This window comes from Cydia pomonella, unplaced genomic scaffold (assembly GCF_033807575.1).
Source record: "Cydia pomonella isolate Wapato2018A unplaced genomic scaffold, ilCydPomo1 PGA_scaffold_33, whole genome shotgun sequence".
NCBI classification, from domain to species: domain Eukaryota; kingdom Metazoa; phylum Arthropoda; class Insecta; order Lepidoptera; family Tortricidae; genus Cydia; species Cydia pomonella.
The window spans coordinates 22,893-94,981 of NW_026907868.1; the positions used below are offsets into that span (position 1 = coordinate 22,893).

At 36.7% G+C, this 72,089-nt stretch overlaps 4 protein-coding genes across 5 annotated transcripts; 3 read left to right on the forward strand and 1 right to left on the reverse strand.

Moving 5' to 3' along the window:
* Nucleotides 1-1,423: 1,423 nt before the first annotated feature.
* Nucleotides 1,424-9,364, forward strand: LOC133534011 (putative odorant receptor 92a). The gene is made up of 7 exons (XM_061873102.1): nucleotides 1,424-2,820; nucleotides 4,016-4,202; nucleotides 5,051-5,147; nucleotides 6,224-6,328; nucleotides 6,590-6,678; nucleotides 7,690-7,756; nucleotides 8,411-9,364. The coding sequence occupies exons 1-7, from the start codon at nucleotides 2,148-2,150 to the stop codon at nucleotides 8,474-8,476; spliced, it is 1,284 nt and encodes a 427-aa protein (XP_061729086.1). The 5' UTR covers nucleotides 1,424-2,147; the 3' UTR covers nucleotides 8,477-9,364.
* A 1,739-nt stretch (nucleotides 9,365-11,103) lies between these two features.
* Nucleotides 11,104-22,270, forward strand: LOC133534009 (putative odorant receptor 92a). Of its 2 annotated transcripts, XM_061873099.1 has the most exons (8): nucleotides 11,104-11,541; nucleotides 16,123-16,760; nucleotides 18,351-18,537; nucleotides 19,228-19,324; nucleotides 19,487-19,591; nucleotides 21,101-21,189; nucleotides 21,352-21,418; nucleotides 21,654-22,270. In XM_061873099.1, the coding sequence occupies exons 2-8, from the start codon at nucleotides 16,166-16,168 to the stop codon at nucleotides 21,717-21,719; spliced, it is 1,206 nt and encodes a 401-aa protein (XP_061729083.1). In that variant the 5' UTR covers nucleotides 11,104-11,541; nucleotides 16,123-16,165; the 3' UTR covers nucleotides 21,720-22,270. The 2 variants fall into 2 exon arrangements, with proteins under 2 accessions (XP_061729083.1, XP_061729084.1); XM_061873100.1 differs by lacking the exons at nucleotides 11,104-11,541; nucleotides 19,487-19,591 and having other exon boundaries at nucleotides 15,411-16,760.
* Nucleotides 22,268-35,010, forward strand: LOC133534010 (putative odorant receptor 92a). The gene is made up of 7 exons (XM_061873101.1): nucleotides 22,268-23,874; nucleotides 26,803-26,989; nucleotides 31,224-31,320; nucleotides 32,374-32,478; nucleotides 33,050-33,138; nucleotides 34,255-34,321; nucleotides 34,559-35,010. The coding sequence occupies exons 1-7, from the start codon at nucleotides 23,280-23,282 to the stop codon at nucleotides 34,622-34,624; spliced, it is 1,206 nt and encodes a 401-aa protein (XP_061729085.1). The 5' UTR covers nucleotides 22,268-23,279; the 3' UTR covers nucleotides 34,625-35,010.
* Nucleotides 35,011-53,483: 18,473 nt separating this feature from the next.
* Nucleotides 53,484-57,430, reverse strand: LOC133534012 (uncharacterized). The gene has a single exon (XM_061873103.1). The coding sequence runs from the start codon at nucleotides 57,392-57,394 to the stop codon at nucleotides 53,714-53,716; it is 3,681 nt and encodes a 1,226-aa protein (XP_061729087.1). The 5' UTR covers nucleotides 57,395-57,430; the 3' UTR covers nucleotides 53,484-53,713.
* Between the last annotated feature and the right edge of the window lie 14,659 nt (nucleotides 57,431-72,089).

Here is a 72,089-nt window from a genome sequence, read left to right on the forward strand (position 1 = left end):
AGAAATGGTAGACTGAGCTAATTATTTTGCATTTTAAGTGAAGCCAATTGATTGATTATTCTAATGAATGATTATCCAAGTAATGGTGTAGTTTACTCTATTCTCATGTTATTACGGCATATGCTTAAGGGGCTCGTTTTGTCCCGGGTTACCCTCGATAAAAAACTTAAGTATATTTTAAAATTGTCATACGTATAATTATGCTGTGACCCAATAATAGGTTGTTTGTAGATATTAACATATTTAATTAACGTTACAATACGGATGTAATTATATGTTAATACACATTAATTATATTTCGCATGCTGCCCGCTATACGGCCACATCTCAAAATTTATGATTTTTGAGAATATCTCAGATTCTATCGTTTAAATTATGACCTTAATTCGAAATAATAAAGAAAAATATACTTTAAAGCCTTTTTGGCCCAAGTGACCGTATGCATCTTTTCAGAAATCGTCTACTCCTTACCTGCATTTTAGCCACAAATCAAAATGGTCCGTTTTTTCCTAATTATTTTTGAAGCACATTTATTGCACAAATTTTGAAGCAGCGTTTTGAGTTGTTTCTTCATAGTATATGTAAGTAAAAGTGATCCTAGTTACAATGAATCCGTTACAAATAAACAATATAAATCAAATCAGCGTGAAACTATAATAATACCTAAATTGCTCTTTGTGCTAAGCAAGTTGCCATCAATCCCACTGGAATGCATTTTGGTCGTTTTGCCATTTCTTATCGTTGAGGTCAATACGGATATGGACAAGTGTGGTTGAGGGGCAAGGGTTACTGGCTTTCATACCAGGGCTTGTTTGCACATACGTGCTTAGTGCGAATAGTTAAACACATTTGCCAATAAACGCACGTAGCAAGTAGCAAATGTATGAACACGCAATAAACATTAATTGATGTGGAAACAGGCACATACGCGTCCTGGTAGCCACACTTATACGTATTGACCTAACCGTTATTAAGACACTTCTTTCTAATCACCATTTTCTAATTAATATCTGTGTGTACCTACTGCTGGGCAAAGACTTTTCCCTAGCCTAAGCTATTATATTACATGTATCAGATTCCTCGAAATCCGTTTCACTGTAACGCTCATTGTTATGCCGTCCTCCCTTTCTTGGTCTGCCTCTGCCTGGGGTTGCCACTATGGTCGGCCTATCGTCGTTTATTTGACAGACATGTTTAACCCAGTCCCATTTTATTCTGGCAGTCCCAGCAACATCATTTTGAAACGGAACGGTTCTGTATTTCCCAGTATTTCTATAATTTTGAATGTTCGAACCCCCAGTAACCGTTCCATAGCCTCTAGAGTTTAGACAAGACTGGAATTCAACAAGTTATATAGTTATTATACAATTTTGTTGAGTTAAACTAACACGATATTCACTCATATTTAACAATGTAACGGGATTTAAAGAAGAGAAAGAATATGTCGATACAATTCCTCGTCAGTCTGCCTATGACCACGAACGTAACGTCACGTTCGAAACGTCAGGCCAAATAATTAACGTAAGTAAGTGCAACTTTGGTCGGTCCATTAGCGTTTATTTGACAGACATGATCAATAATTAACATAAGTGTACGCAACTCTGTCCCATTACAGTTATGTGAACAATTTTGTGAGCTGTAATGTTGACAATTTTGAACATTTTTTCTAGGCAAGGGTTAACAATTTTATATAGGGTTTTATAGTTTCACAAATTCCATTGCTTTGTGTCTGTCTCACAGGTTTTCTGCATTGTTATACTGCATTTAGCTACTGTGATTATGTGTACTTAAATAATCCTTTGATTCTACATGGTTTTTATTGGCATCATTCGGATAACCTAACGCAGTGTGATGTTGTTTTTGGTTTTGTTTATTGTCTAAAAGCGTTTGCATTATCGCAGCGACTGAATTTGACAGACGCATCCACTAGGTAAAAAAAAAGTACGTATGAAAAGGGACCTTATTGTCGGTGGCGCTAAACGCGAAAGATCTAAACGTGCACACAGTTGCATTTCTCATTCACTCCATACAAAATCCAATCTGTAATGACGACACAAATACATAGAAAGTGACACATCAAAGACAAATCTTGTGTTCGGACGAGTCAGAACACGCACCGCGATTTCTTCAAAAGTTGGTTTTTTGAGATGTGGTCGTATAGCAGGCAGCTTGCGTTTTGTATACCACAAAAAATCGAAAACTTTAGTCGTGATTTGAAGTTCAAAATGTCTTTACTCTTAGATGAGTCTTTGAAATCAATTGAATTTCTTTTTAAATATGTTGGGATATATTTGGATCGTACAATTCTGAATACCGCCGAGCATATAATAAAATTCCGATCGTTGTATGTAATGAACTTCTTTTGGCAGAACACGGATACTATCGGCGGAATGTTATGGATCATACAGGGCGCTCTACACGGAAAAAGTCTAACCGAATTGACTTATATAGCGCCCTGTTCAAATTTCTGCATACTTTCAAACATAAAATCCCTCTCACTGCTTCTTAATGAAGATAAAGTAAAACAACTATTCAAAAAACTTCGGAACATGGAGAATAATATTAATATTGGTGATGATGTAGTTAAGAAGAATATCATTGCAGAAGAAAAAAAGTTTTTGAGGGCTGTTCTAAAGGCTCTCAATGTAATCAACGCTGTGACACTGATATTGTTTAGTGTGAGCTCGTTACTGTTTATGGGATTAGAATATAAGAAATCGGGACAGATTGAGCTAGCTTTACCGTTCCCGATTATTTATCCGTTCAATCCTTTTGACATCAAGTACTGGCCGTTTGTATACATGCATCAAGTTTGGTCTAGTATGTCTACTTTTTATCTTTGGAAGTATTTTTAATCTAAATAACTTTTAGCAAATAATAATAATGAAAGCCTGGCTGGAAACTCGTATACACACCTTCATTATGGCTTTCTAAAAATTGCCTTATAAATCGCAGAAAATCTCGTGTAATTTTTTTATCTAGATGTAAACATCATTGGAGCCATTACAGAAACTTTAATACTTATTTGCGAAAAACCGATGTTTATGACCTCAAACTGTTCTGAGTGAGGCTGAAGTTAAAAATGGTGAATAGTGAAACTTTTATCAGTCCGTAGCTACTTATACATTTGCCAATTAGTGTAAGCTCAAGTGACTCAATTTGACGAGTCCAATATTTTATTATTATTATTTCTTTATTTAAGACCATCGGGGATCATTGTGTTAGTAAATCTTATCCAAGTGTTAGAACTATAACTATCTATACATAACTATACTTAATAACTACACTGTACAATTATTTATTACTGCGTGCGTGTATCAAGCAGCAGTTATTCAAATACATGCAATCCAATCTTTCTGCTAACATACTCAGAATGCTGTTGGAGCTGGCCCTCACTCTGCGCACAAGGGATGTCGCTCGCTTGCGCATGGTGGTGTAGAAGCAGTCTACCCGCGCCTCCGCGAACATCCCCGATGCACTACAGAATTTGGGCAGACCCATCAGCACTCTGAAAGCGTTATTATATTGAACACGCAGAGCGCTGTACCGTTTACGAGTATAATCAGCCCACAGGTTGCTTGTGTAGAAGGTTGTACAGTAAGCCCTAAAAAGGGTGACCTTTACATCTTTGGAACAGTGAGCAAACCTGCGAGCTATCATATTAGCTCTGACGGACAACGCTCTGCGTTCGCGTTCAATATCTACGTCGTCCTTAAGGTCAGAGGTAACCATGTGTCCCAAATATTTAAATTGATCCACTATTCGTAGCGGATGGCTATTTAGTTTGACACTTGGAAACTTGGGTGTAGCTTTACCTCTGGCCTTAAAGACAACGCATTCGCTTTTGTTTACATTATACAGCAAACCATGGCTAGAAGCGTATTTCTCACATATAGAGATGAGCTTAGCCAGTCCGCACGCCGAGGCGTAAAATCGTAATAGGTACCGTAAAATCGGCAATAAAAGTGTGTATTTTTTAAATTATTTTTCTTACTGATTTGATTTTATTTTCCAGCATATTTAGTGCTGACCCAAGTCGCCGGAACCGACTGCCTCTTCTATACATGCTCCACTAGCATCTGCACGCAGTTCCGCTTGCTGCAAAAAGACATTGAAACCATTATTCCTGAACGTAATTTTGATGAAAATGAGTTTCCGGAAAAGTTTAAGAAATTAGCTGTTCGTCATGAGGGCATCATGCAGTTTGTATTCTCATATTATATTTGAATATTCTTATTATCTAAAAATCTTCACACATATTTCCTTATTTTTCTCTAATTAAGAACAATATGGTTGCTAATGGGATTATTTTACTTCGATATTTTAAAATGTTGTGAACTGTATTCGAACAAATCGATACACGAGACGATATACCGCGGAACTTCGCACAGGCTTGGTCAATTGTAGAAAGCACCTTGCTGAGCTGTAGATGACGGTGCAGCTCTCGGTGGTGGCTGGCACAGGCTCTCCAGACCTTCGGCTCGTCCAGATTTCGAATTTTCGTCGAGATTTCAGATCCGAGTTACCTTGACCAGCGTACAACACCGAAATGGAGGAGGAACAGTGCTTCTTCAACGGATCAGTCTTCCACAACGTTTACACACGAATTCCAGATGAAAATCTTTTAAATAAAATTAGATGATAATATTCCACGAAACAATTAGCACAACAAGATGCACTTCCACACGACACGTTCGCGATACAAAAAAGAGGTGGAAGTTTTTTTATTATGTTTGAACGATAATGTTGCCAGGTGATATTATCTTAAGGCTAGAATCCTAAACAATGGTGAATATCGGCATATAAAATGTATTAGAAGGAAGACGCTTACAAGTATTACAAGAACTCTCATATTTTATACGCAGGAACAAACATACGCCGATCAGACAGAGTCACTACAGAAAGGAAGAGCTTTGCTTCTTCTGCTCTACCGACCTTCTGTAAACGGAGTATGTGTACAATACAAACACAAAAGTTGAACGCGATGAAAGAGCGTGTAGACTGTCTTCCCCACATTGAACTTAGCTTTTGTTTTTATCAATGGTTTCAGGTCGGTGATTCTTATGGAAAGGATCTATACGAAATCGACATTAATTAATTTCGTGACAAGTTCATTTCTGATATGCCTGACGGGATTTAACGTCACGGTATGTCATTTATTTAGTTTTTAAACTTTTTAAACCTTTGAACGCCAAGAACCCCTAAAGGCGTTGTTACTACTCGTGCCCACAGCGCCAAGGACAACTATAGGTGTCATGACGTATGCTGTCAAAGTAACCTTCACACTTTCAAGTAAGGTTTACATTAGCTCGCTTGCGCCTGGGAGATGTTTGTGTTTATGAAATAAAGCGTTCAAAATGTTAATAATATTCGCTCTTGAACTGCTTGATTATAAAAACCAAGTAGTTCATTAAAATTATTTAGGTCAGGTCCAGGATCCAGGTAGTGCCTGTAAGAGGTAGTTCTAGTTGACACCCACGAAACATGTGGATAATCGACTAAAGGCTTCTTGACAGGCCTTGTAACGAATGGCATGTGATTCTAAATAATTGCCGGCCATGTAGGAGCAACCAATTCAATCGATCGATTAAGGTAAGGTGGGGTAAGACTATCACCGGGACAAGACAAACACTTGTATGTCATCCTCAAACTGTTTGTCTTGGCCCGAGCGAAATAAACTAGGTTCGTCTTACCCCACCTCCTAAATGCAATTGCAAATCGCATGCGATTGTCGGTGAGGTTTGTAGAAGCCATAAAATGATATGAGTCACCCGTTTTAAATTATATTAAGGTCGACCGGTATAATAGAACTATGGGATTTATGCGTCTATTTTAGTTCTTATCTTAAACACTGCGGATTACAAGAACTCCCGTCATCTGGTGATAAAAGCCCGAGCTACTTGGAGAATAAAACATAACTAGAGGGCCAATCATATTCGAGAAATAACGAAGGACGCAATAAACCCATAGTTGCATTATCAACTACCCATGTTATGCATTTGTATGAAAACTGTTTTCGCTCCTAATTTTAACTATAATCAAGAAATCGAAAAAAGTCAAACATAGGGGCATAGCTATTGTTTATATACATTAAATAATGTAAAAAAATCCAGAATGTCAATATCAAGAGAGGAAAATGGGGACTACGTTTGTATGGAGAAGTGTACGTCCCCTTTCCTCTAAAATATAACACTGAAGTAGTAAAGCAAATGTTTCTTTGCAGGCGTTGGGCAACATAGGGTCCATGTTGGCCTTCTTCGCATTTTTGCTGATGAGTCTGATGCAGATTTACCTACTCTGTTTTTACGGAGACATGATTATGACGTCGGTAATATACATTATTTAAATATTTTCTGCAATTTTTTAAGTTATTTACTTATTTTTAAGTAACTAAGTACGTACTTGGAAGCGCTGGTGGTCTAGCGGTAAGAGCGTGCGACTTGCAATGCAATCCGTTTTTCGGAACTTATGTACGAAATATCAATACTAAGATTTACTTTCACGATTTTTTCGTAATTTTTGGTACCATTGTTCAAAAATTAGGTGGGGACACATACGATAATTGATTGACTGTTGTTTTATCCTACAGAGTATGGAAGTAAGTACCGCCATGTACAATTCCAAATGGTATCCAATGAACGCAAAAACAGCAAGGCATCTGTACGTGGTTCAAATGAGGTAATCTTTAAAAAACTGTTTCTTTGATAACTATTTGCTTCCTGCAATAAAACAAGACAGTTAATGAGGCAATCATTTAATTTGACTAGTACTTTTTTTTTGAATAATTAAATTTTACTTTAGACCATTGAGGTATAGAACTAGAGTCTTCATCTCTAACAATATTTTTTCCGCACCTCAATGAAGTGCCGGCACTTAGTGGCGTTTAGTACGTCTCCGACTACTGGCGAGATGCCACCCATGTGACAAAAATTAAAAATATACATATTAAAAATTAAAAATGCCGTTGTGCGTTATGAAAATGTCTTCTAATACTCGTAATATCAAGAAATATAATAATAGCAATATATTAACAATCCACTGCAAAAAAACTCTTGTTTTAAGCTCATTTACATTATTTTGAAACATCACTTTAAACACTCGCGGTGGTACGCCATTTTCTTTGGCGCACAGATTACATTTCGCAGATGTAACACGTAGGTAAATGATTACCTACCTTATTGTTTGCAGAATATATACACAATAATGATATATTACTCTTTATCTCGTAATTTTTTTTTGAGTTTTTCTCATATATAAAGAGTAGGTATATTATGCTATACGCGCGATTCGATCAAAATTGCTAGGAGAGTCAAATAGAAAGAGTTTTATGAATATTTTTATAAATTGTAATGTCGTCCGTGTCACATATGTAAAACAATTTCATTACATTTGTAAGGAAATAAATACATTTTTTCTCGATAGCGTTTATGTCAGTGCCGAACTGGTGGTAGCCACACTTGTAACTAAAAATGGGTCACTAACATTCGTTGCGTGAGTGACCCGTTTTAATATTATTTTAGCCAAAGGGGGGTTTTATAGGTAATTAGAATTAAATCTTCTAACTTCCTTTTAATTGCTGCTTTTAAAACTTTGATTCAAGGTTTTTCGCAGGGTTTCTTTTGGGAATTTCATTTTTGTTGTAAGTCAATTATCAATTGTATTAATGATAATGGTTTGTATTATTTCCAGGGCACAGAAACCCTCCAAGTTGACGGCTTACAGTTACGCCGACGTCAATCTGAAGGCCTTCACAAAGGTAAGTTATTTGTAATATTACAACATTCTCATTACTATTGTTCATTATTTTCCTAGTCGTCGACTTAAATGATTGGTTTTCATTATGCGCTTCCGACTCGACTGTACAATACAATACGATACGATAAGATACGATACAATACGATACGATACGATACGACACGACACGACACCTTACCATACAACTCGACACAACACGACACGACACAATATAATGCAATGCAAAGCAATACAATACTCCTATTGCACACCTCACACAGAGACAACAACATATAAAGATATCGTTACGAAATACTTTAGTGAACTATAATTAATTTGATCAATCGCGTCTCGCCGAGATCAAGAGCACGAAAACCAAAAGATAGAACAAAAGACATCAACGAGCCTCTTTTTCAATAGACACTTACCGAATTTTGTTTATTTATTTCGGTTGTATTTATAGTAGAAAAAGTCACGTACAATACTGATATAATAACGCTTACTTGACTGAAAAGCTTTTAGCTATGGCTATTTTATCACGATTGTATAAAATACTATATTATCAATTAGCAATCAAGACAGCTTTTTCAAGGCCATGGTTAATAAATCTCCACCTGATACCAAGTTTAGCTAAGCAACATATACCCTGAAATCAAACAGCTATCTTCTTTTACAGATATTAAGCACGGCTTGGTCATACTTCGCTCTTCTGAAAACTATGGAGAGCCCGACGCGAGCGTAGTTCGTCACTCCAGTTGTAGTTCCAGAGCACAGATTTTCGTTTACGCCATACCATCTGTAAAGAACTAAGCCCCAATAAGCTTATACCATTTCCTCCCCCCAAATAACCGGTTCCTCCATACAATTAAAATTGAAACTTGGCGAAAACGTTAAGATTATATTAATCTTATATTATATTAAAGTACTGAAATGAGACAAATCAAGAAATGAAAAGTGTAAGTTTTTAGGGATAGTTTTAGATATACATTTGGATTGGCAAGGATGAATAGAAAAAATCCGTTGTAAACTAAATAGATTTGTTTATGTGCTACGTAAGTTAAGACGCTCATCATGTTTACATACAGCGTTATTAGCCGCGTATCATGGGTATATTAGTTCAGTGTTAAGATATGGGCTTATTTTGTGGGGTAACTGCGCGAATTATAATAGGCACGTATTTAACCGAATTCATCGGATTTCGGTAGCTTAAAAAAACAGAAAAAGGGTACTAAAATTAATAGTTAGGCAACAAAAGCGGAGCATTGAAATATTTCAATATGAGTAGTATTTTAATGCCGTTACAGCTTTTGTTTATTTTAAAGTACCAATTATTTATTTAGCAACTGAATTATTATGGAGACTATTTGTAAAGCACATTTTAAAAAGAAAACGACTGTTTACTGATGTTCTTTTAAAATATTGAGATAGCAAATTAAGGTAAATACACACTTAAGTATATCGACCATCATTACCTGAGCTGTCATGTTAATATAAAAAGGATTCTTAAACAGTTAGGATCTTACCGCTGCCATGTTTATACATTTTAGAAATCTGCATGTTTGTAAAGAGGCATATGTATTTATTTACAACAGCGGAAAGCGCCTCTACCAGAAATCAACGGGATCCTGGAATGCTGCTGCTGGGTCAATACAATATTCCAATCACTGTTTTGTCATGTGTATGAAACTTTTTAACATGTTACCAAACTTTATAAAATAATTGCCTGTACATAGATTTAGAAACAAATTGATGAAGCTATTGATTGATAAAAGCTATTACACTGTAAAATATTTTCTCTCTGAAGATATAGGTAGGTACAGGCAGATTTGTAGTGGTTTTAAGATTTTTGCGTGCTAATACAACCTGTATAGTACAAATAGTATTAGAATAAGCAACTAATTGTCACTTACCACCTAAGACACTATTGTACCTCCTTATTCTATGGAGTGTGGAATTAAAAAGAAAAAATCTTTTATGGCAGAACTATTGCAAAAGTGACCAGCTTTCAGCTTTAAATAATAGTTCCTAATCTCTCCGATGGCCCTAGGTAGGCTCATGGATTACATGAACCATAGAGGTTTAATAACATAGAGGTAAAATGGTGGAGAGGCAACAAATAACCCGACCAAATTACGTAGGTTGTTTGTGGTATGTTGTTAGGAATGTTAAGCGTGTTTTTAATTTTGTCGCATTGCGTATGCTCTGTCCCTCACGGGCGCACGCGTATAGCACATCTATATAAATACTAGGTCTATGACATTTGATTTCGGTGTATTGTGGTGCCGCCTATTTAATGTTTTTTGATGGACACTTTTCATACATAGAGTTTTTTCCTTCTTTTATTCCACACTATGGATTGTTACCTTATTCTTTGCATTGAAGCAGCAATGGACTACCGCAATACTGGTGCAGTTTGAATAGAAATGGTACCTTAAGCCTGTCTACTTATATAATGTTAACGATTTTCAATTACTTTTCTAAAGGCATTTATTGAATTAAACTGGCATCTACATTTAAAATATAATACGTAGAACTCAAAGATGAAGTTCATAAGGTAAGTATGCCTATACCTATAAGGTGTGTTCAATTTGCTGTGAAACCTTAGTCTACACCAATATTATATTTTCTACGCATGGTAACATATAAAAAATTTGGAGTCTGACGTGTAAGTGAAATGAAATATCTTAAAACTTATTAAGATATTTCATTCCACTTACACGCCATACTCCAAATGTTTTAAAGATTGTCGTTTTGGAGCTTGAATCGCCTCGTGCGTCATGTGCGGAAAACGCACGTCACTTTTGTAAGGTTTCACCATTTTTTTCCCGTTTATCACAAAATACAACAAATATCTAAACGTTTCTAACAATACACATACCAAGTGAATGCTTAAAACATCCCATATATACTAGTTTTTTAATCGGCTGTTTAATTGTTGCGTTGGTTTTATTTTATCCATTTTCGCTGACCAAATATATATTTTTGTAAATCAAAATAGGAATATTTTTCAGATCGATTAAATGAGACACAATAAATACCTCCGTATAGCCTTGTGCCGCTCAATGTACATCACGATGTAAGTACACTCTGTTTCAATGAAATTTCAACTTTCATTGAAACAAACAAAGTAGCATTTCTTTATTCTCGAAAAAAATCGTATAAATGAAATTTAACCCAATTAAAAAATGCAATTAATTCAAACTTCCTCAGCTATAATTTTGTATGGTGGGCGGCACGAGAATAGGGTTGTAAAGAGTAGTGAAGAACGACTATATCGAAAAAGACCTAGTCTCAGAAAATGCAAAAACTAAAGCACTGTGAAAATACAGATTAAACCTAGGTAATCTAGACATATACAATCAGAGAAATGTTTAAATTGTAATAATCCTGTTATCTCTCATTAGGGACATAGGGCTCGCAGAAGAATTTTAAATTAAACATCAATAATAAAAACATTGTGGCATATATCAAACAGAGGCGGGACGAACATCCATCTTCTCGCTGAACCTCAGACATTCATTAATAACGCCTAATCTGAGAGAAAATTTTCTAAGTGGAAACTTGCATAACATTCTCATGAAAGTTTCTAGGAATTTACGACAATTTTGAGAATTTTCTTCAACACGCACACTGCTATACCCAGCCATCCCTACAGTTAGCAGCGCGTTCGTCGCCGCCGGCTATCGGTTTTTAATCGCACCAGTAAGGGAAATGTCCAGTGACTAATTATACAGCACACGCCGTGATGGATGCGGAACATTAGGGAGCCACTGTACACTCGCGTACACTACCTTGGGTCATACACAGGTTTACGTTCTAGCTTGTATATTCTGTATAAAACGTTGGTGAAATAAATGTTCACAATTTTGGAATAAGCCAAAACTATGTTGTGATAGGTTTTAGGCGGTACAAGTTACAATCAGAATTTAGGGTCCATTATTCTAATCTCACAGGAACAGAAGTGACTTTTTTTTAAGGCTATAATTATAATGTCCACAAAATAATACTTTGGTATCCTGAATTTAAAAAAAATGTCTTACCAAAAAAATATACTACACTAAACTAAACAAGTACTAGCTGTTTAAGCATGTTTGCTAAGGCTGCACTTTAAATTACATTCAAACAACAAATATAATGAGTGTTGACCAAATCTTGAGCAAATTAATGCGATATTTTCACCTAAATAATAAACCACTATGATTAACATAAAATGTATACATATTACCAAATAAAGTAAAATTATCCTCACAGAACCGAACTACTATCGGAAAGGTGGATTAGGTTAGGTTAGAACTGCGACCCTTACAGAAAAGAAATGCTACTTGAAAAGTGGGTTAGGTTAACAGGTTTGAACACTTTAAACTGCGATCCTCACAGAACCGAACTGCTATCAGAAAAGTGAGTTAGGTTAGGTTAGAACTGCGACCCTTACAGAAACGAAATGCTACTAGAAAAGTGGGTTACGTTAGGTTAGAACTGCGAACGTTACAGAAACGAAATGCTACTAGCAAAATGTGACGAATTGGATTAATTAATTCAATAGGATAACGAATTATTAAATATTGGCATGAAATTTTGAATTAAAAAGTGCTAAAAATGTTGGTGGTTATTGACTATTTTTTAACAATGATTACTTTGGAGTAATTTTTTTTTTAATAATAGGATAGCATGATATAAAAAAATGGTTATAATTTGATATTCAAATGGAGTTTAATTTTGGTGATCATTTACCACTTTTGGGTTAGCAATTACCTATTATTACAGTGTTATTTGCTTTAAAAGGATAGCAAGATGTAAACAACATGGTTATTATTTCACATTAAAATGGAGTTTTAATTTTGGTTAGGATTTACTATTTTTGGGCTAACAATAATTAGTTTGGTGTCGTTTGCTTTAATAGGATAGCCAACTGTAAAAAAAATTGGTAATCCTTTCAACATTAAAATGGAGTTTTAATTTTGGTGATGGCTATTTATGCCGGTAAAAATGTTTTTTTTTTTTTATGTTAAATTTTACTATATTTGGTGATCAGTTAAATACCAGCCCTTTTTAATAAGGTTTTTATAAATGCACAACGCGCAGGTAGCGTGGGAATAATCCCATACAGATTTCAATTGATATCAAGTCCGGTTATGATTCTTTAAAAGATTCGAAGACTATTAAGTAGCTTTCGAATAATGCAAGACTGCTAACCGGCACGTCACTTCGGTCACTAATACTGTAGTAGGTTCAATGGTTTTTATACTTTATCTTAATAGAGGTATAAAAATACGTAAGACCTGATCAGTACCCCTAGTGTAAATTTAGTCGATAGCGAAACGTGACGTACGCGTTTGCGTTTAGTCTCATTTTGTATTGGATTTAGACAGAGCGCGCCAAGCGGGACGTTTTGGAAACTCAAAATCCTATACAAAATGAGACTTAACGCAAACGCGTTCGTCACGTTATGATGTCGATCAAATTTACACTAGGGGTACTGATTTAATTTCATCTCACGTAATTAAATACCAAAACTACTAAACGTAAAACACCGAAGATTATCTCCTAATTGATCTCAAGTATTCAAAGCCACAGTAAAATGAAAAGTGCCTTCCCCATTACCATAGCAGACAGATAAACGGTGGTGGTAACGTGGAGAGGAGCTGTCCCAGCGTGTCGTCACGGAATATGCCGTGCTTTGTACTACCATTAAGGCTTTCGAGAATGGCGCGCACTTTTAATATTTAGCAAGCTTTCTTATAACAGGTCAAAATAATATTCAATGAAAATTGCAAAAATCAAATTAGCTTATAAGATCCTCCACACTTTTACTAAACATTGGCAAAATCTCTTTAGATTAAAAAAGCAGCACAAAACGGAGTGGAAAAATGGTTTCGGAGCTACGATGCTACCGACTGACACATAAATACACAATACATGTTAAATATAACGCTTCTCTTTTAGGCGACGGGATTCAGAAAAGGAATACGAACAGGCAGAAAGAGAGTTGGAATAAAGAAGCGCCTGGCGTTCATTTGTTCGCTGGTGAACGGCATACGGAAGATTGCCGGTCACTTCTGTATAAGATAACTTCAGAATCTGGATAAGTGACGTACGATTAAGGGAGAAGAGAGGTCTATGCTCAGCATTGGTCGATAAAGTGCTAATATGATGATGATGATGATAAAAAAAGACATAGGTTCCTTTCGTGCTTCATTTAGTTACCTGCACATGAGTACTGAGACAATACCTTTTCTTATAAATTATTCATTCTGAAAAGCTCAGAAGCTTGTGTCTATGGCATTACCAACTAGCGGGTCAACATTTGGATCCTCAGGGGTTTCTTGTTATTGTACTACAATCCCCGCATTCGCGGCCGGACTAGTGCTTAGGCAATTTGTTTACTAGCTGCCTGACTCGTTAATCAAAGCTTTCCAGTTGTTATTCCCATCTGCCTATTCCGAGAATTAATCAAATGATTAAACCATAATCAGTAACTTGTTAGAAAGGTGGATTCTTGCAATTTATTGACTTGCCTAGTTGACTATATTTGTTCTAAGATTGCGTTCTTTTGAGTAATAGGTGTTAAGGGTTTTGTTAATATTTGGATTAGTTTAGAGTAGATAGGTGTATTGAGATAGATAGTTTTGAGTCTAAGTATTTTGTTAAATAGTAAATAGGCGGAAAAGCTTCTATTTTTTCCTAAACTTCCAAAGTTTCAGACAGTAGCAATATTTATGCACATGTGGATAAGGGTGGATCACCTTTTTTTGTTGTTACTCTGTCCCGTCAGCCAGGTGATAGTTTGTTAGAAGAAAAAGAAATGTTCTACTTTCTACTAATATGCTAGATGACCCATTATGACTAGGGCAGTAGGGCCCATTATAACTGCTATAAAAATGTATGTTTGGTAGTTTTAAAAGCCATACAATAAGGGTTTTAAGAGTGATCCAGGCTACATAAATAAATCATGGCAACGATTTATTGTCATTGTAGTTATTCTTACAAAAAAAATCTTACATTAAAACGGTATCATATGGAGGTTGACAGTCATCTTTAGGTATTTACTTTGCTTTGACATAACTTAAAATGGGACACGCATGTCACCAAAATTACCAAGAGACCAAATTCTATGCTGTATATGATCCGAAAAGCATTCCATGCAATTACTAAGGATCCATTTATTAGAATAGTCATACCTGCGTCCTTTACTTGAGTATGCTTTCCAGATATGGTCCCCCTACTTTAAAAAAGGACATCACTTTGCTAGAAAAAGTACAGCGAAGAGCAACTAAAATGGTTGCTTCATTGAAAGACAAGCCATACGAAGAACGGCTCCAGGAATTAGGTCTTACAACATTGGAGGACAGAAGGAAGCGAGGCGATCTTATTGAGACATAAAATCTTGTCTGGACACTACTATGTTAATCAAAGCTTTCCAGTTGTTATTCCCATCTGCCTATTCCGAGAATTAATCAAGTATTAAACTCTTTAAAAATAGACTAGATACACATTTTAGAATGTTAAAAAGTGCTAAATAAACACAAGTGCTGTGATATACACGCATCAGCTCCAAGAGCTGCTTGTGTATCAAATAAAATAATAAATTATAAGTGGATAAAAAACAATAATTAACTTAAACATTACTCAAACTAAACGTATACCAATTTTACTATACAATTCTAATATGTTTAAACATATCAAGGCAGAATGTAAGGTTGAGAGAATACTAAAAACTAATCAAACCTCCATGTACTAGCAACCCTAGGAAAAACTTCTTACCAAATCGTGTAGTAAATGTGTGGAACTCTCTACCAGAAAATGTTGTTAGTGCACCGTCGGTGAACTCTTTAAAAATAGACTAGATACACATTTTAGAATGTTAAAAAGTGCTAAATAAACACAAGTGCTGTGATATACACGCATCAGCTCCAAGAGCTGCTAGTGTATCAAATAAAATAATAAATTATAAGTGGATAAAAAACAATAATTAACTTAAACATTACTCAAACTAAACGTATACCAATTTTACTATACAATTCTAATATGTTTAATTTTGTTATGCTATTACTCAGATATTAAAAGAAATAAATATCAGGAGACAACTTACACAGATCAACCTCGCCCCTAACTAAGCAAAGCTTGTACTATGGGTACTAGGCGACAGTATATACATATTTATAGATAAATAACACAAACACCTTACCGGGATTGAAGCACAGGACCATGATGGGCTTCAGATGATCAGTAACAGGTTGTTTGTAGATATTAACATGTATAGTAGGGTTCAAAAGTGCTTGGACAAGTTATGAATGAAATCATTCCTAAATTGTCCCTACAAATTTGAACCTGATGGTACAACATAGATCTCATTACTATCAATACATATTAATTATATTTGTACACTAGAAATAAAATAATCGAAAAATTCAGTCGTGATTTGAAGGTCAAAATGTCTTTACTCTTCGACGAGTCTTTGAAATCAATTGATTATATTTTTAAATTTGTTGGGATATATTTGGACCGTACAATTCTTAATACCGCCGAGCATATAATAAAATTTCGATCTTTGTATATAATAAACTTCCTTTGGCTGATCACGGATGTAACTGGAGAAATATTATGGATCATACAGGGCGCTCGACATGGCAAAAGTCTAATCGAATTGACTTATATAGCGCCCTGTACAACATTCTGCATACTTGCAAACATAAAAGCCCTCTCCCTGCTTCTTAATGACGATAAAGTGAAGCAACTATTCAAGCAACTTCGAGACATGGAGAATAATATTAATATTGGCGATGAAATAGTTAAGAAGAAAATCGTTGCTGAAGAAAAAAAGTTTTTAAGGGCTGTTATAAAGGCTTTGAGTGTAGTCAACGCTCTTACACTGATATTGTTTAGTGTGAGCCCGGTATTGTTCATGGGATTAGAATATAAGAAGTCGGGACAGATTGAACTGGTACTACCGTTCCTGATTGTTTATCCGTTCAATCCTTATGACATCAAATACTGGCCGTTTGTATACATGCATCAAATTTGGTCGGGTATGTCTACTTTTTTATCTTTTAAAGTTTTAAACTTAAATATTTTTTTGCAAAAAATGATATTACTTGTTAGATGGTTAGACTCGTTAGAGAGCTGGATAAAGATAAAGAGATAGTTTATTTTTAAGTAGGCATATTAATATTACCACATAATGCGCATCAATCCCAGAATCAGAGCACACACCTTCATTTTGGCGTTCTAAATGTTTCCTTAAGAGGAAAGGGGACGGCCGTTTCTCCATACAAACGTAGTCTTCATTTTCCTCTCTGGATATTGACATTATGGAAAATATTTTTACATAATTTGATATATATTAACCATAAATATGCCCCTACGTTTGACTTTTTTTAAATTAGGAGCGAAAAAGCGATTTCATTCATACAAATTTTGAACTTCTCCTAATTCTTATAATTAAAAATTCGAAAAAAATCAAACGTAGGGCTATAGCTGTAGTTGATATACAACAAAAAGTGTCAACATATTTTCAATAACGTTAGTATCCAGAGAGGAAAATGAGGACTACATTGGTATGAAAAGGCGATTTCACACGGGTCAGAAAATCTCGTATATGGGTCGGAATTTATTCAAGGTCAAAGTTCACAGAAATCGGTTAAGCATATGAATAAATGTATGGGATGTAAGTAGTCACAAATTCTCTATATTTTTTACTCAAATATAAACATAATTGGAGCCACAAAAACCTTGATAAATGGTAAAAGGGGGAAAATTATTTTCATTGTCATGTTTCTGACCACACTGTCACGCTTGTATTGGTGGCTTCTAACAAATATGTAAATATAAAAAAAGAGTCTAGTGCTATTGCATAGCTGTAGAATTTGATCCGAGAAAAATTAAAACTAAAAATTATCCCATACAAAAAAACTACACTCCGTCTCATTTTTAGGGAGAAAAAACACTACCACGAAAAGAATTTAGACCCAAAAACCGATTTTTTTGATATGAACTGTTCTGAGGATGGAGCCAAAAGGAAAATTAGGAGAATAGCGGAACTTTCCAGGAGATACTAAATCTACTATAAAACTCTTCCACTGTTAAAGCTAACCAGTTGTTACCTTTGTAGCTGACCTGCAAATAAAAGGGTCGTATAATTCTAATTGGCACCTGAGCGCGGGCTAGTCCAACGCTCAAAAAACCAGTGAACGGTGCGCTCTCCAATAACGCGCCTTTGTTCCGCATATCGAGGACACATTTTAGACTGGTTCGGTATCGTTCGACTCGCCGGCACTCAGTGACCGTATAGGGACCACACAAGAAATCAGAAATTATTTTTCCATTTGTTCATTTTGAATCTTATTTCAATTACCATAGGAATTCTAATTAAATAACCGGGTAAAGTTACCCGGCCCTTTTTTTGCAGGTAAGTGGCACGCGCGGCTTTAGTTAACAATAGACAAAGGATAAGCCGTTGGGGGCCAGCTACAAAGCTAAGAACTATACCATCTGTGAATCTAATACACTTTATCTACAGTACTGTGTCTATGAAAGTTACAGTGTATTTGATTTACAGGGTACAATATTTTGTGTCATATTATTATTTATTTACTCACTTATTTAATCTAATTTTCCAGCAAACTTAGTGGTTACCCAATTCGCTGGAACCGACTGCCTCTTCTATACATGCTGCACTAGCATCTGCACGCAGTTTCGCTTGCTGCACCATGATATCGAAACTATCATCCCTGAACGTAATTTTGGCGAAAATGAGTTTTTGGAAAAGTTTAAGAAGTTAGCTACTCGTCATGAAGGCATCATGCAGTTTGTATTCTCATAATATCTTTAAATAGTCTTGCTATCTGAAAATCTTCACTTCTATGTCTTTATTTTTCTCTAATTGGGCTGATTTTTATTTTGTTGTCGAATATTCTTTTTTCCTTAGATTTGGATAATATTGAGCTGGTTTGAAGAGCTCTAAGAGAATAAATAAGATATCAAAACTTGCTCAGAAAAAAAGTAATTTTCCGTTGAGTTATGAAAATACCGTACGTTTTCACCCCATCTCTTCCACCCCTTCCCAGAAAATAAGCCTTTAAATGACTTAGTCGTTTATCAAATAGCCCCAACGATTGGCTTTCCCTTTGAATTGCTTACCCATTCATTTGACTTAGCTATAGGAAGGGGTTTCCCTATCAGAGATACCTGCACTGAAATAAAAGGGTATCCCCTTTCTAATTCAAAAATTATAACAACGCGCTAGACACCCAATCCTTCACTTTAAACATAAATAAGCAATATTTGATTTTACTTTTACAAAGAGAAAGTTTTAGATGGCATAAGCATTATAATTTATAACCGATACCCCTTCAAGAGGTTAGCACTTAGGAACGGGTATAATAGGGAACTCTATCTACCTATCCACCAAAATTTTATTAAATTCTGACGAAAACATTGTCAATAACTAAAATGAAAATCGGTCCAATTAGGTTTTGTTTTTCTCAATGGTTTTAGGTCAGTGATTCAATTGGAAAGCATCTATACGAAATCGACATTATTCAATTTCGTGTCAAGTTCATTCCTGATTTGCCTGACGGGATTTAACGTCACGGTATGTGTATCATTTGTTCTGTTTTTCTCTTGATGCTCGATTCTAAAAACGACAAAATAGTTCATTTAAATGATTTAGAATTTAGAACGGGACCATCACGTTTAATTTTAATTTTACGCCATTACATTAAAACTCAAGTAGTAAAGCGTTTTTTTTTTCTAGGCTATAGGCGACATAGGATTCATGTTGTCCTTCCTCTCCTTTTTGCTGACGAGTCTGATGCAGATTTACCTACTCTGTTTCTACGGAGACATGGTTATGACATCGGTAATATTTTTTTAAAAATATTTTCCATATTTCATAATTTATTTTTAAGTAAATACTTCATATTTGAAAAACGCATAAATTAATAGCAATGTTTTTTAACTCATTGAACGTTATATAAAAACCATCACTCACACCAGTCACACCACACGCCAAGATTATGGAGCCAATAAAAAACTTACTAATATAAAACATGAAGGTCCGAGTTACTCACAACCTCACAAAATGTCTAAAATCATCATGACTACTTTTAACAATACCTAATTCTATTATTACCCACCTTGAAAAAGCACCATTTCTGAAAATGACCACTTAGAAATGTATGCATTTTAAATCGATCACTTTCCAAAATGACCGTCTCTTTAAATGATAACTTTTAGAAATGCCCAGTTCTTGAATGAACCACTTGTGGCGAAAGCCATTTCTTCGATGAACTACTTCTGTAAATGGTTGGGCTAACAAGTAGAATTAAAGACATTAGCTGTTATATTTTAATAAACACATACACAACATAACATACACACATAACATACTAAAGTAAAGGCGATATTCGAGAGATAGCGTACTACCTACATAGATTTATAACGCAAGCATAGATTCCAAGTCCGTACATCCCTAGTGAAGCCACTTCAACTGCGACTCGCAGTACTCAAGGTCGAGTCAGTTTGTGTACACCTCCCGGTTGTAAAATAAAAATACAGGAAAGATGGCTATTTGTGCGGTGAATGGGTGTGATATCTCATCACTAAATAAAATCAAATCGCCTAATATTACATTTCACGCGTAAGTATCAAATTTCATATGATATTTTTACGTAATCGTAAATACAAAAAAAAACAGGGTTTTGTTTTTTGAGAACCATACAAACTGTTTATACACCTACAGTATAGCTCCCATGCCCCAAACGTCCCACATCCCACCGTTTTTGCTCATGGCACCTCATTAAGTAGAGCTATGCTTTGAGCATCTTCAACTTCTTCAACTTCAACATTTATTCAGCAAATAGACCATAAGGGCACTTTTACACGTCAACATGGAATTTACATACAAGCAAAAATAAGCACATCAACAATTATAAAATACAATTCATTGAAAATATTAATGCAAACTAAAGTATTATTGTTTAAAGAAAAAGTAAGTAAAATGTTACTGTTACTTAGAGATAAAAAACTAAAATAATAATAATAAAAATGCAGGGCAGCTTGTGGCGAGTAACTAAGCTGTTGGGGAGTAACAATCCCACGGACCCGAGTGCTCCAGAGAGTCGGTCAGGGTCTCCGTCTCCGGCGTGTCATATAAAAAGCGGCCCTTACCGAGATTTGAACCCGGGACCATCGGCTTTATAGGAAGGGTCACTACCCACTAGGTCAGACCGGTCGTCATTAAATAAACTAATTTTATGCTTGTAACTAATTAAATGATAAACTAAACGTCAACCGAAATATTCTGTATATAGGTAAAGTACGTTTTTCATACAAATATAATAATATTGAATGTTGTTTTATCCGACAGAGCATGGAAGTGAGCAACGCCATGTACAATTCGAAATGGTATACAGTGAGCGCGAGAGCAGCAAAGCATCTGTATGTTGGACAAATGAGGTAGGTACTTATCCTTATCCAAATATATACTAAAGCAATTAGTATTCGTTTCCTATACAGAAGAAATTAATTTATTGCTGGGCTTTTCGGAAATTTTATGTTTTTGGTGGTATACACGTATTAATACATTTAATAATAAATAATGATTTGGATTATTTTCAGGGCACAGAAACCCTCCAAGTTGACGGCGTTCGGTTACGCCGACGTCAACTTGAACGCGTTCAGAAAAGTAAGCTATTTCTGATATTACAACATTAGGTACAATTGCTTTTTATTTATGATGCGAAACGAACGCAGCTTCTTCAATGCCATGAAAAAAAAATCCCCACTTGTTACCAATTTTAGCTAGGCAATCTATCCATAGGCAAAAGCAAAATCTTTAATGAAACTGTATCAATTTTTAAAGTGCATGATCTCTAATTAAACTATGTAGACTGAAATCGAACACCTGTCTTTTTTTGCAGATATTGAGCACGGCTTGTTCATACTTCGCTCTTCTGCAAACTATGGAGAGCCCGACGCAAGCGTAGTTCGTCACTCCAGTTGTAGTTCTAGAGCACAGATTTTCATTTGACTCGTTTAGATTAGACCCACGCGGCCCACGTTTATGGCCTCTCCAAACGTCACTTATAATCGAACGTGTGCAATACATTGTGGCATTTGACTAATCGATTAAATTCGTTTCTCTTACTTTGCCAGCAATTATGTAAAATCTCATGCCATTTGCTGCAACGTCTGCATATAGTCCTTAGTGTACACGACAAAAAAGTGCGGAAAATTATGATGATGGAATTTTCTTTTGCATAGTTCGAAAACCTTTTGAAACACAGAATAATTTTGGAAGTGTAACCAATCGAATGTTCGATGCAAAATTTCGATTTTCTTCCTAAAGATATAAAGAGAAAATTATATACAATGACGAACGACCGCAGCCACTACAAAACAAACTTTATAATTTATCAATAATTCACGCTGTAACAAAACACGTTGTAGATAGTTAATACAATTTTAATTAATAGTCAGGTATGTTTGTTTTACAATGTTAAGTACTAAATTATATACCTATTGTAGAAAAAATTACAAGGCTATCAAAATATTAAAACTATTAAATACTTAGGAAGGTATAATTCAACTAGGCAACCTATTTGCAATGTGTCAATGTGAATACTAATTATCTATAACTTATTTCTTATCACAAATAAGTAACAAATGAGGGTAGATATTCCTTATATCGTATCTCCTACTCATTTATTTATTTATTAGCAGACTGACCCTTTAATCAAATCTTTCCAGTTGTTATTCCCATCTGCCTATTCCGAAGTGAATCAAATCGTAATCAGTAACTTGTTAGAAAGGCGGAATCTAGCAGTTTATTCACTTGCCTTGCATAGGTGTTAAGAATTTTGACAATATTTGGATTGTTTTATATTGAGATACTTATATAGAGACTTTCTTTCGCGTAATTATCGTAAGTCATAATGTAATGATAGTCATATTATCATTAGTCATAACTCTGTAACCGTTAACTTTTCAGGAATTTTCTTAGGTTATCCTATATATAGGTTATGTTAGGTTTGTTTTATGGCAATCCTGAAAAGTTACGCGTTTCTGAGAAAAACCAAATTATGGCTAACGAAAATGCGGACAAGCAATACATTATGACTTAAAACTTTATGGGAAACAATAGAGACCCAGTTTTGAGTCTAAGGACAACACAAGAGCTTATAATTACTATAAAAATGTTTGTTTGGTCATTTTAAATGCCAAAAAATAAGACTTTTGAAAGTGTTTCAGGCTACCGTAATGGCAACGGTTTATTATCATAGTCTGTATTCTTATAAATAAAACTTAGATTAAGACGACACTTAAACATTTACTCAAACTAAACGAAGACCAATTTTATTATACAATTTTAATATCTTTTGTCATGTGTATAATTATGCTATGACTCAATAATAGGTTGTTTGTAGATATTAACATATTTAATTAACATGTAAAACATGGATCTCATTACTATCAATACATATTAATTATATTTGTATACCACAAATAAAATAATCCAAAACTTCAGTCGTGATTTGAGGTTCCAAATGTCTTTACTCTTCGATGAGTCTTTGAAATCAATTGAATTTCTTTTTAAATATGTGGGGATATATTTGGATCGTACAATTCTGAATACCGCCGAACATATAATAAAATTCCGATCATTATATGTAATAAACTTCCTTTGGCTGAACACGGATGTTATCGCCGAAATATTATGGATCATACAGGGCGCTCTACATGGAAAAAGTCTAATCGAATTGACTTATATAGTGCCCTGTACAACTTTATGCATGCTTGCAAACATTAAAACCCTCTCCCTGGTTTTTAATGATGTTAAAGTAAAGCAATTATTCGAACAACTTCGGAACATGGAGAATAATATTAATATTGACGATGAAGTAGTTAAGAAGAAAATCGTTGTTGATGGGAAAAAGTTTTTAAGGGCTGTTATAAAGGCTTTGAGAGTAATCAACACTCTTACACTGATATTGTTTAGTGTGAGCCCGTTATTGTTCATGGGATTAGAATATAAGAAGTCGGGACAGATTGAGCTGGTGCTACCGTTCCTGATTGTTTATCCGTTCAATCCTTATGACATCAAATACTGGCCTTTTGTATACGTGCATCAAGTTTGGGGGAGTATGTCTACTTTTTTATCTTTTAAAGTGTTTTAACTTAAATATTTTTTTTGCAAAAAACGATATTACTTGTTAGATGGTTAGACTCGTTAGAGAGCTGGATAAAGATAAAGAGATAGTTTATTTTTTAAGTAGGCATATTACCACATAATGCGCTGTTGAACATCAAATAAAGCTACACAGGCTCTAAACCCTTCACCTCTGCCCGAGATGATTTAAGTCCCTCCTGAATTAGTGTAGGGTATCCCAATATGTAACCGGCAAGAATCTCGGCTACAGACATCTTTTCAAAACATTACATCTTACAATTAACATGTATTCATTAAAATTATTACGTAATTTACCCGAACTGTGTCAACAACACATATACTCATTAATCTCCTAGATAATATACAATGATTTCATTGCTACTCGATCTTGTTATAGTTTCTGGTTAGTCTTTGACTCTAAGCCTTCAATACCAGACTTTTTAATTCTTAACAGCTAGAACGGGTAATTCTAAAGCATCGGCAGGTAACTTGTTATAAAAATAAATGCATTGCCAAACGAATGACTTTGGTACTTTACGGACACGAAACTTTCTGATAGCAAGCTCATTTTTAGGGTTCCGTAGTCAACTAGGAACCCTTATAGTTTCGCCATGTCCGTCTGTCTGTCTGTCTGTCCGAGGCTTTGCTCCGTGGTCGTTAGTGCTAGAAAGCTAAAATTTGGCATGGATATATAAATTAATACAGCCGACAAAGTCGTACAATAAAATATAAAAAAAAATTTTTTTTAGGGTACCTCCCCTACACGTAAAGTGGGGGTAATTTTTTTTTCTTCAACCCTGCATTGTGGGATATCGTCGGAAAGGTCTTTCAAAACTTATAGGGGTCTTCAATAAACATTTTTTGATAAAGTGAATATATTCGGAGATAATCGCTCTGAAAGAAAAAAAATGTGTCCCCCCTCTAACTTTTGAACCAGATGTCAAAAAAATATGAAAAAAATCGTGGAAGTAGAGCTTAAGAAAGACATTAAATGAAAACTATAGCGGACATGATCAGTTTAGCTATTTTTGAGTTATCGCAAAAAAAATCCCCTTTATAGTAAACAGACGTACATCCACCCACAGTTCATCCCTTGGTTAACAATCTACTATACTTTAAGCTCCAGTTTAGCTTATTGTGACGGAAGAATAACTACGGAACCCTACAATGAGCATGGCCCGACATGCTCTTGGCCGGTTTTATTATTTCAGATTATTATAATGTAATGTTTACCCAGGTATTGGCTGTTGTATTTATAAATGTTGTTATGTATTTTTCATGTCACTATATGATGTTACTATAAATGTTGTATTGACTTGTAAAAGAGCCCTTGAGGCCTACTTGCAGAATTTATAGCTTTATAGCTTTAATGAGTTTTTAGAGTACAAAACAAGTACCTAAAAACTTAGATTTAATATTAATTTTATTTTTTTATTATTATGTAAAATGTTACAAATCATGTTTTGTAAATAATTAATTTTAAATAATATTGTGACATATAATATGAATTATTATGAATAAATATATGAATATGAATATGAATAAATTTTTGAATTTTGAATTTTTGAATTTTGAATCTGGTATTATAGTTATGGACATTTCATTTCTTTGTGCATGAGTCTAATCACAATACATACTTGGGAAGCTACAGTTAAAATATTAATTTCTTTTACAAAATCTCTTAATACTCACGTGCCCTTAAGCTTTATAATGAAAGGCTCTCTTTTGTAACATAAATATAGTCTGTATGTCCGCTGCTTTGCCTCAAACCAGAATACCATAAGACATTACATTGAATATACATATAGAGTCATGGGACCCAATACATGGAATGTTTTGGGCCCCATACATTCCACGACTCTTCTCTTTCCGAACAAACTCTAATAAACTAGACGAGCTGTCTTAATATTAGTCAATTGTCTAATTATCCTAACGGCGTAAGCGGCCGAACTTAATTTATGTGCTAAAACTGATATGTGGATTGAGGACTTCATTGTATATTTTTGTCCAATGTTAAACCAAGGAACATTGTTTTATCTACCACCTCTAAGTATTCATCATTCAAAAGTACCCTAGTATCCACTGGTTTAACATTTGTCAAATAAAATCTAATACATTTTGTTTTCTTACTATTAAGTAGCAGATTGTTAATAGTAAAACAGTTAAGTACATCAACACGTGTGCTATTAATTACACTATACCAGCTAGATTTCCGGTTAACCTTAAAAAGTAATGATGTATCATCGGCAAAAAGAACCATCTCTTAAAGTTTTTAGTAACTACTATACAGAGCAAATCAGTTATTTAAACAAAAAACAGGAATGGACCTAAAATCGAACCTTGTGGTATACTTAGCTTAACTATAGTTTCGCTTGACTGGGTTCCTTTTACAATAACTGTCTATTTTTTATTCCTAAGATATGAGGACATGAAGTTTAGGGCATTTTCTGACAGATCATAGTGTCCTTATTTCAAAATGAGCGTTACATGCTCCACGCAATCAAATGCTTTAAAAAGGTCACAAAATATATCATTTGCATCACAAGAACTTTCCCAAATATTGTAAACATTCTGAATGAGTACTGAAGCAGCAACGTTCGTGGAACGGCCCTTTGTGGACTCGTACACACACCTTATGGCGTTCTAAGAGTTTCCATAAACATAAAAATTCGAGCTACAGAAAGCTTGATATTCGTGAAAAACTGATTTTTATGACAAGAAACTGTTTTGAGGATGGAGCTTTTGGCTGCATAGTGCTTTGGGTAAATAGTGCAACTTTACAGTAACTACTAAATCTATTAATACACCTCTCCCAATGTGTTAGCTGCCAATACTTTGGAGACATAGTTTGTGTCATTAACTATTATTTATTTACTTACTTATTTACTCTTATTTTCCAGCATACTTAGTGCTGACCCAAGTTTCTGGAACCGACTGCCTCTTCTATACATCCTGCACTAGCATTTGCACGCAGTTTCGCTTGCTGCAAAACGACATTGAAACCATTATTCCTGAACGTAATTTTGACGAAATTGTGTTTCGGGAGGAGTTTAAGAAGTTAGCTGTTCGTCATGACGGCATCATGCAGTTTGTATTCTCATATTATATTTAAATATTCTTATTATCTAAAAATCTTAACTTTTATTTCTTTATTTTTCTCTAAATGCTTATAGTAAACACTTCTATAACGGATGTGGCACCAATAATGAGACGTAAACCACAAATCCTTTAAAATAAGTATTGTAATGCGTAGTTCTTTACATTCTACCGAAATTAAAACTATAAAAGTCCTCTATTGTAAATATGTCAGAAGAAAAGTTGAATATGCTTTTTAAATTGGGATAATTATAAATAGGCATCGGACTTTTTATCGCATGGTAAGACTAATACCGAGCTATGGAGTCGACATTAGCAATAAAATTCAACTCATATTCATACTCATACTCATTCATCTATTTAATAAGTGATTTTAATTTTATAATCAAGAACTACAACTTTGACGAGTTATATACTATACTTTAATATAGTCTTTGAATATATAAATATTACAAATAAGAATAATTACTATTTTTTGTATTGATTATATTACGATATTTCATTAACAATAAACAATATGTATATTAAAAGAGGTGAAAATAATATGAATGTAAATTAATCAATACATAAAAAATGTCATCTTTTTTATTAGTAATATTTATGTCCTGAAAGATAAAATTAAAGGATCGTATACAAACAATTAAAATCACTAATTAAATAAGTGAATGAGTATGAGTATGAATACGAGTTGAATTTTATTGCTAATGTCGACTCCATAGCTCGCTATTAGTCTTACCATGCGATAAAAACTCCGATGCCTAATTATAATATTTCCCATCCCCTATTATAATATTTATATTAACAGAATAGAACCTATACAGAAAAAGTTTGTAAAATACATCTTGTTTAAATTGAACACTCTTTATAATTTTTCAAATAATGTCAATATTTGTAATAACATCATGTCGACGTTCCAGTGGGATAACGTCGACAGATTGCAGATATTAGTTATACAGGGTGTTTCCCATAACACGAGCATTAAATTAAAATGTAGATTCCTTAGATCATTAGCAATCATAATTAAAATATCTCAATGTTCCAAAGTACAAGAATTTGAAGAAATTAGCCATTCAAAGTAAATTTAACAGGAAATGTATGCTGACCATCGCGAAATTATCGCTCGTCGGTCGTTGAGTGTCATGGTACCGGGGATGCTACTCCAGACATATTCTTAAACCGATCGAAATTACGTCTTATCCAGATGCACTAGGAACTATTTGATTTGTAAGTGATACAAAATGGCACACTACTTTTGGTTTTTTTATTTTAAATTTATTTTGAAAACTATCAAATCGTCCATTCTTAACTTTTTATGTTCATTTAAAAAAGTTTTATGATAATTTAACCCTTTACCAGGCTGAGAGTTCAAAAATGACAATGGAATGTCAGTCTTACTCATCGAAAATAGAACACATGTTTGAAGTGCTTCATGTGGGAAATATATATCCCTTAGCCTGGTAAAGGGTTAAAACGAAAAGTTCTAACATTGACAGTTAAATTGTCAATTTTCAATCACCGGTAAAAAATAGCTCGAATCAATTATGATTCCCGAGAATTGTGTGACATGATTTTGAAATACGGGGAAGCGAGAGGCAATTCTGCTTCTTCTGATTGTGAAGGCGCTGCAACGTGTTCGGGACAACCTGCCCAATGCCGGCGGTTTGCAGCCGGTACAAGGGCCTGGGGCAGCACTTCACGTTAGATTAGCACTGGAACGGCGCATTCTTCAACACTTCCGAGAACGTCCAACTACTAGCACACGGAAAGCGGGTCTTGTACTGGGTGTCCATAATAGTATTGTGTACAAGGTTTTAAAAAAGAACAAGAAGATGCACTAAGCAGGAGCACATATGCCACAGGAATAAAAATATTTAATCACTTGCCTGAATATATAAAGGCCCAAGATGGGATCAGATTTAAAACCACGCTCAAGAAAAGGCTGTTAGTAAAAAGTTTCTATAATTTAAATGAATATTTTATGTACATAGAAAATTAATTGTTTTGATGTTGTTATTGTTATTGTTTTACGTTTGCATGTATTAGTTTAGTTTATTATTGTACGCCCGAAATGGGCAAGCTGATGGACATTTGTGATGTTTATAAGACTTATGTACAAACACAGCTTTGACAATAAAGAAATCTTATCTTATCTTATCCCGGGCTACAAATTTTTGAAAGTCTATCTTGGAGCGAGATTACTTGGTGCGCCGAGCTTATTGTGAGTGGTTTATGGATCAGTGCCATGGCAATAAATAGACGCGATATAACATTCGCTCAAAATGTTATTTGGACAGATGAATCTACTTTCACTAATAATGGATTATGGAATCAAAAAATTCCCACTATTGGAGTACAGATAATCCCCGTTTAATGCGACAAACAGCTCACCAATACCGATTTTCGGTTAACGTCTGGGCAGCTGTTTATGGAAATATGATCATTGGCGCGGTATTCATTGACGGTACTCTGAATACGGCCCGTTTTTTAGAATTAATAAACGGCACTTTGTTACAATATTACAACAATCTGCTCGAGAACATTAGACACATAACATGGTTTCAACTCGACGGAGCTCCTGCTCATTCCCTTGTGGCAGTCCGTCAAAAGCTGTCGGAAATATTTGGTGACCGGACGTTTCGGCCCTAAGCGATGGCCACCGAAATCGCCTGATTTAACGTGTTTGGATTTCTTTTTATGGGGAGCCATAAAAAATTACGTGTATTCCGCCGAAGTGGACAATGTACAAATGTTAAAAGATCGAATCACACGGGCATTTAACACCTTACGGCAACGATCTAAATGTAGTAGGTACATCTTAATACGTTGCTAAGGTGCGATGCATGTATACGAGCAAATGGTCAACATATTGAGAATATTTTAAATTGAGCGGTTAGTTCAAGGATTCTGGCAAGAGGCTGGAAATTTAGATTATTTAATTTTATAATATTGTTTTCTTCAACTTATTTTATTATACATTACACACGTAACATTTTTTATTTATTTACATTCTTATTAATAATTAACTAAGTAAAATGACGTTATAGGTACTGGATAAAAAACAGTTTTAATTTGTTTATTATTTTGAAACCAATTGCAGTATCTTTCTTAACATCAATTAACACGTCGAAAACAAAAATGACGAATAGAACAACATTTAACGAACAAAGCGGTAGACATTTTACAGGCATCAGTGAAATATCAATAATTTTGAAGAAAACAAAACCGACTTCAATGATTGATCGGTGAAAGAACGATTATTGTTGATTTTGGATTTCATACAATAAAATTAAAAAGACGGCGTCCTACGCCTACTTATGTAGAAAAGGAGGTTATCACTGCACCTGCACCTTGACACATTTCAGATTTGCCCTATGGTTGACTGGTAAGATACACCAAGGTAATTTTACACCATGCATAAAATAAAGCACCAGATAATTATATATATATTTTTTAATTAGGATAGAAATAAAAACTGTGCCTTGAAAACCTAACGGCTTGACAAACATGCGAAGAGAACAAATTGCCAAACGTGAACTATGCATCGTTGAAGAGTTCCGTTCTGTTCATCATCAGCAGTTCCACTTCATCAAATATCACTTCTACAAATGTAAATACTTGATTTGTTGATGAAAATACTAAGATCACTATATATATGCCATCAAAATTTGAGGAGTTCCCTCGATTCCTCATGGACCCCATCTTCAAAACTCGAACTTGACAAAATTTTATCTTGAAAATCTAATTTGCTTAACAAACACAGCGAAGAGGCTAAATCGCCAAACGTGTACTATGAGTCGTTGAAGAGTTCCATTCTGATCACCATCAGCAGTTCCACTTCATCAAATGGCACTTTTTTAAATGTAAATGCTTGATTTGTTAAAGAAAATACAAAAATCACTATAATAATATGTATGCCTTTCACATTTGAAGAGTTCCCTCGATTCCTCATGGATCCCATCATCAGAACTGAGTTTTGACAAAAATGGGACCAATCTGTATATATATATATTATATACATTCAAATAAAAAAAATATATTTTCAAAAGCGGTTGAGAAATGACGGAGTTATGGAGTAACAAATATATAAAAAAAAAACATACAAACGAATTGATAACCTCCTTCTTTTGAAATCTTGAAGTCGGTTAAAAATACTACAAATTTTCTCTTTAATGTCTCAAAATGGGTGCCATTACTAACTTGCTTTTGTTTTTCTCAATGGTTTCAGGTCAGTAATTCAATTGGAAAGCATCTATACGAAATCGACGTTATTCAATTTCGTGACAAGTTCATTCCTGATTTGCCTGACGGGATTTAATGTCACGGTATGTGTCAGGCTAATTCAAACCTACGAGTACATGGACGTGACATTAAAATGACATCTTAATGATGTCATTCAGCTATCGTGCATTTTGCTCGTACTTTCGTACATGTATTGGTGCGAGCGAGACGTATATTATAATTCAGATACTGTCATTCTGATATCAATGTACGTTCGAATATATCAGTCATAATATGTTTAGGTTTCAACTTATTAAAAATCTTCGCTTTTGAACTGCTCGCTCCTTAAAGCCAAATAGTTAATGAAAATTATTTTGTACGGGACAGTTACGTTTAATTTCAATCATAGTGGTATTTACTAGAATAAATAATAGTTATTGTAATAACAAGTTATGAATTGCCCCGTTGCAAGTTGTGTTTGGACCCGGGTATGTCCTTAAACTACGTCCACAAGAGAGGTATGGGCATTGTGAATGTCATCTCGCTTTGTGTGGTAGGGCACAGACCAGCGGATGTCATTCCAGATCTAGAGCAGAGCCCACTGGGGAAGGACCTCGACCTGACAGAAAACCGCAGCCAAATAACACTAGACCCTACTGATAATGTTGTGTTCCTGCCGGTTAGTAAGGTTGCCAGAGCTCAACGAGGGTGCGGAGTGTTAGGGTCAGCAACGCGTATGTAACTCCTCTGGAGTTGCAGGCGTACATAGGCTATGGAGATGTTTACCCTCGGGCGGGTATATAAAAAAGAATTTGAATAATAAATCCAGGTCAAATCCAAAACCTATTACAATCACAATACGCCTTCAGTTTGACGATCGTCGAAACAGGTCGAAGCATGTCGATAATCGACTAAAATAAGGTACTTACATGGGGAGGGGTCCCCACGGGTTCTTAATTATATTAATCACAATATAATAGATCACTCATTATTGTTTCATAGAGAAAACAAATAGTTTACAAGTCGAGTTCATAAATATGTATACATTTTATCCTTATTGCAGTGGATTAAGGTAACGAAATGTATAGGTACATATTCATAAAGATTTTATGCCATTATATTAATAATCAAGTAGTAAAGCTAATGTTTGTTTCTAGGCTCTAGGCGACATAGGGTTCATGTTATCCTTCTTCTCCTTTTTGCTGATGAGTCTGATGCAGATTTACCTACTCTGTTTCTACGGAGACATGATTATGACATCGGTAATTTTTTTTAAATATTTTCCATATTTTATAATGAATTTTTAAGTAGGTACTTAATAAAAAAAAACACATCAAAGATCCGCAAAGTTTTTTTAAACTTGTACGTCATATAAAAAGCGTCACTCACACCACACGCCAATGAGCGCATGCGAGCCCATAAAAAACACAAAGGTCACACACAACCTTATGCCGCCTGTACACACTCGTCGAGAGACCATAAGACAGGCCGAGAACGAGTGTGTACATATTGCTCTCATCTCATCTCGGTCTTACTCGTCTCATCTCACCTTTCTCCGATTGGGTCAAGTTTTTTCACTATTTAGGTGAGAGGCTCTCGACGAGTGTGTATACCCGGAATTACAATACAACACTTACGAGCCTTCTTGGCACTATGGAAAAGACTGCCTACCTACGATGAAAGAATGAACAATACAAGCCTATTTTTTCTAGAAATCTAAATACATTTTACCTGATAAACCATATCTAACCCTTAATTATTTTGTACACTACACTATGTTTTTCTTACATATGATACCTAATTGATAATATTGAATGTTGTTTTATCCGACAGAGCATGGAAGTAAGCAACGCCATGTACAATTCCAAATGGTATACAGTGAACGCAAAAGTAGCAAAGCATCTGTACGTGGTTCAAATGAGGTAAACATTACAAATACAACAAAAAAAAAACTGTTGCTATTATGTCAAGGCTTAGGACTTTTGGTGGCATACCGTGGTTCTAAAATACATGGAGTCGCACAATGCCGGATTTAGAGGTCTGGAGGCCTCGGGCAATAAAGGAGTAGAGGCTCCCTGGCACCAAATTATTTACCAAAAAAAAGGTAAATTTTCCGAAGTCGCTATTGTGGGGGGCTGTAGCCCCGGTTGCCCTCCCCTAATTCCGGCCCTGAAGACGCAGATTTTTTTCAAAGTCAAAGTTAAAGTAAATATTAAATGATTAAAGTATGTAAATGCTTGTAAAGAGAATAAACGATTGGGGTATGGTAAGGGGGTCCTTTTTGGAACATAAAATATTTGATGATTTTTTTTCTATTAAAATCGTAAAGAATGTGTTGAAATAAGTGTTGTTAGATACACTTTTTTCTTCGATCAATTATGATGGTAAAAGTGAAAAAAAAAATGTTTCATCAAAAAAATTCTGTCTTTCTGTCAAAACCGACCCCTACCCCATAACCCAACCGTTAATTTAGTTTTCCAGCATTAACTTAATTTTTACATATAAATATTAAATATACATGTAACATTTAGTTTGACTTTGAATTGAAAAAAATTGCGACTCCATGGACGCTCACGGTATGCTACCAAAAGTCTTAATTATGTCCATTTCTTCCCTCCAATAAAACAAGAAAGTTAATGAAGCAAAAACTTTATTTGACTAGTTTTTACTTTAGTTTAGACTAGTTTTTGGCGTATAACAGCAACATTAGGTAGGTACGTGCGTGACCCGTGTTAACATTATTTTGATACTATTAGCGACCCGCCTAAATTATACACCAAAACCTTCCTCAAGAATCACTCTATTGATAAGAGGAAACCGCATGATAATCCGTTCTGTAGTTTTTGAGTTTATCGCGAACACACATACAGACAGACGCAGCGGGAGCTATGTTTTATAAGGTGTAATGATGTTTTAATCTCAGAGGGGTTTTATAGGTCTTGGATGAAAAAAAAGGTTTATTGCAGGGCTTCTTTCGGGAATTTTTATTGTAGGTTGATTATTAATTAAATAAGTAACATTGGTTTGAATATTTACAGGGCACAGAAACCCTCCAAGTTGACGGCATACAGTTACGCCGACGTTAACCTGAAGGCTTTCACAAAGGTAAGCTATTTCTGATATTACAACATTCTCAATTTTCATTACCTATTCATTGTTTTTGGTGTGTTGTTAGGAATTTTAAAACGTGTTTTAATTTTTAATTTGTTCTGTCACAGGCGCACGCGTATAGCAAATCTATTTGATCCTAACATCTATGATCGTTATTAAAATCTATCTTTAAAGTGCATCATCCCCGTTAAAATGTTACCTCGAAATCAAACAGCTTTTTTTTTGTTACAGATATTAAGCACGGCTTGGTCATACTTCGCTCTTCTGAAAACTATGGAGAGCCCTACGCGAGCTTAGTTCGTCACTTCAGTTGTAGTTCTAGAGCACAGATTTTAATTTGACTCGTTTAGATCCACTCGACCCACGTTTATGACCTCTCCAAACGTCACATAATCGAACGTAATTTGCAATACATTGTGGTATTTGGTTGATCCATTGAATTCATTACTCTTAATTTGCTAGCGATTATATGAGATTGCTTTAGATAGCGCGCGAATTATGTTTGAAGCTTTAGCAGAGTGTGAAACTGATTCACCCGTTTTCTGCACCTTGATTTCGTGCCTGCTACCCCGATTGTTTTTGATTTTTAGTCCCGTGGCAAAGAGAGCAGAAACTTGTTAACATCGTTTACACAACGATTTACGTGCAGGATCAGTCAGTGGGTCAAAATTGTTAACGATTTGGGTATACAAATTTAAAGAAATAGGTGCCGTTAAGTATAAAGTAAGAAAAAATATATTTATGACCCATTTATATGGACTAAAGCATGCGGTAAGCTTTCGCATAGTGTGAAGCTTCGCACATTTTTTTGCACCACGAAGCTTTCTGCCTCGATTGTTTTTTATTTTCAGTACCGTGGCAAAGTAGAAACTTTTGCTATCATCGTATACACAATGGTTTACGCGTAGGATCCGTGCACTGTAATAAGAAGGGAGTGGACTTAAGGCGTCAAACGACGTCCAACTTCAAATGCCAAAACATCAGCAATATAGAGAAAATTATAAATTATAAACAATGACGAACGACAGGAGCCGAGGAAAAAACAAATTTAAAATTTATCTTTTATTCACACTAATAAAACACATTGTAGATAATTAATAAAATTTTAATTATTAGTCAAATATGTTTGTTTTACAATTTTAAGTACTTAATTAATTACCTATTGTACAAAATAATTACTAAACAATTAAAATATTAAAACTATTTTTAAATATGTAGTCACCTAACATTTTGAGATGATTTTATGACAAATATAAGGTTGGCATTTTTTCATTGCCGTATTAGAACTGACTAATTTTCGCAACTTGTTCTGTTTAAATATGCAAAAATAACATTTTCACAAATAAGATATTTGTTGTCAAAAACATGCACTGTCATCTTATATTCCTGGTCGTAATTTGTGGTATTTTAACGCATCATAGAGGTTATGATATGCGTGTAGATAAAGACAGTTGTACACCATATTCCTTTGTGATAACAGACACAGTGCGTAGCTCGATTCAAATCAACACTATCTATAATTGTCATAATAACACTATCGTAATGCTCATCAGCGAGAGAACCGCCTTAAACAAACAATTCTCTTGACTCCTGCCTAAATATAAGTTAAACTCTCTATCCGTGGCTATTATTTGTGATCAGAGGTCAACTTGTATTGGTAATTCGTAAGTAACAGTAGTCATATGCAGGAAAACAAACGGAACGTCCAACGGGACGGGCGGACGCCGTGACGTGGAAATATGCGAGATGTCCGATAACGCGCCACAGTCTGTGTAGTCAGTAAATTAAACCAGAACGCCAGAAACCTCAAATCCTCCTAGAATGCGAAGGTGTAGCTATACAACGAGCTTAAATTCTCTACTCACTAATTACCACCAAGTTGTTAGCAGTGGAAAGAGCCATCCCATACTAGCGTCTCCGGAGTGTCGGCGTCTAGTCAACTCTTTGGCTGCTGCTCGACGCAACGTTGACGCAACTGCGCAGCGACGCCATTTTCCATAGCGCTGACTAGTCGTCGATGCTCAAAAGACCCTAGTGTGGGGTGGCCTTCGAAACTGTCATTTGTTTCTCACCTGTCCCCACATTACATTATTGAAAACTACAATATTTTAGCAATAACTACTGAGAAAAATAATTCCCAGTAGTTACCACCAAGTCGCTTTAGTGGTGAGAATTTTTTCTTAGTTGTTACAAGTGATAAAAGGTGAGAAAAAAAATCAAATATCACTTCGGGAAGTCTGTGGAGACATCAGGAGGCTGTGCTTCTGGACGGAGTTAGATTGGCTAGACCTCACCTCATAACGCCAGGAATCTTTAAAAGCGTCCTCTACACAAGTGCATACACATGCTTGTAATCGTTTGCGTATGCACACGTACGTATAGCTGAAAAAAATATATCTTGAGAATGGCATATCGACCCTGCACTGACAGGTGGTAACAAAATATTCTAGTGTTCCATACGTAAATGACCAAATCTAGTTTTTATTCTAAAGTTTTTAAGGTTAAAGAAGGCTTAAAGAACACAGGATCGAAAACGATCATACATACAAATAAAATTAATCAAGTAAGTAATAAGTATACAAAATGCTTGAATCAAGATACTTTCCATATTTAAACTGCGTCCTCGTCATTACGGCAGCCAGATAGGCGAATATTTCAATGAATACATTACTGCATTATTCGCTAACTGGGTAATAAAGTCTTATCGTCCATCTGTGCAACTGCTGACAGTCTTCCGAGCTGATGTTTGAGCCCTTGAAAGGTATCTTGTTGCATTTGAGCGTTTTCACATTGTCTGATCAGACTCTAAAGAAGCAAAAAACAACTAGTGTTTTTTTTAATATTTTTATCCAGTTAATAATTTTATTGTCAATTCCACTAGACTTACCTATATCGACCTTATTTATTATTTTCCAGCTCCCGATATTTCGATGCAGTTACATGCAAATGTAACAAGATTGTTACCGGGTGCTTCAGTCGATATAAGTCTAGTGAAAGTAACCGTGAATCATTCAAAACTGTTAATAATTGTGACTTGTCCAAAATAAAACGATAATGCAAAAATAAAAGGACTGGATGCCATAAGGCATTCCCTAGCCAGCTGTCTTTCTTCAAGGGTCATCCAACATCCGATATCAGATCGGACAATATGAAAATTCTCTAACTCTGCACGAACAAAGTGTGGCAGTATCATTAAAAAGCTCAAATTTCCACGAAAATATGTTTATTGTGGCATTTCCACACTTATCACGTCACAGTGGTTCCCGAGTTAGCTTAGAAGAATTCTGGTGCGACATGAGTGGAGAAGAGCTCCCAGGTACGATTGCAGCGAGTATTATTGCCAATTAAAGCAATGGTTGATGTAACATAATAATATTCGCAGGCCCGTAATGTGAAACGGAAATGTGGACATGGGGATATTGAGGACATTACCGTCGAGTTTCCGTGGCTATGGCCAGGAAGTCACGTGTGTAATGAGCGGCGATGTCTTACCTAGATTACCTAGACGTGCCTACATTACACTTATATCTCATCAAAAACGTAAATGTGAAATTAGAGCCAAGTTTAATATTAAGAATATATGCGTCGTTGTTGACTTCGCCGGGTAAATATTTGAGATCTTAATCTAAAGTTCAAGATTTCACTTCGGTAGTTTTTACAGGCCATGTATTATACAAGCTAGGTATATGATATTTGTCTATGTTGCTTTTCTAAAATTTTGTGTATTGGTATAAAAACTAGTCAAGAAAAGTCCTGAATTTTAATAATTCCATTCCTTGTGAACTAGAACTTGGCACCCATATATGATATAGATCTAAATTTTTATGGCGGCGAGTCAACAATGACGCATATTTTTAATATTTAACTTGGCTCTCATTTCACGTTTATGTTGTAATTAATCTATCCCATTATCATTCAATTCATCATAGTTGATTTTGAAACTAAAATTCGTTTTTGCTATTACAAATTCGATAGGCGCTTAGTGTGTAAATAAAAACTGTTTTTTTTTGGAAAATATTACTAATTGTAAAAATATCATAGTTTCTTTATCTTAAGTTGGCAATCACACAATTGCCCAGCTGGATGCCAAATTTCAACTTGCTAGGTCATCTGGAAGTGGGTTAGGTTTTTGATGTTTGGTTCAGTCAGTCAGTGAGAAAAATCCCGATTGTATTGTATTGTATCTTAATAACCGTTGGAGCTATAGGTATTAATAAAATTTGGGGTCCTAGTTAGCCTTAAGGGTCTCAATAAATGCAATTTTCATATTTTTTAAATAGATTTTTAGTTACGTAAGGGTCAAATGGTTCGTATATTTGTAATATAACACACGGTCGACGCGTCGCTAGTTCTCTTCTTTTGAACTTGGCTTTGATACTTTTAAAGACACCTTGGAAAATTGTCACCATTACCGAGTTAATAAAAAAAATATGGGTAAGTGCATAACTGGTAACGTTTTGTAAGCTTTTCGACACCAGGTTGTTTTAATTCATTTATAATTGTTTTTACAATTATTGTACGTGGTTTTGCCTTCTGTTTATAAACCCCGATATTGTGTGAATTAACGATAATTGTGAGATAAAGAAGGATCAGCTAAAGGGCTCTCTAACTTTCCCAGCTTTTGCTAAAGGCTTTATCAACTGATTAGCGCTAATATGCGTTTATGAATCATGTTTTTTGACATCCGGTTATCCACGATCCTTGATCAATGCTCTAACTTTTTATGAATACGGCTGTGTACCTAAATATTATAATTTAAAAAGTAAATCATGAGATTTAGTGTATCTGGTATTTCATTCGCTGTAAAATCAAGCTTTATGCGACAGCCTGTAACCTGCAACCTCTAGTTATTTACGAGTCACTCAATGAAATATTAAACTTGTACAAACGCAGAAACTGCATAGAATTTGCTAATGGTTCCTAAGATTTATTGTTTTCAATTTGCATTATTTATTTGAGTACCATCGTCAGAATCGCTGATTATTTATAAGCCTTATTGCACCGTAATACGGTCTACTTAAGGTCAGGTTTGTTGATGGAAAACGGTAAAGGTTGCAGTGGTGTGACCCGATGGTCTTGCGTTTAATCGCTGACTTCTAAATGGCTTTTCAATACTGTAATATGATTTATTTGCTGATTTACGATGATATACTATTTTAGTATACCTAGTTGGAAAAAGAAATTTAATAACCAACTTTATATTATTAAAATTTCACTAATATTTGAAAACTACATTGCGCTGCAAAACACGTATAGTTGACGTAGGGGAGAAGCCCGCCAGGCTGACTTGGGACTGGGCAGGTCACGTCTACCGCATGCATCCGGATAGGAGGGCTAGTATAGCCACCAAGTACTGTATTTTAGAGGTGAGGTGGGGTTGCGTCGAAAGCAGGATTATTTTGAAAATGGCAAATATCGACTAAGAAGCACTTTCTACTGTAACGACAGTAAACAACATATTTACCTTGGTGAACGTAGCAGTAGCGTAAGTGTTGCTAAAATATAAAGTTCTTCTATTTTTTTATTTTAGTAGTATAGTAGTAGTAAACTCTGTATTATACAAAAACACATAGTAAAAGTAACTATAACCATTAGGAAAAACTAAGTACAAGGCGAACTGTTACTTGTCAATGCCCAGCTATGTGGTGTGCTCTTTTTTTTTTGTTATATACTACGTCGCGTCGGTGGCAAACTAGCATAAGGCCCGCTCGATGGCGAGCAGTTTCCGCAGCTTCAGAGGAGTCTCATGCACGTTGCCGACCCAAACACTCCGCACCCACGTTCCTCGTTGAGCTCTGGCAAGCTTACTCACCGGCAGGAACACAATACTATGAGTAGGGTCTAGTGCAGTGGTTCCTAACCTTTTCAGTTCTATCACCCCTAAGACTAACTAGGGATCCTGATTTTACCCCTCCTCCCAATAATCATCAATAGTTTTTCTTATAGGTCTAATCTTTGTTATTGAAATGCCAGTTTTACCCCCACGGAAGTAATTAGCCCTAGGTTAGGAACCGCTGGTCTAGTGTTATTTGGCTGCGGTTTTCTGTAAGGTGGAGGTACTTCCCCAGTTGGGCTGGGCTTTGCTCTAAATCTGAAATGTCATCCGCCGTGCTGTGCCTTACCACACAAAGCGAGATGATATTCACAATGCCCATACCTCTCTTATTATTATTTATTATTGCACCTATAACATTGCACGAGGCCATGCATTTATGGAGGAACCTGGTCTTCAATAGAAGGATGTCACGATCCTTAGCATTGAGGGAACGAAAAAAGACTTGTCGTGATGGAACCCTCGTTGCGCGAATTCAATTTGCGATTAAACATTAACAACAACAGCTACATACAACTTGAATTCGCTAATACCAAGATAAACATGCATAATGCAAGCGTTAACCACTATTAACCTCCGACACCCGGGGCCAAGCTTTTAAATCGCCATACAGTAGACGACGGGTTAAATGCGCATTATAACGTAATTACGTGAAATTGCTAGTTAGGGGATAGCCGAGACACCTGTCTTTAAATGCTACATTCGATACGCTGTAAATGACGCAAAGATATTGTTGCGTATACTACAGGTAGCACAAAATACCTATCTATAAATAGGTAGGTACTGTGAAAGTTTGAAACCTTAACAGTCTTGGTAGGTAACCTATACTCCTAGCGTAAATTTATTCGATAGCGTGACGTGATGTACGCGTTTGCGTTGTCTCATTTCGTATGGGTTTTGAGTTTCCAAAAGTCCCGCTTGGCGCACTGTTTCTAAATCCCATACAACGCAAGCGCGTATGTCACGTCACGCTATCGAATATATAAATTTACACTAGGGGTTCTGGTAACGATTATGTATTTGAATTCAGAACTATCGCCCTGCTAGATGAATAAATATCTGCAGGCGAGCATTCCGAAGGTGGCAACCATTATTAAGAGTAGTCGATGTTTGTGATCTTGCAGATTGATGAAAAAAAAAAAAACAGAAATCTGCGTTTTATTCTCCACCACAATCTAGGCGATATCCTTTTACAGTACCTAGGTGGATCAATCTTTTTAGAGTTCCGTAGCCAGAATGGCAAAAACGGATCCCATATTATAGTTTTTTTATTGTTATTCCGACTCCGACCCATCAGCCAGACGACAATAATATCATAGTTTGTTAGAAGAAACAATCGTTCTACGTTCTACTAATACGCCGCTTGCACCATCCCACTAACACGGGGTTAACCGGTTAAACCGTTAACCCAGTGTCAAATTGTACTGGTAACCATGGTAACTCCAGGTTTAGCCGTTTAACTCCGGGTTAGTGGCATGGTCAAGCGGCGCGAGGTAAACCCATAATCCTTTCCATTATTAGATAATCCAGCTTATGACTGACATAAAATGTATGCTTGCTTAATTTAAATACAGTGTTAAAAGTGACCTGGGCGACCATAACCGTGGCAACGAGTGACAATAAAAAGTTTATTCACCCACTTACATAGTTACAGATGGCAGTAGGCGAGATAGAATGCTCCTAGAACTAAAACTCGTTGGGGCAGAAAGGTTCATGAATAGCGGCTAAAACAACCGTGACACATGATTAGCAACATCACGATTCGTCACTAAAAAAGCCGTATAACGCTTCAGCAAATAAAAATAGAATTCATAAATATTTCTAACTCGATTTCACGAGTCAGCCCATCATTAGGCGATCCTTTTAAGGAATAATCGTTATTCGGTTACAAATCCTTAGTCATTAGCGCAGTAATCCGTTGGTTAACTGCAGAAACGATAATTTATAGCACAGCTACGTATAATGTTGCACAGAATACCCGCAGGGCCGGATTTGGGAGGTGAACCACTTGTCTATTCTCACTACATAAAACAAAAGTCCCCCGCCGTGTCTGTCTGTCTATATGTCTGTATGTTCACGATAAACTCAAAACCGAACGTATGTTCATGCGGTTTTTATCTATAATATCAATGTAGTGATTCTTGAAGAAGGTTTCGGTTTGTGTAATCAAATCGGTGCGAAGTCGGCGCGGGTCGCTTGATAACGATTCTGACCGAATTTTAATTTTTTCAGAAAGATATTTTTTCTACTTTACATAACACAACCGGGGTTTAAAACGGCGATTTTTCACCCCAACACACTTGAAAGGTTAATGGCCTGGTTCACAATGTTCAAGTAAGCTATTTGCCTCTTATCTGACTAATAAAGTCATCGTTGGCATTTTACAATCTTCAAATAAGCTTAACTGGTAGATAAAGTGCTAAGTTTTGTAGGAAGTTTTATTTGGCAGTTAATTTATTAGTTAATTAGCTATCCAATACTTTACTTGGATATGTGCAAAGGTCCTAAGTACGAAGATGTGTATTCACAACTAAGTTGTGTGAGTTGAATTGAATGGTGCGTGCGCAAGCGCGATAGTTACAATAGAATCCATCTATAAGCTAACATTGTACTGACATGAACAGAACAGTGTGGGGGTATCTTTACTATCGTCATATTTTCATAGAAGTTTCAAATTAATTATGAAATTTCCACACTTTGTGATTTCAAATGCCTTGCAGAGCTAGCTTGGTAGGTACATATTTAACTTTATACTGTATACTGAACTTGGTAAATATATATAAATAAATAATAATAATAATACAATAAACTGTTCACGGCCGCAGATATTTTCAATGCAAGCAGAGTAAGTTTCCAAAAACAGATACTTGAAATTCTAGCTGAGACAACTCAATATCTCTGTAGCATTACCTTATCTATATTATGTATAGTTCTTTCTTAGTGAGAGCGTTTTAGGAGGTAGGCGCACATCTATTGAACTGTATAACTTATCATTTATACTATTATTGTACTTACTTCTGCGGCGGTATCATGGTTCCATTTTTATCACTTGTCACAATGCCTGTCACTTTCGCGCTTACATACTTGTCAGAACGTGACAGGCATGGTGACAAATGATAAAGAGCCGACCATCTTAGCCCTACTGTTGTTTCTCCAATAAAGAAAATAAAATAATATGGTAACTTATTGTAACCCATATTCCGCAAATAAACAATCGTTCGTTAATTAAGTTTGATCGTCACAAATACGGCCCTGGATACCTAGCTCATTTCAATAATTACTAAACGTAGTTTCTACCTCATTATACCGGCAACTTGCAAATTGTATGGCATTCTACTTGATCAGACCCACTCGTTCGGTATTGATTAAATTTTATGTAAAATTGCTAAACATAAACATGTTGGTAAGTGCTATGAATCGTGTTGTGCCGGGTATTTTATATTGATTTGTATTGTTGTTAGAAGGTTGTTCAAGGATAATTATCAATAAGTAAGAGACATTGGCTGACCAGACCAAGTAAGAGCCTTATCACACTGGCGATTTACGGGAGAGTTGAGCGAGGCGAGTTCGTAACGATTTCGCCGCGAGCGCGTAACGATCTCGTCGCGAGCTCGAATTGAAACCTAACTGCTATGAAATGTGAAAAAAAAATGTTTAGGTGTCGATAAGTAAACAAAGCCCTACTTGTAAGTAGACTAGCTAGAACAGCAAAACTGAGCCTTATTGAATTGTAGGCTATTTCAAACTTATATTGAGACATCAAAATTATATCTAAATGATTTGTGTCGCGCATGCATTTCGCTCTTACTTGTCCGTGCATGTATTGGCACGAGCGAGACGCACCATCTTTTAAATACCATTTTGATGTCACAATATACGTTTGTATTGGCCTCCATACTTATCTAATATAATAATTGTTTCATAAGATTCCACAATCTTCAGGCAGGCATTCTTCTTTTCATATGCTCTTCGTTTCATTGGCAAAAGTAAGTGTGAAGGAACCTACTTTATGCAGTGTACTAATAATCTGAACTAACCGCCCGATTTGAAGAATGATTAGACACGTTTAAGATCTTGGAAAGATCGATAACTAAACGACATATCAAAATTGACGTTTATTTCGATTCCGCTATAAAAAAATAAAAAAAATAAAAAAATAAAAATAAAAATCATTTATTTCGGACGACACAATCCATATTTTGTTAGTTCAAATATACTTAAATTACTATGTTAGTACCTAAACTAAGATGTTGGGAGGTCCAGTGCCTAATTAATGCACTGTCCCATCTCCCTGCCACGACGGCCAGGAGACTGTGGCGGCTGTCGCGCACCCTTCGGAGCGTCGCGGCGCAGCGCTTGCGCATCGTCGCGTGGAAACCGTCCACATGCGCGTCGGCGAACATGCCCGACGCACTGCAGTATCGCGGCAGCCGCAACAGTACCCTGAACGCGTCATTGTACTGTACACGCATGGCATTCATAGAACGCTGCGTGTATCTCGTCCACAGGCTGCAGGCGTACAGCGAAGTACAATACGCTCGAAAAAGTGTTATTTTAACTTGCGCTGTACACCTGCTGAACCTACGGGCGACCATATTAGCCCTAATAGCTAATGCCCTACGCTCGCGTTCGATGTCCGCGTCGTCACGCATATCGTCGGTGACCAAGTACCCAAGATACTTAAAGGAATAAACCCTCCTCAGTTGTACGCCATTCAAGCGAATGGGTGGGACGTATGATGGGCACTTGCTCCCCGCCTTAAAAACCATGTACTCACTTTTCGCGACATTATATCGTAAGTTATGTTTTGGGCATAAGACTCGCACTTCTCAATTAGTATTCTTATACCACCGATCGATGGGCTCAACAGTACCATGTCATCGGCATAACTTATATTATTAAAGCACACCCTATCTATATGACAACCAACATGAGTACTGCTGAGCTCACCGATCAGGGCATCCATATACAAATTGAACAGCTTGGGTGAGGTCAACCCCCCCTGCCTCATATGATCCCAATAAAATCTATGTACGATATTTCTAACGTCAAAGTGACATTGGTTGCTCGAATCGAGCTGCATCTGCCAATTATATGACATACAAACGATATCTAAAAGATAATTTATCTAAACCAGAACTTATCGTTATCGTATCTCATTTTTCGCATCGGGCCGTAGAAACATTTTTACTTCAAAATGTTATCGCATTACCCCAAGCTTCTGCGAAGCTCTTTCTAATGCTAAAAAATACGAAGTGTATGTTGTATATCATTAGGCGCCGGATGCGTGCGCGGCGCGGAGCGGGCGTTTGCGTAATTGCGCCGCCGCGTGCGCAGCCCTGTGTGTCGCTTGCCGAGTAGTCCGAGCACTTGCCTCGGGTATACCAGTATAGCTGGGACCTCGGGATGTGTAATAGTATAGGCTACTTACTATATTAGGTATAAATATTGCGTCGAATGAAGGTCCAATCATTTGTATAGGGAGTAGATGTCAGATTAGTAGATTTTTTTAAAAGTTTTGTACATTCATTTATTTAGCGCCACTTGCACCATTCCACTAACCCGGGGTTAACCGGTTAAACCTACACTTACCATGGTTACCAGTACAATTTGACACTGGGTTAGGGGTTTAACCGGTTAACCCCGGGTTAGTGGGATAGTGCAAGTGGCGCTTAGAAATGTAACAGGTATGGGAATTGTGGATGTCTTCTCGCTTTCTGTGGTAGGGTACAGCACAGCGGATGTCATTCCAGATCTAGAGCAGAGCCCAACTGGGGAAGTACCTGCACCTTACAGAAAACCGCAGCCAAATAACACTAGACCCAGTAGGGTAGGGTATAGGGGCTATGAGTACATAGTGTTGTGTTCCTGCCGGTGAGTAAGGATGCTAGAGCTCAACGAGGGGGGGAGGGCAACGCGCATGCTACTCCTCGGGAGTTGCAGGCGTATGCCTGTTTGCCACCGACGTAGTATAAAAAAAAATATTAATAATAAAAATACGGAAAAACAAATTCCTTCAATCCTTTTCTAGGCCCAACCACAAGAGACTGAACTGTCATAGGGATCATCATTCGGCACGAAAAGGTACCTATAGCTTTGCTTCTGAAGCAGGAGTACCCAAACTTTTTTGAGTCTCACTACGCTCCACATTAAGGATAATTAAAATTTGTTCGGAGTAATTAACATTCCACAAAAAACATTTCCTGTGAAGTGTTGACAACACTTACGTGCGTGGCGTGTCAGTTTTTACACTCAAAATGTATTAGAGCTCGTAGTTGGTGTAGCCGCCGTGCAGGTCAGAATGACGACGACTCGAATAAAACTTCGATTCTTAGTGAAGTGTTATAATTTTCCATTACTGGTTACAGGGGTTTAATTGCCAAAACTGTTAAATGTAGAAAGTGGTTGGTTGTTGATAGTATGGAAGATGATGAGAAGAGTGATCTTGTAATATCTGATCAGTACAAAAGGTGGTATTTAGGTGCTTCTAATTGGCTGCAATACAGAATATGTGGAGCGCTCCTATTGGTGCTTTTGAAAAGCCTCCGAATACTAGCCGAGCCCGACGGTTGCGTTTAGCTACTGCATTGGGAATATTTTTATATATTAATAAGTTGCATTCGCAACAGTAGGTACCAACTCTTTATGTCTAACTTTACAAGCTCTATCTCTACAAAGCCAGCATCTTGGTCAAACAGTACGGTTTGTCACAATTTTAAAGACCTGTATTACTAGTGTTGACCTGTGTTACATGTGACTGCAGCTAAAATGGAATAGGTATACGAAACGTTACCACAAAAAAATGCTACCACGTCAGGATCTAATGTTGGCATGCTTACTGTTTGATGTAATAAACACTCAGACTCCAAGCTATCTGTACAAAAAACTGGTTTGGTCAACAAACAGAAGCTGTCACTCGGTTAGAGCCCCGCGTATTCTGATGCTACAGCCTCAAAAATACCGTGCTGCTGCCTTTAGGGGAAGTTTTAGGTATCGGGCCACCAAATGTTGGAACAACATACCTCCACCAATAAGAATATTAAAAAGTAAGCCTCAATTTAAAATTAAATTACGCCAATACCTATTAGAAACCCAAAAACGAAGTGCCTAAAACTTAAGCCCACCTGACCACACCATTACCTGCCGTTACCTATCCACTTGCGCTCACATCTTATAAATTAATAAGTATAATAACTACGTGTCATATTTTCTTGCAAATATTTACAGTACCTACATACTTACAGTACAAATATATGTAATATGCATATATATTTATACATATAAGTACATTGACTAGCGCTGCAAGAGCAATTCCTAGCTGAGCAACTTTTCAAATCTCGAATTTTTGAAGCTATGTTTCTGTCGCGCTGCGGTGGGCGGGAGCCGGAGCTATCTAAGTGTGAGTGCGCGCACACAGACGCGAGACTCGTGCGCTCGCTCATTGCGCGCCGTTCCGTCGACATCGCCCGCGAGCCGGACGGATTTTATTCTGCGCTGCCCGACGCAAGTTGTTTTTGTTGTTACGACGTAATATTGTTTTTCATTTTTATATTATACTGTATCTATTACACCCTAATACCAAACACCCTATCACCTGTACTAAATGTATTTTACACCTATGATGACGAAATAATAAATGATTGATTGATATTAATTACCATATAGGTAAAAACTGCAAAAAAGAATGATGTCTCAGCTTCGGTTGTCGTCGTACAGTCAAGTGCAAAAATATGTATCGAAAGAATGGTCTCATAAATATGGTACTACGCTCTTATTTTATTACACTGGAATAAGATGCTATGGGACATATTTTTGAGTAAGATGTATACACCCATATTTTTACACTTGACTGTACCTATCCGTATCAGTAAGTTGGGAGTAATCATGGTGTGATGTGAATTTTTTTAAGTAGGTATAATATATACCTATGGTTAAACTACAATCTATTTAACTTGTAGTACGATGGGGCTAAACTTGGGCCGCCTTATTGAAGAACGTATCGCAATGACAATCTGGGTAAAGTATGTTGGGATAATGCCGGACAATTTTGGGACCAATTGAGAGAACTCGTGAAAAAATGTTTTTTCGAGATCTCAACACGTGACAGATTCTTGAAGTACGTAGCGAATCGTTAAATAATAACCGTAGATTCGGCCTGAATTTTGGTAATCTTCAATATAGAACGGTTTTAGTTTTGTACCTGTGTAAAGATGAGACATACTTTTTTTTAGGGTAACGAGTGTTTTGCCATCAAGGGAACATTGGATGGTGAAAAAAAGTTGCTTCTAATGGAAAGAGAATAAGGTATCACAAAGAAATAGGTCCGGTGTCTACCCTTTTGTATCCGATCTTAACCCTGATACAAAAATTGGTAAAATTGTGGCTCTCAAACTTTGATACCTATGTCATAAGGCAATTTGATAAGTAAACAATGTGCTAAGAAACCTCTTATTGTAAGGTTTACCCGAAGTAATAAAAAAAACCACTAAAATAATAGATACGTTGTACAAGTTTTGACAATTTAAGATTTCGTGAACTGTACAGGTTTAGGGAAAGTGTAAAATGTATTGTTTATTGAATGGAATGTACTGGAAGATATTAAGTACTTAAGTAGGAGGGACAAAAATCAAAATAAAAAATAATCGTGCCCAGTCATTTTTAATGAAGGTCGCAAAAAAAATAAGAATCAAACTTAGAAATCAAAAAGACTAAGTAGTTCTTTAAAAAGGTCAAGGTCACTGAGAGCCCATCTTGAAGTATGGAAAATAATTTAAATTGCGATTTTGTTGGTTTAATTTTGCAATTATGTATATATATTATATATATATATATATATATATAGTTGATATACAATCTTTTTTTTTGATAAAATGTAAGGATCGTATGTAAAGAGTAAAGTAAATATATAGGAAAAGAGAGCCCTCATGAAGCATTTTAAGGAAACTAATTTCGAAGCCCTATCTCTATTTTGTATCCGAAACTAGCAATGTATGTATGCGTGCAGATCTACATATGCATCCGTATGTGTAGGTACATTATTGCGAAAAATTGCTCTTTTGCTATCTATTTTACTCGATTTTGTTATAAATTTCAACATGTATCATCATCCCTATACAATATAAAATACTCTTTATTGCACACCTCAATAAAAAAAAAATACAAAAGAAAACATACACATAAGCACAGGTAAACAACATGCGGTCTTATCGTTGAAAGGCAACCTTTGGGTTACGGAAATTAAAAAAATTACATTGTCAGTAACCGTCGCGCTGGTAGTGGTACTGGATAAAAATAATGGTACGAAAGTGTGATCAAGAAAACAATAAATGTGATAATTAAGGTCAGTAGGTAAATTGAAAAAATTTAAAGTCTGATAATCACTGCTGTTTTTTAAATAGGTAAAGATCTGATTGTTTCTGGTCCGATCTTTACCTGGAAGGGTCAAGATCGGATATCGGTCTGCAGCAGTGCTAGGTCTGTTAACACAATTACAAAAACAAACACAGTTTCATCACAATACGCAAAATAAATTACAGAGCGAAGATCGGATAGAAGGAAGAATTCGCGAAATTTACCTTGCTCTCTGTGATTGCACATAGCACAAGCCCGACTCCCTGAGCGACGCGGGGACACTGACAGTCGAGGCGCAATGAAATGGCGTCTTACACAATGTTGCCAACATTAAAAAATAAAGCCAAATTAGGGGGAAATGAATGTCCTACGTTCTTCACCCGCATCCGGTATTTAGCCAACATACCTTAATCGTTGAACCGCCGCATTTCAAAATGGCCCTTATTTTGATATCGGCTAGCCGTAATGTAATACGGCGGATTATACAATACGACTGCGATACTTATATATAAATCCCCTCGTCAATGTAATTTCATTAAATTTGCTATCTAGTGGCAAACATCAAAGTAGTTATCTTTTACTTGTGACGCACAAGTGTGAGCAATGTAAAATACTATATTTCTAAAAAAAATTGCCTACTACGTAATAAAAGAAAATGTGATTATTAAATTATAATACGAAAGGTGGTCAAATCGCAAAATGCTGTCGTTTTATTTAAAATAATGAAATAATTAGACCAGTTCCGAAAGTACCGGGAAATCCCGGTTCTTTAAAACAGTACCGGTTCTGCAATCCCTAATAAGGATGTTATGCCCATCACTATTCCTTCTGTGTACGTATATTTAGAAACTGTCTCCGCCTCCAATTCGTGCGATAAGGACAACTGCAGCTCGGACCGAAATTCACTCGCAAAAAACTCAAAAATCGAGGTTTCGCTCTCGACTGTTTCCTCCTCCAAAACGCAACTAATCATTATGAAATTTTGGAAATTGCAAGAGGAAGAAATAATCTATGCCGCTATGTTTTGATTTTTTGGATATTTTTTGTCATATTTGTATACTGTGCCTTTTTTTACAGCCAATTCAATTTAGCCGTTTTTGCGATTTTCGAGGCGCTGTATCTTTCTTCAAAATAAAATAATCCAAAAAAGCAAAACATAGCGGCACAGATATTGATGATATTGATCTTATTTGAAAAAATCACTGCTCTAGGTTAAAAATCCAGGGAGGAATCAGTCGAGAGCGTTTGTATGGAAAAATCGCAACTAGGAATTCCTCTTAAGGTTCTGACGGAAGATCAGCGCTGTGGTCTCCGCAGCATTTATGCTGAGTCAGCGCCTATTCTTTACCACAACACATGACCCTCTACTAATATCTCTACTAATCTAAAAATAAGACACGTAATACATTGTTATTGATATTAGTGTCAAATTGTATGTTACTTTTTCTTTGTCTATTGTCAATTTTATTTTTCTCTTGTTATTTGTTTGTGTCACAAAGCATGTAAGTTGTGGTTGAATAAAGATTTTATCTATCTATCAAATAAGTGCGGAAAATCGGAAATTCACGACGAGCGGTGACAAATTAAAACACGACGGAGTGAGTGTTTAAAATCGACACGAGCTGGGAATTACCTATTTCGCACATGTATTACATAATGTACGCATTATGCCATACATAATGTATTAACACAAATTGAAAATGCGCTCCGGCGCGGCACCACTCCAGCCGGTCGGTGGGAAATGAATCACAATACGGCTGCCATAAATTTAATTAGCAATCTTGAGGCCTTTTTCGAGGGATTGTATTGATTCGAATCCTGAGTTTTTGTCTTTCACTTGAAAGAAAAAAAATCAACAAAAAAGGTCTATTACAAATAATGCACAAAAGCTAAAAATATGAAAATTGCTTCCATAACTCGACAATATCGTATGTATCCATTACTTTTTTTTAAACGTACAAAAAATTAAATGTATAAACACAATATCCGCACTCCCGGGCACGCACTTCGATCTCGCTCACGCTTACGCTCAAAAAGAGTGCGAGAAGAACATGAACTTACTGGGCATTAAGAATTTGGATAGATTTCTCTAAGACTTTCATCATACGAAATGAGTACAAGGTTTTAACATGCCGATAAGGATAAAGTACGAAAATAAACCTTTTAAGTTTATATTATGAAATCCATAGGAAAGTTGCTTAACCTTAAAGGATGACTCACGCTAGAACAGCCCGGGTCTGGGCCTAGGCAACTGACACTTCGTTTTCTATGATATGGATGCTTCGGCCCGGACTCGGGCCATTCTAAGGTGAGACATCCTTTACTCATATAAAAAATATTTTTGACCCATTTATGCTAGCCCACCTGAGGCGAGCACTCGCCTACTCTCGAACAGCAACAAGAACACAGCTTCTAACTTATTTGGTGTGAAATGAGAACAATTTGACTCGCTGAAGATTTATGAGTTAAGATAATGACTCTAGGTAGCGGGCAAATTGTTTTACGATGTGTTTGAGCTGATCCGATTTTGTTTTTTTACTTGATTGTGGGTAATTTTGATTGAAAGGGTCGTGTTTTTGATTTTATTTGTGGCAAGAAATTAATAGGATCCCTTTATTATTATATTTTTTATGCGTTTTTCTAAGTAGAAATGATTTCCATAGATTGTGTTTTGACGGTTAGGTATTGAGTTTAGTTTTTACCTATTATAGATTTTATCCCAAGCCCTCTCGCGCATTGAGAGGAGGCCTGTGCCCAGCAGTGGCACGTATATAGGCTGAATTATTATTATATTACTTATATTATAGATTTTATAACAACTTTAATAATGAGATGACTAGAAACTTTGTGGGGGCAAAACATACTACTGAGCATACATACTTTCTGAGAAATTATAACCCTGTCTGCAGGTGTAAGTATTTATAATGATTATTATACTTACACCTCGCAGAAGTAAGGTGTAACTTTAATTCATTCCAACCCCAAAATCGGGGCTTTTATTTCGGTTTTATAGAAATGTATGATCCGATTATTCCGATAAAATGTCAATGTTTTCGTATTATTTAAATATTTTATGGGATTTTGATGTTGGTTTAATTATAAGATGTTCTATAAATGTGACCTCCATGTTATCCTCGCGTACGGCTAAGCGTTGAATCATGTATACTCGGAATAACAGGCCAATTCAAGTTTTAGTTATTCGATTTGTTTCAGATATGATACTTATCTCTCAGTGTCAAAAGTGACATTTCTTCAACCAAAAACGTCATTTTTGACACGGACAGATCAGTATCATGTCGGAGAAGGATCGAATAATTAAAGCTCGAATTGGCCTGTAAGTTGTTTACGAGTTCAAACTTCCAAGTAACTGGACTGCTGGCAATGCATTCTTTCAAACGTAATAACTGATAATGATATCTATAAAATGACAGCTCTAATGACAGTAAACTAGGGCTTCAATTTTTTAACGACCAATGGAAGAATGTGGCTCGGTGTGATGGGCAAAGTAGCCTATTTACTAAATATAGATTACTGGGAGATAAGTTAAGACATAAACCAATGATTACGTGCAACCTCGAGATACGATTGCATGTACCAAAGACGAATAGGTAGTAAGGATTGTAGATCTGTATACAAAATCATGTAGCTCATTATTGTTGATAAAACCTTTGGGAGGCCTCAGTACCATATATTTTGCACGCTTTTTGTCATCTGCTCGACTCCGTAACGCTATCAGAGTTTTCATAAAACGTATCTAAGAACAGCTAGAAACTCTGCTTTCAAATAAAAATAACGGCATCCAAATCGCTTCAGCCGTTTAAAAGCTACGATGTCGCAGACAGATACACATATTACTTGACACCCTTTTTTTGCGTCGGGGGTTAAAATGGACGCCGAGCTCAAAATCAAAAGATGCACTTACTTGGGATTGTGCGAGCGCACATAAGGTTAAATAAATGAAGAAAAGAAGCCTTTAGTTTAGGACTTAGCCTTTAATAACTATGTATTACATAGTATAAAAATTGTATAGAAAATGGATCGCGGCCGCGTGTGTTCGGTCCGGCGACCTGTGGCGAAATAGAAAGAGCGTCGGCTGCGCCGGTAGCTGGTGGCGGCTTGGCGGGGTTCCTCACCCTCACGCTCGTCTGATGACGTTGTGCGCAGCGGCGCGGACATGCTGGGGGCCCTTGAAAGCCCTGCTTTCAAGAATCATGAAGAAGGCATATACGGTTCAGAGCCCGTCTGACAACTCCTCGCACGGTATCAATATCTGCGACTCGTGGTACTCCGTCTGAGCCAGTATGAAGCTTCAGCACTCTGCCCAGACGCCATAACATTGGGGGTTGATTTTCCTCTTTAATAAGGACTAGGTCTCCCTGCTGCAGATCCCTGGCGCGCGTTCTCCATTTGGAACGTTGCTGCAGCTCCATGACGTACTCGGACTGCCAGCGCTGCCAGAAGTGCTGCCTTATCTGCTCCAGCCGATTGAAGCGGTCCAAGTTGCGAATGTTGGCTTCCGTCAGGTCCGGGGCCGGAAGCGACGTCAGTGGCCTGCCAAGGAGAAAGTGCCCGGGTGTGAGCGCTGCGTAGTCTTTGGGAGAGGAGGAAAGGGGGCAGAGAGGACGACTGTTAAGGACAGCCTCAATTTGAGCAAATAAAGTCGAAAGCTCCTCAAATGTGAGGTGCGTGTTCCCTAAAATGCGCTTAATATGAAATTTTGCTGATTTAATGCCAGCCTCTACATAACCGTTAAAATTAGGAGCGTAAGCCGGGGAGAATTTAAATTCAATGTTATGATCACCTGCAAACTCTAATATAGGGCCAGAATTTTGTTTGAAAAAGGTATTAATCTCCTTGGCAGCGGCAACAAAGTTTTTGCCGTTGTCACAGTAGATTTCTTTTGGCTTACCCCTACGTGAAATGAAGCGGCGCAGGGACAATATGAAGGCGTCCTTAGAAAGTTCACTCACTGCCTCCAAATGTACACATTTAAATCTAAGACATATGAAAAGACATAAATAACATTTTGTTATCTTACAGCCACGGCCTCGCCGATCAGTGATCATAAATGGACCTGCAAAATCGACAGCTATAGTAGAAAATGGGAAGCCGGGCGTGACACGTTGTGATGGCAAATTGCCCATTATATTGGACATTGTTCGGCCATATTGCCGAATACAAATGACACATTTGCGAGCCGTGCGTCGTGCTAAGTCCCTACCCCCAATGGGCCAGAACTGCTCACGCACGGATGCCAACATGAGTTGAGGTCCCGCATGTAAGAGGCGTTTGTGTTCGTAAGTGAAAATTAGTTTTGTGAGTGTGTGTTTGGAACAAAGAAGTATGGGATGTTTTACAGAAAAGTCATATCTGGATTTACCTAGTCTGCCCCCTACTCTCAGGATCCCCTGAGAGTCAACAAATGGAGCTAATGAAATGAGACGTGATTTAGGGCTTAGTTTTTTGTTATTTACAAGTGTAGGTAAATCTACAGGGAATGATTGTTGTTGTGACAGCTTCACCAAAACAGTTAAGGCATTTTCAAGTTCTATTGCACTTAGCGGGCCCTTCAAACATTGCTTTTTGCATTTGATATTGATGAAGCGTAATACATAGGCAATAATCCTTTTAAATTTACTTAATTGCGAGTACTTATGGAAATCTATGAGAACGTCCCCTTTGTGTTCCACATTAGTCAAAAATGAAGGGTTCGCTGTTTTAAATTCAGGTAAATCATGGGTCACATAGTTAGTATTAAGAACTGGCCAATTTTCCTCGGGTTCTAGAAGAAAGGATGGGCCATGCCACCACAACTGTTGAGACTGTACATGCTGAGGGTCGATCCCGCGAGATGCAAGATCGGCAGGATTCAGAGCTGTGGGGACATGGCGCCACGCCGAGCTCCCGGTGAGCTCTTGAATAGCTGCGACACGGTTCGCGACATACGTTTTTAATTTTGAGGGACATGTATTAATCCATGCTAATACTACACTGGAATCGGACCAGTAAGTACAGCGTGCTATAGGCTTGCGAGACGCTTTGCTTACCGTCGAAGCAAGGCGACTGGCAAGAAGCGCCGCAGCAAGTTCCAATCTCGGTGTAGTCGCAGAACGCGTCGAAGTCACGCGTGATTTAGAGCAAAGCAAATTTACAGTTTGTTTGCCCGAGGGAAAGGTGGCTTTGATGTACATACAAGCGCCATACGCAGCTTGCGAGGCGTCAGAGAAGGAATGAAGTTCAATAAATGAAGGTGAGTCACTGTTATCAAATATGTTCCTGGGCACAGTAAGAAGCTTCAGGTATTTTATGTTATCTATGAAGTGTGCCCAGGCTCGCTGAATTTCAGGGGGCACTTGAGTATCCCAATCCAATTTAAGAGACCAAAGTTTCTGTAAGAGAATTTTGGGTTTGACAGTACACAAGGTCAAAAGGCCCAAAGGGTCGAATATCTTAAATGTCGTGGACAAAATAGACCGTTTAGTTACTTTATCAGGTGAAGCACTACTATCGTCAATATTAAAATGAAGTGTGTCTTGCGTAGGATTCCATAATAATCCTAGCGTATGAAGTGATTGACTCAATACAAGACTGTCATTTTGTATATTTTCTAATTCAGAATTAATCAGAAGTTGAGAGTTTGACCTATATTTTCGCAAGTTAAAGCAACCCCGAGACAGCGAATTAGATACGGCTTGTTTAATATTAAGTAAGTCAGACTCTTCATCAGCTCCGGTAAGTAAATCATCACAATAGAAGTCGTTTTGGATTATCGTTTTGATAGATGAATCAGCTGACTCCTCACCGAGCTGCCACAAGCATCTGGCTGCCAAGAAACTGGCACTAGAGAAACCGTAAGTCACAGTATTAAGTCTAAGCGTTTTAATAGGAAGAGATTCATTTTCACGCCAAAGAATCAACTGAAGGTCGCGATCTAGCTCGTTCATAACGATTTGTCTGTATTGCTTTTCTATATCACCTGACAAAACGTACCTATAGTGACGAAATCTCAATAAAATGTTGAACAAAGAATCTTGTATATTTGGCCCCACAATTTGAAGGTCGTTTATAGAGTAACCTGACTTCGTGCGCATGGACGCGTCATATACTACGCGCAATTTAGTAGATTCACTCGAGCTCTTTAACACAGAGTGGTGGGGCACAAAAAATGAGGTGTGAGGCCTTTCTACGATAGAGTCAGAAAGATGCCCAAGATCGCGGTATTCCTGCAAGAAATCAGAGTACATTTTCTTATGTTCCAGGTTTTGGTTAAGACGTTTTTCTAAGCTAAGAAGGCGCTTTTTTGCAAGGAAGTAAGAGTCGCCTAAACAGTCAGGCGTGTCAATAAGGGGCAATCTAACACAAAATTGACCATTTTCTAATCGAGTTGTGTTCTGAATAAAGTGCGATTCACTTTCGGTTAAAATAGGTTTAGATTCATGATGCTTGGGAAAGTCTTCGTACTCCCAGAACTTTTGAAGCTGTGAGTTTAGGTCAGTGTCGCTCTGTGTGGCCACAAAATTGCACGAAATCGTTTTATTTAGAGGCTTGCCCTTAGTTGGCATGCGGCCTCCTATTAGCCAACCTAACTCGGAGTTGTAAAGAGTGGGAAGATTGTTCCCTAGAGGGCGCTTCTCTGTGCCGATGATGGCCCAGAAAACTTCAGCACCCAATAAGACGTCAATTTGTGAAGGCTGATTAAATGTTGGATCTGCTAATTTGATTGATGATGGTATATTAAGATGGTTCACAGAAATGAAGTTCTCAGGAAGACGTTGAGTTATACGAGGAAGTACTACAAAGTCGAGATCGCAAACGAATGTACTCTGCCTTGATTTTATAAGAGCAGAGCAGCGTTCTGGAATGATGTTAATAGGGATGTCCATGACGGCCGTGATGTTGTCATTAGAACGATGAGAAGTCAGCTGAAGACGCTGTCTTAAGTCATTAGTCATCATACAGCTCATACTACCATTGTCAATCAGTGCCCTCACTGTAACTACTTTATTCGTCTGCGGGTTAACAATATTTATTATTGCAGTACATAGCAAAACCGCAGACGAGGATACTGCTGACATAACAATTGAAGAAGAGGAAGAGCTCTCAGCACCACCGTTGTTGTCACCAGAAGGGCTAACAGAAGCTGGCGATGTGGGTGTGTTAGTGGTGTGTTTGTGTAGGCATGTGTTATGACGCCTCTTACATACGCGACATCCTCCCAGTCGACAGCGCGCCGTGTCGTGGTCGGGGCGCAAGCAGTTGAAGCAGAGCTTGAGCTTTGCAGCCTGGGCCCACTTTTCGTCGGTCGTCAGACTGCTGAAGACCTTGCAATCGAAGATACGATGCTTCCCCTGGCACACGACGCACGGCCGCGGTGTCTTTTCAATAGCTGAAATGGCAAATGATTTACTTTGAGGCATTTCTGATTTTAATTGAGGCTTAACTTGTTTATCCCTTTTTGATCTATACAAAGTTTCCAAAACATCAGCTCGAGATTTCAAAAATTTTTTGAATTCATCTAATGAGGGTAATTCGACTAAATTATTGCGATATTCTTCCCATTTTGTACGAGTAGCTTGGTCCAACTTCGTTGTTAACATATGTATGATGATGGTGTCCCACTGATCAGTAGGCTGGCCGAGCGTCTTTAACGCCCGCAAGTTTTTGGTCACATGATCACTAAGATACCTAAGTGCCTTATCGGATTCGCGCTGCAAAGGTTCGATGCTAAATAAAGAATTAAGATGATTAGTAATAAGTTGACGATTATTATTATATCATTCGCACAAAAGGCCCCTTCCTCCGGAATAATTATCAGCTGATACTTCTAAATTTGAAATGACGCGCGCTGCTTCTCCTTCAAGGTATGATGTTAAGTAGTGAAACTTATGTATAGCCTTAATTCGGTCATTTTTATGAATAAGAGACTCGTAGGTGTCGCGGAATTCAAGCCATTTAAAGAAGGTGCCATCGAATTTATGTATTTGAATTAATGGCAATTTAAAACCCAAAGAGTCGTGATCATGACAGCGGTGTGAGTTGGAATTTGATGATGAATCTTGATCGGCGTCATGAAAGGTCTCCTTAGGTTTACATACCTCAATGATAGATTGGGCTGTCGCTATGGCAAGATGAAGACTTTCCTCAATACTGTCCCTTTCGGCAAGTTCATCCGCGAGGTTGCCTTCATTCAGGACCTCTATACGAGTTTGCATGACCTCAAATCTGTTACTAAGGTCTAAGAATTTATTCAACTTTAAAGTTAATTCATTGATTTGAATAGAAGTCAATGCGGCATCTCTGTCAAAATTATCCAAAAACCGAGTAAATTTGGTTATCTGTCCCTTTATAGAACTCCGTTTGACCTTTAGAACGTCTAAGGATTCCGTCGTTAAATGCGGTATCGTAAGGGACAGTGGTGAAGCCGATTTAGTGTCTTTCGACATGTTCTAAATGTAATTATATACGTCAAACAATAAAAATATGCAATCAATGAAGTAACTTATATTACGGCAATAAAATAAGTAAACAAGTTGAACAAATTACCGTTAAAATATTAAGATAACTAAAATTGCAAAAACGGCTTACGCTCCTTATTGTTATCGCGCTGTGGAATGCGGCCGACTAGGATACGGCGGAGCACTGCGCCGGTTGCGCACGCGCTGGATGCACTTCAGAGCCTCGACGCGGGTTCGTTCCCGGGGCAGTAAATTACTGAAATGCGTATAAATAAAATATTGACTATGCGAGCGTAAGCATGAAGTGAAGTGCGAAGCAGGGATTTGTGCAATTGAAATAAGGGAAAATAAGACGTAAGGCTTTATTTTATGCTTTATAATTAAAGGGGCATGAAAAGGTATGCTAGAAGACGGTGTATAATTGGCAGGCAGACAGTAGGTATTTAGATAAGACGTATAAGGAGAATATTTGCGCAAAATAAATAAATGGGCAAGCAGATCACTACGTAGGATGCAATAAATCGGTATTAAATTGTCGGATGCTGTAAGAGAATACAGATTAATCACGATGTAGCTACTTTTCAAAGAAGAGCTGCCATTAAGCACATGTGGCGGTGCAAACCGCTTAAGAAGCAAAGTAGCGTTTTATGCAAAGAAAAACAATTGACAAGATGCGTTTATAGGATTATATTACGATTACGATGATCGAAGAAGATGAATAAGATGGTCATAAATGATGCAAGAAGGACGTACTAAGTTCACACACGTTATGATGAAGTGCTATCGTCTTTATATGCTCAAATTGAGAGGGAATAAAAGAAGGAAAATGATGGGTAAGCTCACGGCACTCTCCTTGTAAAGATGTTCCAAGCGTACGGCGCAGTGTCCACCGTCCGGCCGACCTTTGCACCTAGACGCCGCGTCTCCGGCGCACGAATTTCTTCTCAAATCGTTGCTAACTCGTCCAGGTTCCCGTCGTAATCTTGACCGCTGTAGTTCTTCGCGCGATTGACGAGCTTCGGGACAGCTAGGCAGGAAGATTCTTGGCTTGGGGGTCCACAGTTCGGTCGGCGACACGTGGGCGTTTCGCGGCGCGAGTTACGTTTCCGCTTGGCGTTTTTGATGTCCGTGCCCACCCGGGGGCGCCAAATTATGTGCGAGCGCACATAAGGTTAAATAAATGAAGAAAAGAAGCCTTTAGTTTAGGACTTAGCCTTTAATAACTATGTATTACATAGTATAAAAATTGTATAGAAAATGGATCGCGGCCGCGTGTGTTCGGTCCGGCGACCTGTGGCGAAATAGAAAGAGCGTCGGCTGCGCCGGTAGCTGGTGGCGGCTTGGCGGGGTTCCTCACCCCCACGCTCGTCTGATGACGTTGTGCGCAGCGGCGCGGACAGGGATGAACTGCGATGCATTCCTTGTTACTGTACTGCTATGAGATAGCAAAAAGCACATGGTGGTGCCATCTATGAAGGAACCGATGAATCAGAATTTCTATAGGCTCAAACGTACACCCGGCTTAACATGGTAAACTAGCGGCGTATCCCAATTGTTATTTTTAAATGTAAGGCCCAAGGAAGGACAGAAAACGAGCAGCCTCGGAAGACTGTCGCCCCTAAGGCATAAACAACATCGGAGGAGCCACTTCTGCGTGGCCGATCCTTCAATACCCTGAATGTTATTATTAATAAAAATAAGTAATTAAGCAGGTATCTCGCTCGGTTCTTTCCAGAAAAAGCAAAATGAGTTATCTCCTGAGGTATTTCCTAATAAAATAGTTACCTAAACGTCTTTGTATAAGCTTCTACGGAGATTGACATTCCTTATTATTTACTAGTCAGCAGATAGACAGTTCGACGAATCATTCTATGTAATTGCATGTACAGTGTAGTCTATTTTGTTGCTATCGGTAGATAATTTCGAGTGAAGCATTGTGTTAGCCCGAGGCGTTGACGGCCAGGATAGTCTTTTAGACTTCACCTGCTTATGCGAAACGATTTTACTTTAGTATTTACGTCTTCTTTCTTAGCTGTGCTCTTGTCGGTGTGACTCTACTAAGAATAGAGAATTAAATAAGCTTAAAGTGCTCACTCCACACGCCCAGTTTCCTTACTTAATAAATAAGTAATAAGGTCCATAGGGTTCTAGCGCGCACAAGTTTTTTTGCAGAAATCGCAAAGCGTCTGGTTGACGTAACTGGCGACCGAAGAGCTGGCGGCTTCCTCGCACAACGTATCAGCATTGCGATAGAACGAGGAAATGACGCCAGCATCCTTGGTACAATGTCTCAAGGGCCTATTTTTGATTTAAGCTAGTTATTGCCCTGTTTGGAACACACTTTTGAATAAATTGAAAATTCCTACCACCTACCTAAAATTAATTATTTAATGAAATATTCTGAAATTAGATGATATTTACTACCACTATCACTGAGCATATAAAGATTCACCTCTTTCTGGTAAATACTTGTGTTTTAAATATAGAAAAAATAACATAGCGATAATAACTTCTGTTATCAGATCGTATGAAGAAAACTATTGATTTCAAAGGTATAATGAGTGTATTTACGACAAAATGTCCTTTGCGACATGAAAAACACTTTCGAAAAGTACTCGGGTCGCCAGGTGGGATTGGCAGAGGGAAGTTCTTCGGCGGGATTTCCACGTTATAGTAGCGATAAGTACCCTTAAAAAAATGCAAACTCTTAGCAATTGAAATAGTGTGTCCTGTTTATGTACATGAATAATTTATTAACATAAATATTTAACACATCTCCAATAAATAACTAAACTATAAATCTTAATATAATCTTGAAATAAAATACTAATAACTATCCCCCTGCGGCATGGTGCCGAAGATGCTGGAATAATTTCCTCGCTCTGTATCTTTGAGCGAGGAAGCTGCCAGCTCTGCGGTCGCCGTGACCTCTGTTATCCTATTGGATTGTGCCCGCTCGGAACCTTGTGTCCTTTTAAGTAGTTACCTATGTTATAATTCTATCTATAAGAAAAAAATCTAGTTTTTATATTACCGTTCTGTCGCCATGCATTATTCTAACACCAACGATCACGGATTAAAACCCCGGACAGACGGTAATGGCGAAACTATAAGGATTCCTAGATGACTACAGAACCCTAAAACATCTTAAAATTATAAACAAATTCTACCTAGCCGACTCAACTGAGCTACGTTGTTTTATCACTAAGTAGTAAATAAGTTTGTAAAAATTAATGTACGATGTTTTTTGCGTCATTTAAATTTGAAATAAATAAACATGAATCAATCGATACTCACAGGGCTAGTTGGGCATCCAGTCAAATTGGAATGCGTCTTCACAAATTCGTACATCCACGGTTTGTTCATAGCTTCACAGGTAATGATGCTGTAATCGATTGTGTTGCCACTTGGCAGCAAATAGGAGAACCTTAGCTGAAATCAAGATATTTTTTAGGCTTTTCATCCATTACTAGTTAGCAGTTAACTGTGTAGAGTAGATTCATAGATATCTATTTAACGCGATTGAATAAATAAGTTTTTGGCAAAAAATAATTTTTGGTGCAAGCTTTTATCGCTGATTGTACTTTTCTTTCTATAGGCAACGAATACTCATCGAGACAATTTTAACAACCTCAAACACAATTAGTTTACGTTGTTTTATCACAGAGTTCCCATGGCCACCTCATGTCTCCATCATCAGAACAGCTCCTTTTGTCATTATAAAATTACATTATCATCAGATTTACATATGTATGCAAAATTGCAGCTCGATCGGAAATCAGGAAGTGGGTCAATATTAGGTTCACACAACAATCTAACATACATACCTACATACTAATAGGGCAAATTAAATAAAAGCTTGTAAAAATGTGTAAATTCAAGACGGCTGCCGTTTTTTATACTGTGGAATTATTTTAAAGTGCCTTTCAGATCCTCATACATCAATTTACATTAAGATTGAGACAAAATTGAGAAATTCAAGACGGCGGCCTTTTTTTTAAAATTTTGACTTTGGATTGATTTCATACTAGATTATTGTATCTGGCATTGTTATACAATATTAGACATCAAAATTACATGAAATTTTTTGATTTGGTAAACCTAACGATGCTATGAAATGTAATAAAATTGGCTTAAAAGAAGGGGAATAAACTTTATCGAATTCTCGAGGGTAGGTATACACACCACTGCACACCACATGATATTTTTATATCATAGCATTTTATGCTGCTACACATATTCTAAGATTCCTTCTTGTACCAACCATGAAATGGTTGCCAAAAGTCGTGTGTATAGTTGCAGTGATATGAGTGAGTTATTATTATTTGTATGTCTTTCCCATCACGGAACAATTAATTATTATTATTAAAGCCTTTATTATACGAACTGTTGGCAGTCTATTTAACAATTCCTTATTATATTAACAATTCCTATGAACATGTTCGTAAGGTCTTTTGACCTAGGCCTCTTCCGAATCGCCTTTTTCTATTATATTTAGGTATTTGTCCAGCATTTTCTTCCATTTTTGTCTATCTATTGCCATTTCTTTCCAGTTTTTTCCTATTGTTTCTATGAGTGAGGTATAGGCCAATCAAATTAGATATTTCGAAGAATAAATTTCGAGCTGAAGCTGGAAATCATTTTTAATATCTTCATTTGGTCCTAAATGCGTTTCATTCGAACTTGTTTGTAGATCGAAAGCTGTACGTCCGACGGAAAAATTGTTCTAATCATGATAAAAATTAATGATATTTGGCGGATCCGAAAGGTAATATGAATTCGTAGTTAAAGTTGTAAAAATATTTGCCGCCATTTTGAATTTCTTTATTTTTGGTAGAATTATGTTAAAATTCCGAAAGCGCCTTTTTAACCAGTCCTTCCACCAAACCTTTGCTGGTAGCGCCATTGTAATTGATAGTGGTAAGAAACAAAGTATTGTCTTTTAAGGTCTTCGGTGATTGCGCAAACTCGGATTACACGCATTTAAGACTAAATGAAGGTATCAAAACGATTTCCAGCTTGCTGGGAATTAATTTCCCAAAATGCCTTTTTAGGATCTCTGATTGGCCTTGTAGGGTTCGGCTCCGGTGTTCCGGGGAAACAGTTCTCTCTTGTACTAACCGAGACATTATAACCAAAAGTCGTGTGAAAAGTCATAGTGAGGTTAGTGAGATAGGGATCGTTGCGCCGACGACGCGCCGTAAACACGCGCACACCACTTATGTACGCCGGGTTCGAATATTTCACCACGGCTCCCTCTTGCATTATTCGAAGTTTCTGACGTTTCTGTGTTTAAAAATATTAAAAATTAATTAATTAATTGAGCCTTTTTGGAACTAAGAGCGAATTTCCTACATTTCGCACTTGTCCCTATTGTCATTCAACATTCGTCTTTTATTGCCGTCTATTTCATGTCATAGAAATCGGAACCAATTGTAAGAAGTTGAATATCATTAAATTCGCTTTTCTGTGCTAGCTATAGACCTCCTTCTCCTCTTTTATTATATAATGTGTTTATTGTGCTTTCCACCTAATAAATAGCCAGACTACTAGATAACTGAACATCGTTTGGGAAGGCAGCCGGCTAGAACACACGTTCGCCCCCACATACCTAGGGGTGACGCTGGACCGATCCCTGTCCTATAAAACTAAATGCCTGAACACCAAGCAAAAAGTGGCTGTTAGAAACAACATCTTGCGAAGTATCACCGGTACCCCATACCTATACCTATACCTATACCTACCCTACGCACAACGGCTTTCGCACTCAGCTTTTCTGCTGCAGAATATGCATGAAGAATTCTGCACACGCTGCTCAGGTTGACATAGCTCTCAACGAGTCCTGCCGCCTAATAACCGCATGCCTAAAACCCACCAAACGTGACCACCTATACCGACTTAGTAGAATTGTAACGCTGGAAATACGCAGAGATATAGCCGTGGTTGAAGAACGCGAAATACAACTCCACGATCACAAACCAGTTACTACAAGGCTAAAGTCTCGGAAGAGCTTAGTTACTAATTTAGCTCTCCAGCACCGAACTCCCCAGGAGGCTCGTTTCAAAGCATGGCACTCGCAACTCAACGACACATCGTTACGAATACCAACTGCGGAACATCTGCCTCCAGGAGGGAAGGAAAAGTGGACACTATGGAAAGCTCTTAACAGACTTAGGACGGGAGTTGGTCGGTCAAAATATAACCTCCTGTGGGTACCGTAACGGTCACTACACGTAGCTTTCGTATAGCGAGTTACCGCTACACTCCTGAGATGGGAAATTGGGCGACAAGGTGATTCATTTTGCGAGTGTGGAGTCCCCCAAACAACAATACACATGAGACGGTTCCTTGTGCTCAACTTTGTGCACTAAGGAAGACCTCCAAAGGGCTACACCCCGAGGGCTAGAAGTGGCAAAGCATTGGCAAATAAAACTTTAGTTTTAGAAGTTTGATCCCTTTACACGAAGAAGAGTATATATATTTATATTTAGTTTTTATGTATAAGTGTAATATAAAAATATTTACTTAGTTAAGTACATGTAAACATTCTTATAAATAAAAATCCTTAGAAGAGTACCTATAGGTATTATTATTAATGTGCACTGATAATTTATTTTAATTAGTATTGTATAAATATAATTAATATTTTCTAAAACCGAAAAGTAATTGAGTATTACAAGTTAAACTTCAAAATACTTACCTCGTCAACCCCTACGAATCGAAGAAAAATAATTGCAAAACTGATGCAAATAAAGAGTTTCATGTAATAAATCTTCAAAAAATCGTATAACATATTGTTACGTGTCATTTTCAACTTGCTAGGCTTCCTGTTAGAAATCAAATGAGAACATTGAGATCATCGGTTATCGTTTTTGATGATCACGAATAATCATTAGTGACTCATCTATATCGGATCAGCCTCTCCAAAAGATAATTCAAAATACCTACCTAATTATTATGCGGTTAACCTAACGACACGTAAGTTTATTATGATGTCATTTAGAGACTAAACTATATTTTAAAACATTATTGGTATATATGATTGCAATTTCTCTTCTCCATTTACTTCTAGATGCATATGAATTATACACATTTACTTTATGCTTAACTCGTTTACATTTTTGAACTGCACCCGTACAAACAGGGTTGTTTTCGGTACTTGAGACTCAAATAAGAAAAAAGTTGAAATACCTATATGTACCCGGGTCGTTAACTTTTGATATTTTGTCCTTAGAAGTGAACTTTTTCTGAAATATACTTTACCCATGTAATAGATAGGTGTGTGAAATGTAGTTTTGCTACCAATAGGACCTCAGGCTCTTATGAGCCGTGGCGAAAAGCCGGGATAACACAAAGAACAAGATGGAACAACGAAAACGCTAAGTTGAATTTAAGTTGTCTGCAATCAGTCCGGCTTATCAATTTTTCCGGAACATGTTACTACCTATTGAATTATTATCATTTTTGCCAAATGGAACACATTACGCGGACATATCTCTAACAGATATAATACAATACGCAACATGCGTAATGCTCAATGTTGCGAGTTTATTTACCAATATATATATTTTTTTGAAAATTTAGATCATGATCATTTTTTCTGTCGGGCGTATTGTTTTTGAGCTACAAGTAAACAAGTAAAAAACTGAAAAGAGCAAAAAAATTATGCATACCATGGGATTACACACATAGGACAAAATGAAGGTATTAAAATGATTTCCAGCTTGCTGGGAATAAATTCTTCAAAAATAATACAATTTCACCTATATACAAATATGTATTTTATTTAAAATCTTTTAAATAACCCTTTCTCTTATATATAGTCTAGCTAAGTAAAAATATATCAAAATTAGACCTTAGCTCTATAGCTGTTTTGTAAACTTACGATGTTTGTATACGTAGTTGAAAATATTTTTGTCCAATATTGCGTAATAATGGGCATTAAAGCCAGCATGTCTAAATAACACACCGGCAAAGATAAAATTAAACCTGCACCATTTTATTATAAAAGCCTACTAAGCCTGACACATATTATTTATAAGCAATGCTTATAATTTCTGATCCCGAAGGCCTATAAAACCTACAATTGTGAGTAAAAAGGCTTACATTTTAATACGAAGTGCGTAATTAGGTATGTGTGGCAGCCTGGTATTATAATGTAAGGCTGGTAACAAATTGATAACGCTCATGCATAAAGATACACGGGAGTCACTGGGACTGTCTTTGTTCTTTATTCCAACTGAGGACGTATTGAAATGGTATAGATTTTACATATTACACTTGACCTAATTCTGCATCGACTTTGCAATAAATGTGGAGGTGTCATCATAAATCAATCATAATCATTTTATCACCTAAAAAGTGGTTAGTTTTCATTTTATAAAATGTATATGTATGTTAGTCTATAAGGTATTTGTAATATCAACCTTGTTCCCTAAATCAAATTTTTAAATAAATACATAAACGTAAAATTTATGTGAAAATGACGTTATTTGTGGTTCGTGTTGAAATTCAAATTTTATAACCTGTTTAACCATTGTGAAGTTAACACCCGACAATCAATCGTGGCTGTTTGTAAAGTCCAGCTATCAATTTACTAAAATCAACTACCGAACAAAGTCATTGGTCAAATCATCATAAATCTACTATCTCAATCGCTCAAATAATGCAAATACATGCTGGAATACTATTTGCAAAAGTCCCCGCGGTTTAATTAAATATACCTATATTAAAACTATTTACCCTATTATATATTTGCATTTTAGCTGTGTGCGTTTGAATACTGTCATTTTAGTCTATGATTTTAGTAATTTTTTTTAATGAGTAAGTAGAATTTCGAAATGTCATCATCTTCCTTGCATTATCACGGCATTGAGAGCATAGTTTTTACGAAAGCGACTGCTATTTGACCTTCCAACCCAGAGGGTAAACTAGGCCTTATTGGGACTAATCCGGTTTCCTCAAGATGTTTTCCTTCACCGAATAGCTTCGAAATGTATATTTAGAATAATCTAACCAATTGCACAGGCACTAAACTGCAACGAAAGCATAATAAGGCATGTTACGCATTATAGAGTTAAGTATATAATATTACGTGTATATATCAAAAGGACAATGTCAGTGCTATTGTTAGAATTACATTTTAACATCAAGCGCGTAATTACGTAAGGTGGCAACCCCATATTAAATTGTAAGGCTGGCAACAAATTGATAAGGCTCATGCATAAAGATGCGCGCGCACGGTTTCTTTGTGCAGGCGCGCTGCGTGCGCCCGCGGTGGTAAACGTTCGGAAACCATCTTGATGCGCGCGCTGTCATGCTTTAGGGTTCCGTAGAAAGAAAGAGTATCAAACAAAATATTATATGGCATTGTTTAGAAGAAGATGCGAAAAAGTTATGAAAATATCTACTGGTAAGGGCGGGGACTAAATTATTGCGATTACCTAGTTAAAATGAGTACCTACCCAAGTAACACAGCAAAGCAGTATAACGACCGACTTACAGCATTTCTGAATGCTTTTTGCATTATAAGGCTAGCCCTATATCAGCCCTATGGACGTCCATAGGGCCGATATAAATCTTGTTTGGGCACAAGCTTTACGGCTATGAATCCTAAAAGGTTCACACAGTTGCCAATTAGCATTACAGGCACATTATATTAGCATTACTATGGTCAAGGAAATTGCCAGTCGCATTAAAGAAGCATTATTATGGTTAATGAAATTACCAGCCGCACTTAAAAAGCATTATTATGGCTAAGGAAGTTACCAATTCCATTACAGAAGCTTTATACTAGCTGTTTTGTTGATAATGTTAATGTTAATGGCATTACAAAGGCTTTAAATAAGCATTAGAATGTAGTAAAATCACTATTAAAGCTACTTAAATGCCAGCAAACAGATCTTAAATAAATCCTACATCATTGCAAAAACATCTTTAATACCACAGTACAAAAAGTTATATACGTACAAGCATTTAAGTGTGGTATTGCTCTGATTGAAGATATATCTCATATTTAACTTCCGTATGCAGCTTTGTACTTGCTTTGGTATATGTATCTTATTTATTGTAACAAAATAATGAAATAAACCAACCTTGTTATATTACTAATGTCACAAACACAGTTCACTAATGGCTCTCTGAACATGTTGTAGTAATTAGTGTTTTGGATGTCGTCTGACGGTATATAAATGCAAAAGTCAGGAATTAGTCCGAGAATATTGATCAATATCTCAACAACTTTGGGAACAAATAAACTTTTTTTTTATTAAATATTTTCGATTTGTGTTTTAGTCGCACTACTATTATTTATTCTACAGTTAGGGTCGGTTGCATCAAACCGTTGAAACGTTTATTAAATTGTATTATATGAGAAATTCACAGCTGATTGATGTCGATCAGCCCGCCAATTGTGGTTAGTGAAACTGACCCTTAATCTGTATAGTTATGTTAACGGACCTAAGAGACCCTTCAAATATAAATCCATCTCACGCTTGTCCAGTTTTTTATAGAGTGCCATTATCAAATAATTAAAGCGGAAACAGAATATATGTTAAAGATAAGATTTCTCGTAATCTTACGCTTTTCCGTAAAATGGCCGTCCAAAAGTTAATTTTGCGAATTAACTAAGCAACATTCGAATGAAATGATAACGCATCTTGACGTTTTTATAAAGACATTGCGGGTTTCTGAACGACCAGTGCAGTGCAGGTGTTCGAACTACGAACACACTTTCAATGCTTTACTTGTCAGTTTACTGGAAACTGAACTTTATCATGGAATTTATAAGTTAGAGTTTTGATTGGCAGATATTTCTATACATGCTGATTATTTCCGATGGGCATTATCAACCGCCGTGTGCGTTCTCAAGACTACCGAAGCTCGACGCGGGTGGAATACCAAAATTCTGTATACTTTGTTTAATCTATCCATCTTGTCTAATGTTATAAAAGTAGTGGAATGCGTCGGTAATACAGTCTTGGATAATATCGTCAAGTAGTATTTAATTTAAACACAAACGAATGCGTTATTATCGTAACGTTTATTTACTTATTTTAAATTGGATAGACGGATGCGTTACCCGTATATGGGAGTACGTAGTAATATTTTAGAATAAATATAGTTTATAACAATTTTTATTTATTTGATTTTAATCATTTAAATTAGTTGATCTCTTGTCTGGCCCTATTTTTAAATAAGATATTTTGTATGTTTTGTGTACATTAAAACAGCAAAAACTTGTTTTAACTTGACTTATATACAGATAAAACACACACACACACACACTTAGTGAGCCCGAATTCTGGCGCCGCGTGAACATATAGGGCCGCTAGCACCAACCACATTTAGCGGACTAGTTAACGTTATTCAGCAGTGGGCTATGGAACTTCCCATACCTACAATAAAGTCAAGTGAAAGCTTTAACCAAACTGTCTGTCACCGTTAAAGCGTTCGCAAAATTATAGTGTATGGGAAGTTTCATAGTACGGTGACGTTGATCAGTCTGTCAAATGCGGACGGTGCAACTAGCACTTAAGGTGCCCACTAATTACCAGTTCGCCGGACGATATCTGCCTATCAGATATTCGCGATTATCAGCTTTTGTGGATAATTGACAGACCTATATCGTCCGGTGAACTGGTAATCAGTGGGCCTCTTTAGATTGTCATCGCAGAATCGTTCACAAAATTTTATTGTACGAGGAGTTTCATAAGTAGTTCACTGTTGATGCCGTTGATCAGTTAGTAAATTGTGTAACTGGCCCTTATTTGCGGAAACGGTGCGTCAATGTTTGTTGTCAGTTTATGTTTTGGTGTGGTCTACGCAGCCGTTAAGAGGAAAGGGGACGGATACAAACGTAGTCCCCAATTGTTACCAAACAGTTATTGGATTGCTTTAACTCTGCTTTTATAGCAACACAAAAGACAGTTGGGTAACAGTTGTATTAAAGCGCCTTATTCAGGCAATTAGCTATTCTATAGCTGTTATACGATTTCTATACAACAATAGTGCTGAGTATAAGTGATTTAGTCGCGCTAACTCAGCATTTGTTAAAAGGTGTAATAAAAGTGCTAAAAGATAGTGCTGTAAACGTGTATACGACATGATTATATCACAAATTAGCGAAAATCACTAAATAGTCGTGATAACCGCTATTATACGATATAGTGGTGTTTCAGCAAACGTAACTCAGCTGTTATACGATTACAGGCTGAGTAAATCAATTCTTATAGGTCTGTTTTGCTAGTTGGGCATATTCCTCTCTGGATATTGACATTATTGAAAATATTTTTACATGATTTGATGTATATTAACCATAACTATGCCCCTACGTTTGATTAATACGAAGAGCTAGTTAAATAAAGATCCAAACTATTCTGTGTGACAGTTGCATCCTGCCGTCAGGAACCATACATAATCAATTAAGTAATGAGCTGTTAGATAACGCCATCAGTATGCGCTTGCGCCGTCCAACGCACGCATAATAAGTTACGGGAATTATATAAATACACATTACATATAACACAGCGCATTATAAGTTAACTGGCGGGGAATACCAAGTAGTCTAACAGAGGAGTTGCATTGCATTTTTAACCAAGTTCAAAAGAAATAGGGAACTCCTCAAACTTTAGAAGTAGGTACGTCCTTAAACTACATACATGTAAGGGAATTGCGCAAGTCATCTCGCTTTGTGTGGTCGGGCACAGCACAGCAGATGTCATTCCAGATCTAGAGCAGAACCCAACTGGGGAAGTACCTCCACCTTACAGAAAATCGCAGCCAAATAACACTAGACCCTACTCATAGTGTTGTGTTCCTGCTGGTGAGTAAGGTTGCCAGAGCTCAACGAGGGTGCGGAGTGTTAGGGTCGGCAATGCACATGTAACTCCATTGGAATTGCAGGCGTACATAGGCTACGGAGACTGCTTACCATCAGGCGGAACGTATGCTTTTTTGTCACCGACGTAGTATAAAAAAAGTACCTTAACTATAGCGATATTTTATTTTCATCGAAACACCAAGTATTTGCACCACTTAAACTCTGGTTTCCTAGAATAGCGAGTAGGTAGTATTTTGTATGAAGACGGCCGCTGTATAACGGCACCGCTGTCCTAGAAAACCA

What these genes read in the sequence shown, in the direction of transcription:
- LOC133534012 (XM_061873103.1), bottom strand. Translation starts at nt 57,394, where the DNA reads ATGGACATCCCTATTAACATCATTCCAGAACGCTGCTCTGCTCTTATA.
- LOC133534011 (XM_061873102.1), top strand. Translation starts at nt 2,148, where the DNA reads ATGTGGTCGTATAGCAGGCAGCTTGCGTTTTGTATACCACAAAAAATC. An exon ending in CATGCATCAAGTTTGGTCTA is followed by an intron (nt 2,821 to 4,015) that starts GTATGTCTACTT and finishes TTTATTTTCCAG; the next exon opens with CATATTTAGTGCTGACCCAA. An exon ending in ATCTGAAGGCCTTCACAAAG is followed by an intron (nt 7,757 to 8,410) that starts GTAAGTTATTTG and finishes CTTCTTTTACAG; the next exon opens with ATATTAAGCACGGCTTGGTC.
- LOC133534010 (XM_061873101.1), top strand. Translation starts at nt 23,280, where the DNA reads ATGTCTTTACTCTTCGATGAGTCTTTGAAATCAATTGAATTTCTTTTT. An exon ending in GAGACATGATTATGACATCG is followed by an intron (nt 32,479 to 33,049) that starts GTAATTTTTTTT and finishes TTTATCCGACAG; the next exon opens with AGCATGGAAGTAAGCAACGC. An exon ending in ACCTGAAGGCTTTCACAAAG is followed by an intron (nt 34,322 to 34,558) that starts GTAAGCTATTTC and finishes TTTTTGTTACAG; the next exon opens with ATATTAAGCACGGCTTGGTC.
- LOC133534009 (XM_061873099.1), top strand. Translation starts at nt 16,166, where the DNA reads ATGTCTTTACTCTTCGACGAGTCTTTGAAATCAATTGATTATATTTTT. An exon ending in CGTCATGAAGGCATCATGCA is followed by an intron (nt 18,538 to 19,227) that starts GTTTGTATTCTC and finishes CAATGGTTTTAG; the next exon opens with GTCAGTGATTCAATTGGAAA. An exon ending in GAGACATGGTTATGACATCG is followed by an intron (nt 19,592 to 21,100) that starts GTAATATTTTTT and finishes TTTATCCGACAG; the next exon opens with AGCATGGAAGTGAGCAACGC.